Below are 72089 nucleotides of genomic sequence, written 5' to 3' on the forward strand. Positions count from 1 at the left end.
AAAGTTACGTACGATTCCATTTATATATGATTCCATTTTGTGATTCCAATTATAGATTATGGATTCCGTTGGATTCCATATGGAAATGGATTCCATTTATATAACATTCTTCAAATATCAAAATTATAGCAATAGAGAACAGATTAGTGGTTGTTAGGGATTGGGGGTGGGATACCTCAGGAAGGTTGGAATGGTTATTAAAGGGCAACACAAGGGGTCCTTGTAATGATAGAACTATTCCGTATCTTGATTGTGGTGGTGGATACACAAACCTACACATATGATAAAATTGTATAGAGCTAAACACATGCGCACACACAGATGAGTACAAGTACGACAGGGATCATCTGACTTAAAAAAAAGTATCATACATAAAAAGGCATAGGTTACTTCCTCACAGGTCTATTTAACTATTTTCACTGTAGGAAATGAAATGTCCTAGGGCTTCATTCATTTTACCTAAACGGAGGATTGGGCCTCTGACTTAAATAAATGTTTATACAGTAAATTTTAAGGTAGACTTATGACTTTCAAAATCTAAAGGAAATCAAACAATACTACCTGATTCATAAAAAGAAGGTTGAATTAAATAAAATTGTATGTAATTGGATGATTCTAAAGTTTGAGATTTTTTATAACAATGTTATACATACTGCCATGTTGTGAAACTGATAAACCAATTTAGTTAAATTGATTATCACAAATTTTTAGTGATCAGAGTGTAAATCAATAGGATTTCAATATAAAGGAAAAATTTACTTGATATTTCCCTTTTCAGGATATTTTGAAAAAGATGCCCAGGTGACCATTATATACATATAAGGCTAGAAATGTTGTGTTTTATTTTAAAGTTTGTTTTATATTAATGTTTATTTTTTTTAAATGTTACCGCACCAAGTCCGTTTTTGCCCGCTGCCCAGAAAGCCAATCACCGAGAACATGAGATTGCAGAGAGGGTTTATTAATCACAAGGCATCCAAGTGTGGAAATAGGAGAATAAATCTCAAATCCACTTCCCTGAAAATAGGGACTCAGGGATATTTATGGGGTAGGGGACAAGGTGGTCTGAAATGATTGGAGGTGAGCAGAGATGAGGTAATTGATGATCAGCACAAGCACAGTCAGGCTTCATGCCTCTTCGTAGGATGCATGCTCACAGAATGGCGGCATTAGCATGCCCTGAGGGTGGAGTTCCAACCTTTTGCAATCAAAGTTTGCTTATCAGACACATGTCTGCGTGGGGCCAGTTGATGGGTTGGTGGTCTCAATCCGCCTGAGGTGGACAAAGGGTTCAGTTCCTGAAAAAAATAGCTCAAGCACCCATTACCATGCTGACCCTGGCTCCAGGGGGCTGTTACTTGTAGGAACCTAGTGGGAACCAGATAGCATATTGCCTAAACAACACAGTTAACAATAGGTAAGTTTATCATGCAGATTTAAGTCCTCACCTTCCCTTCTGATAAGTTTCTAGGTAAGGCCATCCCCCCCTTCTTCCTAGTACAGGGAAGAAGACACCTTTACAAATGGAGATTTTCTTTATGAATGCCAATGTCTCTTGTAAAGGGAAATCAGAAATAAGAATGGGCTTAGCGTGGACCCACCCAGATACCGGAGATGTCTATGGTAATGGCCTGTTCTGGGGGCAGGCCTCCCATCCCAAACTCCTGTGGTTAGTTAGTGGGGGTGAGGGCCAAAGTGTCTTTCAGGCATAGACATATTTTGAGGTGGTCAGTTCCTATCCCCCATAGTTACTAGCTGCTTAATCACCAATGGCTAACTGTTCGCCAGTTTCAAAAGTAATTGAATAAATTACCCTTACTTTCACATTTTAAAAATTACTATACTAATTAATAGTCATTAAATGTTGATTTTTAAGTAGAAGAAAAAACCACAAGATACATCCTAGTTAGTTTCTCAAAACCTAAGACAAAAAAGACTTAAAACGTTCTATAGGATCATATCTGGAATGCATAAAGAATTCCCACTAATCAGTAAGAAAAGGATAGACAATACTCATAAGAGAATATCCAAGTGTCCAATAAATATATGTAAAGATGCTTAGTTTAATTAGTCTTTAGGCAAATGCAAATTAAAATCACAATGAGATAATGTACACAGCATCCAGAACGACTGTAATTTTCAATATTGACATTACCAAGTGTTATAATACAGAGAGCAATAAGAATCCCATACACTGCTGGTGAGTGAGGAAATTGGTACTACTCTTGGCAGTATCTACTAAAACTGAACACATATCCTATGACTAGCAAATTGACTCCTAGGTATATACCCAACAGAAACACTTATACAGGTGTACCAAAAGAAATAGATAAGAATATTCATGGCCATATTCTTGGTAATAGACTAAAACTTGAAATAAGCACAATATCTCATCAATAATAAAATGGATAAAATGTGGATATTTGTATATGTGAATAGTATATAGCAATGAAAAAGAATGAACTTGCAACAACATGGATAAATCTCACAATAACTATGTGAATTAAGGACGTAATACATGTCATAAAATTGTATACAACTAAACACATGCAATATACACATAAAGGAGTACAAATAAAACTGAGAAAAGCTAAATAAGATAGACGGCTTATATCAATGTCAATATCTTGGTTGAGATATTGTAGTATAGTTTTGTGAAATGTTACAATTGGGGAAACTGGATAAAGGTACACCGGGATCTCTGTATATTATTTTTCACAATTTCATGTGAATCTACAATCAACTCAAAGCTTTATTTTTAAAAAAGGCCATATTATATAAAGCCCTTGCCCTTAAAGGTAATTATGAGCCTAGAAAAAAATATTTTCAGTGGAATAATTATCTTCTTGTATTTGGCCTCACTGTCCACAGTTGGTAGTACCACTGATAGATTCCATGTCTTTGCTAAGACATTACTTGGATATTTTAGAAATTAGCAGGGGTGGTTGAGAATTTCTATTCTTGACCTAACTAATAATCATTGTTCTTTTGGATTGCATGATAATTTCAAAATGAATATTAATTTGAGGTCATTTAACTGGTTCATAGTTTAACCACTTCTGAATGCACGGTACTGTTGGGGGAAGAGGAGGAATCTCCCTCTGCCCTTTTCCTTAAGGTTCTTATGGCTGGCCAAATAATTAGCAAGACAGGTTAGCAGGAGAAAATAATACCAAGTTTAGTAACATGTATACATGGGAGAAAGCAGGGACACTGCATTTCTCAACTCAATAGCAGAAATTTTCGTCTTAAATACCATGTTCAGCCAATGACAAAGGAGGATTTTGGGGGTGGGGGGAGTCAGTTACAGGAGATTACCACTAAAGCACAGTAAACAAGAGTAAGGTTATTATGCAGATTTAAGGCCTCACCTTCCACATTGATAAGCCTCTAGAAATGAGGCCATCCCCCCCTCTTCCCAAAACAGAGAGGGAGATACCTTTACAAATGGAGATTTCCCTTATAAATGTAAATGAGTGTCTGGCAACTCCTCACAGGGCCATCCAGAGAATGTGGCCAGAGAGACAGAACTTCCGATAAGATGGGCTTGTTGGTGCCTTTCCTATTGTAACATTTATCCTACATTATCTTTACAGCCATCATGATAGATCTGTTCCAGGAAGGAGTTACTATGTCAAATTCATTAGGCAGTTAGTGGGGGAGGTCAAATGTCCCTAGAGAAAACAACCAAGGTAAAGAGATAGATTTCAGGGTGGCCAAATCTTGATCTCCCACAGCCCCGCCTTTGAAACTAAAAGTTTTACAGTCCTTTTGAAACTTAAAGAAGTTTCATAGTCCAGAAGCTGAGTTGGTAGGTTGTTTCATCTCACTGAACACATTTCTTAGTCCTGATAATAGATCAGTTTAATTAAGTTCATTTTAGAAAGTGGTGATGCAGGTGGGCTCTCAAGGTTATGCCTATATTACGGAAGCAAGCAATCAAGTATTTAATAGAAGCATTTCTATGTAAACAAAAGAAAACCAAGGTTAATGGTTGGAGCAAGTTATACAGCAGTTTCTGAGTTTAGAGGACAGCCAGTTAAGGTTTTAGATGTCAGCGTCAAAGCATCTTTTGCAGTTTAAAATGTCTCTGATGATGTCATCGGGTAATCTCTTAAGTTTATATCAAGTCCATCAGCTTCAGTTTGTAAGGCTTCAGGAAAAAGGGCAGGTTCAGTTTTCAGTGATTCCAAATGAAAATGATGGGAAAAAAATGAAAAACATTAGTTTGGAGATCTGTAGCCAGATATTTCAGGAGACTAGAAGAAATCAGGATCCAGTCTAGTCAACAGATATAAACAAAAACCTCAAAAGGCAATTAACAAAACTAGGATCTAATATCCGTAAATGTATACTATAGTTTTTACTGAAATATAATTTTTCTTTCTAAAATCACCCTCATTTTTGTTAAGATAGCCAAATCAAAACTAACTAGTTTGCAAAATGAGTCTAATTCCAATGGAGTTGGCCCAATTATTTACATAAGTACAGCAAGAATAGCAATTAATCATATAAGCTCTTTTAAATCTGCTTTGCTGGAACTTTTTATAAGGAATCTCAGATTGAACTTTAAAGGCCTCTCCAGGCCAGGAAAGCCAAGCCAAGGATTTTGTCATCAGACTTTGCCTGCAATACCTACAGATTTTGGTGAATTCCTCTCTTCCGAGGTTCCCCCAAAATATTTCGAGGTTCCTTGTACCTGCCAGATAAGTGACATTCTTTACTTATCCTGGTAAGTGCTGTTTGGAACATAACGTACCAGGCCAATATTTCTACGTGGCTTTATTCCATCAAGTCCAATCTTCATTCCTCAAAAGCTGTATGGTTATATCGCAAATGTGATGTTCCAGTCACAACCTTGGTAATATAACCAGTGTTTCCAATTGTGTCCTGTTATAAGGAGAACAGATTCTTATTGAACTTATGCAAATAACTATATTGCCATGAAAACAACAATACTCACTAAGAGTTTCCAAATTCAAGGGATCAGATAGAGAGAAAAAGATAAATATTTTAATTTTACTTACAAAAGTATCATTTACCAAATTGCTATAAGTCATAGCTAGCTCAGGAGAAAAGAGAAAAAGTTTTCCTTAAATCTGAAAAAAACAAAACATTAAAAATTTAGCAATACTTCAAATGAAAAATCATAAAGATTATAATCATCCTTATCAGTTCATTCAGTCCTGTGTAATCCATTCTTGATCTCGATCTTTTTGTTAGCGGCTTCATGAAGTCATCAGTTTCTCCATCAGATTTCTGTAATTTCTTACCCAGTTCAGTTTTATGATCAGAAAGTTTATCAGAAGCCTGTACTTCAGTGTAAATGTCAGAGTCCTTTCCATGAATTTTTCTGAAGTTGAAACATTTTGCAAAAGCATTAGAGCAAAGAAATAAGTCTGTAAACAACAAGAACTCAAAATGGCAATTGACAGAGAAATTTGGTTAATTTTGTGACATACAACATTTTAAAATAATAATAACCAGAATTATGACTGATAACCAGGACAGATCAGAATTTCAGTAATGTTATACAATTTTAAAACACCTATGCCAATAACATTTACCCACATAACAGCACCTAAGCAGGCTTATCATCACTTGTCTGACAATGTTTTCCATGTAATTTAACATACTGAATAAGCCTAATAAGTTAAGTATCTTTCTCCTTATAGGAAGAGAGAAAATTTCTTTGAGAAGTTCCAGGGCCCTTTGAAAATTCTCAAAGAAAAAAAGTAAAAGAAAGACTTTATTTAAGATATGACTTTTGAGGAGCTTGTCAAAAATATAAAAAGTTAAAGCAAACAGAGCATTAACAGTCCAAAAAGCCTTAATAGAGAGACCTCAGTCTTTTGAACACAGGAAATTATTTTAACAGTTTTTTTTTTCCCTGTCTTTTAGGTAGACTTACCCAAAGGTAAAGAAAAATCTTTTATAACCTCTTTATCAAGTTCAAGAAAATTATCCTTTTAAGAGAAATAAGACCAAATTATAATTTTGTACGAGCTTACTTCTGATATTAAAACTCATTTACTTAACTAAATTCATTTTAATCTTAGCCAACTTGACCATGCAAAAACTCCTTTTCCAGAATTCCTCTTCCACAAACCTATAACTTTCTTTTTACATTCAGAATTTGTCCCATGTCTTTTTTTTTCCCTCCTAGTACTTGAGGACAAATTTATCTTTCTTAATCAATCAAATAAAATATTTTCATTCTTTGTATTTTTTTATATATCTTACTTTTCTTGTACACAGACATATTTTTCTTAATTTTTAGTAGCTTCAATCACTTATACTAATTAGAAATTTTAACCCTTAGAAACCTTAATTTCTAAGTAAAAACTAAGTAAACAATTATAAACTTTCTTTTACATTAGTATCTTGTGGCTTGGAAAATTTATAAACACTTCCTAACTTCTAGAAATATGTTACTTTACAGTACAATCTTTTAATAAAACACATTTTTACCAGTAGACCCAAAACACCTTTTAGTTTTCCTGTAATGAAAAGCTAAAAGTAGACAAATGTACATTTAGCAATCAATGTCTAATATCTTATCTTATTTGGAAATGATCTAGATACTCAATTGAATTTTTATCATAAAATTTAGCAAAACTCTAAAGTTTTAAGTCACCAAAAAGAGTTTGGAAACTGTCACCACCATAACACATAATTATTGTTTAAAGTTCACCCAACATTCATCTTTTTCACAACTATTTAGTTACTTATTCCCAATAATTATTTAGATTGCCTACAAGACTTCATAAGACATTAGATAAAATTAGCCATCATTTAAATTACTATTTTTGTTAACCAGTTCTGTAATAGAAATAACATCAGTTTTTTTCCTACAAAATTCCATGTAAATTTCATCACCTCTTATACCTTTAAACATAGTTATCATTAAGATTTTTATCAATAGGTCTTGGTCTTCTAATTTTGGACAAGGGAAGCATTCCCAGTCAGACATTTGAAAACATACTCAGACAAAGTTGATGTAACCTCTTTATATAAAATTAGCTCAAACATTCCAACCTTTATAATCTTATCAACACTTACACTTTTACATGTTCTCAATTCAATTGTAACCTGAGTCAAGTCTTAAGGCTGGTCAAATTTTTCCCCTCCTTTTTCTGGTCTTTTCTTAGGTACCAATTAAACAATTATGTGAGAGCTCTCAAAACATTTTTTTTCCCCCAATTTAGAAGTTTTTCCAATTCAAAGTATCCGTCATCTGGCCATTGACAAGTAGGATCTTCATTTGTATATTTATTCCAATAGTGACTCGAAGCAATAAGCCTTTTTAAGGAAAGACCCAGAGGTAACTTTCCACGCTTAAAATAAATCTTTACCATGGATGAAGGTTAAGACGACAAAAGCCCTTATGGACTGGGCCCTTTATGACAAACTCCCCTGAGAGCTTGGCACAGCCGGACAAAGAGACAGTTCAGAACCCCAGTCTACATGACTGGCCACCAAGGGGCACACCGGTAAATGCACCTTCCGTATGGTGGAGACCAAGGAGAATATTCTCACTGGTCACAAAGCCAAGTTTTCTCAGGACACAGAACAAGACAGAGACTACTCTGGGAGGAAAAGGGATCAAGATCAAAACCAAAAGTATTCTACCAAATTTAAACCAAGAGTCACTAAAAGCACAAGAAACTAGTTTCCCAAATATTTTCTCCTGCCAATCTAAATTTAGAAAGAGAAAAAATTCTCACCATTTCCTTCCGCCGGACTCCGCAGATAGAGATTCTGGGAGGCTGACGTGGTAAGAAGTCTTACCTTTTTGCCGGCTTTCGTCAGGCGTTCCCGTATCTCATCATCTGCAGTAGTCCAGGGAGAAGGCAGGTCTTCCAGCCAGAGAAGGCAACTTGCCAGCCAGTGTGGATCCTGCCGACTATGCCAAAACTGTTGGGGGAAGAGGAGGAATCTCCCTCTGCCCTTTTCCTTAAGGTTCTTATGGCTGGCCAAATAATTAACAAGACAGGTTAGCAGGAGAAAATAATACCAAGTTTAATAACATGTATACATAGGAGAAAGCAGGGACACTGCATTTCTCAACTCAATAGCAGAAATTCATGTCTTAAATACCATGTTCAGCCAATGACAAAGGAGGATGTTGGGGGTGGGGGGAGTCAGTTACAGGAGATTACCACTAAAGCACAGTAAACAAGAGTAAGGTTATTATGCAGATTTAAGGCCTCACCTTCCACATTGATAAGCCTCTAGAAATGAGGCCATCCCCCCCCTTCCCAAAACAGAGAGGGAGATACCTTTACAAATGGAGATTTCCCTTATAAATGTAAATGAGTGTCTGGCAACTCCTCACAGGGCCATCCAGAGAGTGGCCAGAGAGACAGAACTTCCGATAAGATGGGCTTGTTGGTGCCTTTCCTATTGTAACATTTATCCTACATTATCTTTACAGCCATCATGATAGATCTGTTCCAGGAAGGAGTTACTATGTCAAATTCTTTAGGCAGTTAGTGGGGGAGGTCAAATGTCCCTAGAGAAAACAACCAAGGTAAAGAGATAGATTTCAGGGTGGCCAAATCTTGATCTCCCATAGTACCCACAGTTTCAGCCCCAAAGCAGAATTCCTATGAGGCCCCAGGGCTCACGTTAGGAGTCCGTTTTTTTCAAAACTTCTTTAATGTGAAATCTTCTACAGTAAAAAGATTAGGAAGGAGATGTCTGAGATTGAAAATGGCAAAGCATTATCCTGGCCCTAAAATATGTGTATTCCTTGCTAAAAGACATAGTTTGAAACCACCTAGCAAAGAGGAAAAAAACCCATGATATTTATTTTGGGTCCTTGAATCCTGTTTCTACCATGTCAGAAAAAATAAACAAGAATTATATGTTAAAAATATATTAGGACTTTATCTGGGTATCTTATTCATAACCATATACATAGCTGCTGTTTTCAGTTATCGAATAAATGAGTAACTGAATGAATTTGGATTGGTTATATAAACATTACGAGCAAATGTAAAATATTCTGAGCATAGAGTAATGCTTAATACACATATAAATATATATATTTAAATTTCAGGAGTCAATATTGTCACCAACTAGTGCCCCTAGTGCCCCAAGGAACTCAAGGGTGGGTTTGGAAGCATTAACTGTTTTTCCAAATGTTTTTTTTCCCTTTTGTTATGTTAAGGAGATGCAATCACCAACCACCCTGAACCAGACCAAGCCTCACCACAAGAGCTACGCCCATGACCTTTGCCTTATTTTTAATGCTAAAGTCTCTCCAGGAGGACATTAGGCCTCATTACCTTAACCTGCTGTGTATATGGAAGCATGTTTTCCAACTGAGCCTGCGCAAGGGAATACCCACCTCTCCCTTTTGAATATTCATTCCCCACCCAAAATAAAAGGTCCTTGCTTCCCTTTGTTCGGGGATGCCATGACTTTGGAAATGATTCCGCATGGTCTCCTATTTGCTGCAAACACACTTGACTTTGTGAGACAACTTCCACTGGTGTAGTGTCTTATTTAGCTCACCAGGAGGCGAGCCCACTTGGTTCGGTAACAATAGGAGCCTGGCTTAATTGAAGAAGAGGTTTCATGTACAGGAAAAGCGAAAGGTAAGGCTAGAGAAGTAGGAGTCCCAGATTGTGTATGGGCATTGAATAACATGTTGAAAAGCTTGAATTTTATCTTATAGGACCTGGAAAAGCCTGATTAGTTAAGTAAAAATGAAATAATTTCCTATTAGGTAAAATAACTGATGTGTAGCAGCCTCTTCAGATGTGAATCCAATAGGCAGATGGATGAATCAGTTAATTTTCACACATACTGCTTCTCCATTTGTACCATTAACTTTCAATAACATTATATAAATATGGCACACGTTCAGGGAAAATTTTAATTGCTGAAAATAGTGACAGTTTAGTAGAGAAGCTTCCATCTGTCTTACACTGTATATAGCTCAACCCCACCCAAAGCCAGTGATAGATATTTACTGTAGTGATCATAGATCCTGATCTGTGGAGAAAGTCATACTCAAATTTTAAAACAATAGTGACTTTTCAAACAAACTAAAGCATTTCTCAGCATCAAACCCATCTATATACATATATAACATGAATATATGCTTTTAGAAAATCAGGGCGCATAAAATGCCACAGATTACAAGGACACATAATACTGAGAACCAGATTTTGAATGCACCGAGATTGCTGAGAAAGCAAGCGGCAGACCAGAGCTCTCCTATATATTAACTGGTAATTACTAATAATATGATTCTGTAGAGAGAGACCCTGAAATGTAAAGAACATGTGACATCTCCACATGCATATGGTGACTTTTAACATTCAACTTCTAGAATCAAGTTGGAAGGGATCATGTCTTACTCCACCCCACCCATTAATCACTGGACATTTGCTCTGAAAATTACAAGGTAAATGTGATGAGCTTTTTGCCACAAAATATAAAATCCTATTTGACATTAATAGTGACCAAAAGGATAGTAGATAGATAAATCCATGATGCATTCATAATTACCAAGGATTCAGTATGAAACTCTTAAAGATCAGGATGAGGCAATTGATCTTCTTCAAGTGTCAAGCTTTATGATTCTTATGATTTATGATTATTGATGACCTTGGGAGTGAGGAAGTGTTTTTGGTTCTTTTTTGTATTTGATATTCTTGCTGTAAAGAATGAAATTCTGATAAATTAAATTTGCCACATTAGGTTTTATACAGCAGAAGTTGGGGAAAACAAATTAGTAAAAGATCTATTGTCAGAAAAAAAAAAAAGCCAACTTCAAAGGTACCACAAAAAGAATGACTAGCTGAGTTCAATTATAACTGCAAGCAAACTAAGGATATCGTGATGATCTGCAAAAGGACCATATACTGAATGAAAATTTCATAGTATAATGTTTTCATCATCAAAAGCTATGTAAGAGAGAAAACATGACAATTTAATTTTTTGTAAATTCCCTTGGTTATAAATGGATAGTGAGTTTTTTGTAGCAGATTTATATGAAATCATTTTCTGGCTTCTATTGATTTCCAGAGTTGACTCTTCAAAGATGATGGGAGTCTGAATGATCCTTCCTTAGGAATTTGTATTTTAAAGGCAAGCATGGGCAGTCTTAGCAATTTTATATGAAAGAACGTTATCTTTCATTAAAATAATGTAGAAAAATATTGCAAGCGTTTTTTGCTGACATTTCCAGGTGCACAATGTTTATTCTGTGTCCCAAGCAAATATATTAAAAAGTCCTGCTGCTAGAAGGCAATTGGAAGGTTCAAATAGTCCAGCCACTGGCTCCCAGGTAAGATAGCACCTAACGAGAGTTATTTATTCTATTATTAAACACTACAGGTAAAGGGAATACTTGCAATACGCTATTTTTAAACTCTAGAAATAATCATGCAGATTATTCTTACTGTTTCTGGAAAGGCAGGGTATGGTTCTCTTTTCAAGTATTTGTTTTAAATGAGCTTATTACACTCAGCAATTTGGAAATCACATCTCTTTTCAAGATACTTCCCTATACCCTATCCTACTTGTTTCCTCTATAGATAACCAACCCATTACAACAGTAAGCTTCCAGTTTAGTTCCATGTCTTATGCTCCCAAGCTCTTTCCCCTTCTGTATTTGGTATTTTACCATCCATCATCCCTTTCTTCTAGCGATCCACTGTCCATCAGCATTAAGGCGGATGATAATGAAGTGGCCAGACAAATGAATCCTGGCTCATGTGCTGGTTAGCTAATGCATTGCCTTTAATGTTTTCATCCTATTAATGTGCAATTAAAGTCCTTAAAGAGTGATGAATGCTGACAATAATATAAAGAACTGTGGTGTAAAACTTTGGATGATAAGACCTCTGATTGCTTTTCAAATCATCCCAGTTACTTTAGGTTGAAAAACTTAGAGGTGATTTCATAAAGGGGATATTTTCCTATTAAAATGTGTAATAATCAAAAGACAATACTGTTATCAGAGAAACAGCTCTATTGAATATATCATAAAGGACGTCTCTAGAAATACCTAGTCAATTAAATTCACTTAAAGAATGTTAAATTTTCCTTGGTTTGAAACAATATCAAATCTATCCTTTTTAAAAAATGGATAATATCAAGAACTTTTTGAGAACCTAGTTATTTCCATGTCCTCATAATTTTATTGGAATGATGGCATAAATTGACATTCAATAATAATAGTACAGTATTATCTATGTTTCGGGTTTTTATCAATTGGTTTTTAGTGATTCTGTAACCATATTTGCTGAGTATGATTTAAAACTATTTTTTTTAATGATGACTAATTTGGAAATACTTATCTCTGCTGGCACCATCAGTTACAATTTACCTGGGAAATATTTTGTTATACCAAACATATGTTTGAAATATAACCTTAAGTAACTGTTGGTGTGTTGACTTTCATAAAAATTTCTGTTACTGTTGTTACCACTGGAAGAGACTTCAAGTATCATCTAGTTCCGATATTTTCAACTAAGATTTATGATGAGTCCCAATCACCACCCCCACTATAGGCTCCATGACGTCCACCCCCAAAATTACATACAAAAGTATATTTGTGTATGAATTATTTATTTTTCTAAAGAGAGGAGCCATAGGCCTTCAAATGCCTGAATCTACAGATGTTAAAACTGTGCCATAATAGTTTTTTCCAAGATCACATAGAGAATAGATGGAAGAGCCTATACTAGAACCAAGAAACCAGTCAATCCAGTGTTCTTTCATTAATACCTGCTCCCTCTGATTCATGTACTTTATATTTTGTTACTCTATTTTAAATCCATGGCTATAATTTTAGTTTCAATCTTTTGGGAAGTATTGAAAAGCTCATGCACTCCTGGTGGGAGTATAAATTGTTACAAACATTGGAAAACTATTTAGTGGTATTTACTAACACATACATACCCTATGACCCAGAAATTCCACCCCTAAGTAGAATCCAACAGAAATACATGTATATGTTCACTTTAGAACTCTTTATTATGACCCCATTCTGGAAGCTATCCAAGGCCCATTGATAGTAGAATGGACAAATAAACCATCGTATACTCACATAACATAATACTATACAGCAATGACAAAGAATTCTTTATAAATACATACAACAACATGGATGTATCTCACAAACATAATGTTGAGGCAAAAAAAGTCAAACACGGAAGAGTATATACTGTATGATTTTATTTATATAAAATAGCCCTGAAGGGTAGAGAATGGAAGGAGGTATGGGGATGTCTTTTGGGGTTCTGTTTATTAACCTAGGTACTGTTTACCCAGGTTTGTTCAGCTTGTTAAAATTCAGCAAGCTGTACACTTACCATTTGTTCTCTTTATGCTATGTTATAATCTTAAAAATACATAAAATATTTTTAGCAAATGGGATGATACTATTATAGACACTATCATTTTGTAGATAATATTATCAGAGAAATGAAGATAAATTAACTTACTGAATACCTGATGTGCATTGTGTAGTAAGCACTTCCTCATGTGTGACATCTCAATTAATACTGATAAATAACCCGTAAGAGAAGTATTATCCCGATTCTCAAAGAGAATATATGCCCAAGGCTTCACAGCTAATAATTCCCTTTATAAAAGACCCTAGTGATCTGATTACACTGTCCTTAAGAGAAAATAAGGTAGGTAAGTCCTTTGAAAAGTTCAATGGACTGAGCAACACGAAGCTTGAGTTCTAATCCTACCCTTATCGTTCATTCACCCATTCGTTTATCTGACAATATTTAAGTAGCCACTATGTGCCAATGTGCCAGGCAGATATATGTTATCTCTCATGAGACTTAGTTTCTCCTTCTCTGTAAAATATATCTGTTGTCTAAATGATCTCAGAGGTCTCTTTCAACGTTAACATCAAGTCTACCATTTCCTTCACAGCAGCATTTCCCAAACTGGTTTATGTGGGACTCTAGTTTGTTGCCTGTTGTTAGGAATTATAGAAACAAGGCATCAGGATCAAATGAGTTTAGGAAACATTTCTTTACTCAAGGTGAACCATATGTCTTTACTGGGACATTTATAGAAGGCTGTGACATTCTAATGCACACTGAATTACCGAGGAGAATAGAGTATGCAGCATCTCTCCGATTTATTTGACTATGTAACCCTGGGCATTTCATGGACTACACTTCCTAAGAAAAAGTTCTTAGGAAAAAGTACTAAACACAAATTTGAGCCACAGGAAATTTACCTGGAAGTTAAGACATTTCACATTAATCATTTTTTGTGAGGTGACCACAAATGAATGTTATTATCCTCTTTTACAAATCAATTTTATTATAGCTCTTCTACACGTTCATAGAACTGATATATATAATGCCATTACACTCTGTTCTTCTGACTACTCGTGAAATATTTTGAGGTTTACTTTTTCACTGTTTCACGAGCTATAATTGGTACTATCACCCTATATAACCCAAGAGATTTCTAATAAAATTACCAAAGTGAGGCAATTCCCTTGGTTTATTTATCTAGAGGATCTTATTCATAATTCCAGAGATATAATTTAATAATTTCATGATTTATATTTTCAGGACATTCAAAATAATTTAAATGAAGTGAATTTTTAAATTTTTTTTTGGCTAATAATTGAGTGGGTGAGGTGGTACAGTGTTCTTCATCAAGAAATCATGAGTGGGCCGGCCCCATGGCGTAGTGGTTAAGTGCACACGCTCTGCTGCTGGTGACCCGGGTTCAGATCCCGGGTGCACACCGAGGCATTGCTTGTCAGGCCATGCTATGGCGGCGTCCCATATAAAGTGGAGGAAGATGGGCATGGATGTTAGCCCAGGGCCAGTCTTCCTCAGCAAAAAGAGGAGGATTGGCATGGATGTTAGCTCAGGGCTGATCTTCCTCACAAAAAAAAAGAAAGAAAGAAAGAAAGAAATCATGAGTAATAGAGAAAGTGTATTGATTTCAATTAAAATATCATACATGTAATGGCATATTTTAGTTTTTGAATGAAATATTAAAACATACGTTGAAGCCTGAAGCTGTTTATACTAAAAATAAAATTAATTGAATTGCCTTTCATTTATCAATAGTTTATATTCAGATAAATATTATTAATAAAAATAAATTTTATTTCAAATGGTAGAAGAAAAGGAGGATCATGTCATAAAGACAAATAAGAACTACTTTCACCTCTGGATCATCATGCAAAATTCTCATGGTCAAAATGGCCAGAAATAATTACAATGCGCTTTGTGATTATAAAATTAAAGCCTAAAATATGGATTTCAATGGACTAAATGTTATGTCCCCTCAAAATTCATATGTTGAAATTCTAATCTCAAAGTGATGGTATTTGGAGCTTTGGGGAGGTAATTAACTCATCACAATGGAGCCCTCATTAATGGGGATTAGTGCCCTTATAAGAAGATGCCAGAGAGCTAACTAGCTCTCTTTCCACCCTGTGAGGATACTACAAGAAGTCAGCAGTTTGTAACCTGGAAGAGGATTTTTACCAGAACCCAACCATGCTGGCACCCTGATCTCAGACTTCCAGTACCCAGAACTGTGAGAAATAAATTTCCGTTGTTTATAAGCCACCTAGACTATGGTACTTTATTATAGCAGCCTGAACTAAGATGTAAACTGTGACTTGCCATATTAAAAGGCCAAGTTGTACCATCTTCAAATTCTAGATCATTTCTTCCTTTCCATTGGCCACTCCAAGGAAGAGTTTGCTCAGTTTGTCAACCTGAATTTGCAGAGAGCTTGCCTTTACAGTTATCTACCAATTTATTGATTCAGAGGTCAGCATATTAAGATAGAATTTTTTGTTTATTGTAAACTTTTCCTGATTTAATTTAGTATGCCTTCTTTTATAGAAACTTTAACATTATGTCACTGATTACTATGCAAAGATTTAGTCCAAAGATTTCTAACTGGAAGAAGTATTTATGAATCTTCAGGCAGATTTTTTCCCTTTAACTTATCTTTTAATCTTCAAGCTTTTTACATTATTAGAAAAAAAGCTTAAGTAATCCTGCAGAGTTATGTACTAGCTTATGTTGTGGCATTTACTAAATCCTTTTGCTAGAAATTCTTAAAATCCATTTTATTCCTCACTGTCAATTTCATCACTAACTTTACAACATTTAATTATCTCGTCCAAATATTCCCTAGTTAGAACTACAATTGAAATTTTATTTTCTAGTGGTGAGGATAATGAGTGTTATTTAGATGCCTTGAAGTTTCATAGATAGTCTGATCTGATGATAAAATGGAGAATGCTTTCATTTCCTATATGATCATAATGGAAACATTTTGAAAGTTGGAAAAGATATAATTAAAATTGATCACTTAAGGGGCCAGCCCCGTGGCTTAGCGGTTAAGTGCGCGCGCTCCGCTGCTGGCGGCCTGGGTTCAGATCCCGGGCGCGCACCGACGCATCGCTTCTCTGGCCATGATGAGGCCGTGTCCCACATACAGCAACTAGAAGGATGTGCAGCTATGACATACAACTATCTACTGGGGCTTTGGGGGTAAAAATAAATAAATAAATAAAATTATTTAAAAAAAAATTGATCACTTAAGATACAATTGGATTTAAAGAACACTGGGAAAGCCCACCTATTGTTAATACACAATCATGAAATTCCCCCATCTGCTAAAGAAACATTTATATCCTTGGAGCTAAAGTGATTTTCTGCATAGTTGGAAAGCAATATTTTGTTTTGTTTTTGTTTAAACCAATATTCTGTAATCCAAATCTGCATTCATCCAATTAGATGAGTCATATAGCAATTTACTTATGCCAACCAGCAGAACAGGAACAGAGCTGATACCCTATCTGAAGACCACTGACTTCTTAACAGAATATACATCCATTGTTCTTTGGGATCTGGAGCAATAATTTCAACAGTTAATAAAAAAAAGAACTCCTTACAGGAATGAAGAATTTGAAAAATACAAGAAAAGGAAGACATCTGAAATTACGGTGGGTTTCAAAAAAATTAAATTTTGATCAATTGCTTATAAATGCTTTTAGGTTTATTCTTCATTTTTTCTTTCTCTTATGCCTAAAGTAGTCAGCTAACTGCCTATGCAACACCACACTGAGATAAAATAAGTTAAGAACAGAAATTGTTGGAGATAACTTGAAAACTCTGGATGGCATTTGGATCAGAAGGTCCTAATGATAGGACACTAAGGATCCTAAAGGCAATGGTGCATGTTATTGCAAAGCTCTTTGCTGCTATTTTGAGGAAGTTGCCCAGAACAGGGAAAGTGCCAGAAGTCTGAAAAAGAGTTCAATGCCCAATTTTACTAAGAGAAAGATCCTGGAAAATTGTAGATCTATTAGCTTAACTTCTGTACCTGAGATGATAGTGGAAAAAGTCATTACACTATCAATTTGAAAGTGCCTACGGGGCAAAAATGCTGAATAATGAGCAACATGGCCTCACAAAGAACAAATAGCATTAGGCACATTTTATTTCCCTCTCTACCAAATTGATATCATTTATAGAAAGGGAGGAAAGAGTCATTATATGACTGAAAACATTGTTTTAATGTTTCCATATTACTGAGTCTTAATCTTTTCCATATTTTTCTCTAAGGCTAGTCTTTAGTGTAGGTAGCTATGGTGTTATTTCACAGACTCTGGGAAGATTTTGCTGCCCTCCAAAACAGGCTATTAATATTTAATACTATATTTTTTTAGCTTAAGGATTTTTGACACTACTATCAAGCTGTGTGACTTTGAGAAAATTAATAAACTTTTCTGAGTTTATTTCCATTTCTGTAAAAGTTGAAGCTCTCTTCCAGCCCTCTGGATCTATTACAGAAAATGAGTTACAGATTCAAGATAACATTTTAAACTGATTCATTAAATACAAGAAGTTTATTAAAGGACAGAATAAGGTCATACAAACACTGTGACACAAATACAAATAAATGGAAGTAAAAATTATATTAGAAAATGGCTTGAGAGGAAGATTATAATGATGAGAAAAATAATAATGGCTAACATGATATACTGTACACTATGTGCTAGGTATTAATCAGAATTTTCACATATAAGCATTAAAAAGAGACAAAATAAAATTTAAAAGAAAATGACTTAAGAGTAAGGAATGCACTACCTATTATTTAAGAATATAATGAGGACATAATGACAGAAGTAAGCAATATGTAAGTAATCTTCTGTCTGTACTTGGCATTGAGTACATCCTTACTGTGGAACATGGAACCACATTTAGTTTAGGATTCTATATTTGGAAAAGAATGTAGATGTAATACAGTTCTTTTAGAAGAGTGCAAGTAAAAAAGATTAAAGAAATCTAAGAGACTGAAAAGCTTAAAGCACCTTTTTTCTTAGAGGGAGTTTTTCTGTATAGGGATGGGTGGGGGGAAGTGTATGCTTCCTTTAGAAAAATAACCTAGGGCAGACTAAATAAAAGAGGGAGAATGTTGACCAATTAATTCAGTAAACTAATGCAGTAAATATTTATTTCCTATCCAGTGCTGCTTGCTATTGTGATAGGAAAAACTACCTGGCATTATCTCTGATTACAAGGAGTTTACATTTTCACTAGAAAGACAAAATTAGCATAGTCATTCTAAACAAAATAAAGCTGTATAAGATGCATTATGATCTACTCCCAAAATGAGTAACTCAGACAATAAACAAGATCAGTATCTAGAGAAGAGAAAGATGAAGATGGACCAGGCCACATATATTTTTCTCAGAGCTTGGATTTCCCTCACTCTCCTTGCTCCCCTCACCTGGCTAATACCAGATCTCTGCATTGTTGGAGCATCCAAAAAGCCCTTTCTGAACTATGCCCTTTCCAGCATCTAAAACAGTGCACTTATACAACTGGGTTATGTGCCCATTCTGTACTCCCTCAGCATCTTGCACTTGCCTGTAACTCAGTTTTTCTTACTCTATATTGTAACTGCCTGAATACTTGTCCATGAACCTCAATAAAATGTGAGTTCCTTGAAAGCAAGGATCAGGTCTTATTTATTGCTCTATCCCTCATCTACTACATGGCTGAGCATATATTAGGAAGCTAATATTTGAGGAAAAAATGAAAGGATGAATGCTGTACAAGTGCCAAGGGCATTTCTTCCATCATAACAACTGGATAACAATAAGTTGCCAACAGATTTCTCTCAAAATGCTCCAAATGACAAGTAGAACTAATGGGTCAAAGATCTTGTCATGATAAGTTTATGAGATCATTTAGGATCATTTATGTACATTCCAATCTCTTCCAGTTTACCTCTTACCTCTCTCTTCTTCCCACTATATGCCACAGTCACAAAGAACTACTTGTAGTTCTCTTTTTAAACAATTTTTTTTTGTGTGTAAGGAAGATTGTCCCTGAACTAATGCCTGTGCCAATCTTCCTCTATTTTGTATGTGGGACGCCACCACAGCATGGCTTGATAAGCAATGCATAGGTCCATGCTGGGGATCTGAACTCGTGAACTCTGGGCCACCAAAGTGGAGTGCACAAACTTAACCACTACGCCACCGGGCCGGCCCCTTAAACAATTTTTTAACAAGTCTTTTCTTAACAATTCACTCTTAACTTTTCCTCTGGGTTGACTTTGGTGTCCCTGCTCCATGCTCCAGAGCATCCTGTGCTTATCTCTTAATGAATTCTTCTATAAGTTCCTTGAGGTAAGAGTCAGTATCTTATTCATTGCTTTGCAGGCAACACTTTGTGAAGAGTTTGGCACAAAATAAGCTCACCATAAATATTGGGAGACAGAATAAATGAATGGATTTGGAAGGTTTCATGGAGGAGTTAAATATAGCTAAAAAACTATTATGTCTTACTATATACCAAGCCCCATTCTATACTTATATATTAACTCATGAAATCATCTCAAAGACATTATAAGTTACTATTATTATTCCAAATTTACAAATAAGGAAATGGAGGCACACACATCTAAGTAATTTGTTCAAGGTTATATACGTCTGGCAAGTGACAGAGAAAATGTTATTAAGTACTACACCATATTGTATCTGTACTTAGGATCTATGCTAGTCCATGAAAGATGGATAGAATTGAGAATGAAAGAATCAAGGCAGAAAAGCATCCTTACAGAATCCTTACTATGAGGCATGACATGAGCTGAAGAACAGAACGAGATGTGTAAAAACAAAAGACAAGAGAATGATATAATTGATATTGTTTTGAATGTTTGTATTGGGAAATAGTAGAAGACAGACTAGGATAGAGAAATAGGAAGATTGTAGATAGAAATGAATGCCAAAATGTAGAGTTTAGACTGAACATGAAGCGGTAGGAACATAGTAGGTTCTTAAGTAAGTGAGTGACATGATAAAATAACTTTTGGGAAGCTTAATACAAGGGGATGTACACAATCAACAAGAATGGGGAGAACTACTGGCCAGTTGGGGTCTTTAGGTCAATATTTAGTTTGGTAATTTCACCGATGTCCAAGGTCCAGCTCTTATACCAAAAGGTGTAGAAAATCTCTGTGCCCCCAAGTTTATAAGATTCTTTTGTGACTGATTCAGATAAAATAACCAATAGTCAAATACCTTTCATAGGAAAGAAAATAGAATCTAGAGTCTCTATAATATACAACCATAAAGTACAGGATACAACAAAAAATTACTAAGGCATATGAAGAAACAGGAAAATGTGACCCTTATTCAAAAGAAAAGGTAATCAAAGAATACCAAGACAACCAGAAATGTAGATTATCAGAAAGATTTTAAAACAGCTATTATAATTGTACTCAAGGACATAAATAAAAACATACTCATAATGTATGACATATAGGAAACGTCAACCAAGAATAGAAACTATTAAAAAGAATCAAATGGAAAATCTAAAACCTAAAAATATAGTAGCTGAAATGAAATTTCACTAGAGAAGCTTAATAGCCGGTTGAAGATAAGGCATAAAAGAGTGAGTAAATTTAATAGATATGTAAAAATAATCCAATTTAAAGGAGAGAGAAAGAAGTAAGATTGAAAAAATAAATAAATAAACCAGTTTACTCAGTTATCTTTAACGAAAAGTGTGAGTAAAGAAGAAATAACTTCTCTTAGAATTTGTAAACATGAGCTTTCCATATGTGAGTTTTCATCAAGAATTTGCATTACCTAGCTTGTCCAAAAACAATTCATTCCTAGAATTAAAGTTCTCTAGAACTGGCAGTGCTACAGATAATCCCATCAGAAGCAACTGTAAAAATTTTCTGGGGAGGAATCCATGATCATTCATGCCCCAAGAAGTGACAATGGATATATTTCTAAGAAAAAATCAGTAATATCACAAAACATGCAAAACAAAACAAAATAAAAATTTTAAAAATAAGAACAAGAGATTATGAGAAGAAACAGCTGACAACAAATCAGACTTGCAGTGTTTTCAGATGTTGAAATCCTCAGGCTCAAATTATAAGTGTTTATATTTGAAATTGAAAAAAATCTTTTGAAGGTTTTGAAAATGTGGTTATTGAGCAAAAGATTACAAAATTTAGTCAAGCAGGTTGGAAAAAGTAAAAATAGAATCTCTATAAGTAAATATATTGAAATAAAATTATGACTCAATAGACAGGATAAATGACAGATCTGACTCAGCTGAGAAGAAAATTAGTAAACTGGAAGATAGAGCCCAAAAGACTATCCAGATTTGAAGCACAAAAAGGTAATAGATAATAAGATATATAGAGGAAGATATAATTTTTACTTCTCTAGAGTAGAAAAGAACCCAGATTACAGTATAATAGTAAATTCAGTGTGCTAAAAGAAGACACATGGTAACCTAGGATTCTGTAACTGGCAAAATCATATTTTAATAAAGAAAGGTAAAATAAAGGTATTTTCAGAAAATAAAAACTGAAAACATTTGTTACTGACTAAACCTAACTAAAGAAAATTCTGCCAAATATACTTTGGTAAAAAAATGGCAGATGGGAGAAGTAAAATGATAGAATAATGGAGAAATTATTGACTATGTGGATAAATCTAAAAAGATGTTCTGATTATCAGCTGTGCATAGAAATCACCCTTTTCTGATAATATAAAGTAGTGACAATTAATTATGCTTATGAATATTGTAGGATAAGAATTCAGACAAGGTACTGCAGGGATGGCTTATCTCTCTTCTGAAATAGCTGGAGTCTCAACTTAAAATAATTGAATAGCTAGGGTAACTTTAAACATTTGGGAACTGAAATTATCTGGAGTCTTCTTCACTCACATTTCTGTTGCCAGAACTGGTACAACTCAAAGGTTGGGCTCATCTGGGACTGTCTTTCAAAGAGAATGCATGTAGCTTCTCCACGTGTCATGGATTTTTCACAGCATGGCAACTGGATTCTGAGAGGAAGTGTCCCAAGAGAAAACAGCAGGAGAAGGAGTGTGCCAAGAGGTCAAAGGAAAAGTTCAAAACTTTTTCTAAGCTAAGCTGATCTGTCACAGAATGTTACTTCTACCACATAGTAGTCAAGCAAGTCCCTAAAACTAGCCCATTATTAAAGGGAGGGTAAATAAACACTATGTCTTGATGGTAGACATTGCAAGAAAACAATCTGCAATGAACAATAAAAATAATGTCTTGTGAGGTTAAAAAACAAGATACAACTACAGTATATTATAACAAAGGTGTATATATAAGGTGAAATGATGATTGGCGACCTTTAAGATATTCTAAAACTTTTGTTATTTCGGAAAAGGATAAAAACATCAATTAAACTTAGAGCTAGATAAGTTATGTATATATGTTAAAATTTTTAGTGAGACCACTAAAGGAAAAGAAACAGAGTAAATATATCCCAAAATATGACATGGGAAAATTGGAATTAAAAAAATATATATAGTGATATGACATAGGAGTACTTAAATATATAAAGCAATTATTAACAGACATAAAAGGAGAAATAGACAGTAACACATTATAGTAGGGGACTTTAACACTCCACTTACACCAATGGATAGAAGATTCAAACAGATCAATAAGGAAACATTGGCCTTAAACAACACACTAGACCAGATGGATTTAGTAGATATATTCAGAACATTCCATCCTAAAACCAGAGAATACACATTCTTTCCAAATGCACATGGAACATTTTCCAGGATTGATCACATATTAGGCCACAAAACAACTTTCAATAAATTTAAGAAGATTGAAATAAAACCAAGCATCTTTTCTGTCCAGAATGGTATGAAACTAGAAATAAACTACAGGAAGAAAATCAGAAAAGCCACAAATATGTGGAGATTAAACAAAATGCTACTGAACAACGATTGGGTCAATGGAGAAATCAAAGGAGAAATCAAAAATGCCTGGAGACAAATGAAAACGAAGATATGACATGCCCAAATTTGTGGGATACAGCAAAAGTGGTTCTAAGAGGGAAGTTTACAGCAATACAGGCCTACCTCAACAAACAAGAAAAACTCAAATAAACAATCTAACAGTACACCTAAAGGAACTGGAAAAAGAAGAACAGACACAGCCCAACATCAGTAGAAGGATGGAAATAATAAAAATCAGAGCAAAAATAAATGAAATAGAGACTGAAAAAACAACAGAAAAAAATCAATGAAACCAAGAGCTGTTTCTTTGAAAAGACAAACAAAATTAACAAACTTTTAGCAAGACTCAGCAAAAAAAAAAAAGAGAGAAGTCTCAAATAAGTAAAATCAGAAATGAAAGAGGAGAAATTACAATGGACACCTCAGAAATACAAAAGATTTTAAGAGAATACTATGAAAAGATATGCACCAAAAAATTGGATAATCTAGGAGAAATGGATAAATTATTAGAGTCATATAACCTTCCAAAACTGAATCAAGAAGAAATAGAGAATTTGAATAGACCAATCACCAGTAAGGAGATTGAAACAGTAATCAAAAACCTCCCAAAAAATAAAAGTCCAGGACCAGATGGCTTCCCTGGTGAATTCTACCAAACATTCAAAGAAGACTTAATACCTATCCTTCTCAAACTCTTCCAAAAAATTGAAGAGTAGGGGAAGCTTCCTAACTCATTCTAGAAAGCCAACATTACCCGGATACCTAAACCAGAGAAGGACAATATAAAAAAAAGAAAAGTACAGGCCAATATCACTGATGAACATAGATGCAAAAATCCTCAACAAAATATTAGTAAAAGGAATACAGCAATTCATTAAAAAGATCATACACCATGATCAAGTGGGATTTATTCCAGGGATGCAAAGATGGTTCAACATCCACAAATCAATCAATGTGCTATACCACATCAACAAAATGAAGAATAAAAATCACATGATCATCTCAATAGGAGCAAAGAAAACATTTGACAAGATATAGCATCCATTTATGATAACAGCTCTGAATAAAATGGGTATAGAAGGACAGCACCTCAACATAGTAAAGGCCATATATGACAAACCCACAGCTAATATCATTCTCAATGGAGAAAAACTGAAAGCTATCCCCCTCAGAACAGGAACCAGACAAGGATGCCTACTCTAGCCACTCTTATTTAGCATAGTATTAGAAGTCCTAGCCAGAGCAATCAGGCAAGAAAAAGAAATAAAAGAATTCCAAATTGGAAAAGAAGAAGTGAAACTGTCACTATTTGCAGATTACATGGTTTTATATATAGAAAACCTTAAAGAATCCACCAAAAATCTTTTAGAAATAATAAATGAATATGGTAAAGTTGCAGGATACAAAATAAACATACAAAAATCAGTTGCGCTTCTATACACTAACAACAAAGTAGTAGAAAGAGAAATTAAGACTACAATCCCATTTACAATTGCAACAAAAAGACTAAAATACCTAGGAATAAACTTAACCAAAGGGGTAAAAGATCTATACACTGAAAACCATAAAACATTGTTGAATGAATTTGAAGAAGACACAAAGAAATGGAAGACATTCCATACTCTTGGATTGGAAGAATTAACATGGTTAAGATGTCCATACTTCCTAAAGCAATCTATAGATTCAGTGCAATCCCTATAAAAGACACAATGACATTTTTCACAGAAATAGAAGAATCCTAAAGTTTATATGGAACAACAAAAGACCCAGTATAACCAAAGGAATCCTGAGAAAAAAGAACAAAGCTGGAGGTGTCACACTCCCTGATTTCAAAATATACTACAAAGCTATAGTAACCAAAACAGCATGGTACTGGCACAAAAACAGACTCACAGAACAATGGAGCAGAATCAAGAGCCCAGAAATAAACCCACACATCTATGGACAGCTAATCTTTGACAAGGGAGCAAAGAACATACAATGGAGAAAGGAAAGTCTCTTCAATAAAAGGTGTTGGAAAACTGGACAGCCACATGCAAAAGAATGAAAGTAGACCATTATCTTACACCATACACAAAAATTAACTCAAGATGGATTAAAGACTTGAATGTAAGACCCGAAACCATGAAATTTTTAGGAGAATACATAGGCAGTACGCTCTTTGACATCAGTCTTAGCAGCATATTTTCAAGTACCATGTCTGACCGGGCAAGGGAAACAATAGAAAAAAAAAAAAAATGGGACTACATCAAGCTAAAAAGCTTCTGCACAGCAAAGGAAACCATGAACAAAATGAAAAGACAACCTAACAATTGGGAGAAGATATTTGCAAACCATCTATGTGATAAGGGGTTAATATCCAAAATATATAAAGAACTCATACATCTCAACAACAAAACAACTAACAACCCGATTAATAAAATGGGTGAAAGATCTGAACAGACATTTCTCCAAAGAAGATATACAGATGGCCAATAGGCACATGAAAAGATATTCAACATCATTAACTATCAGGGAAATGTAAATCAAAACTACGATGAGATATCACCTCACTCCTGTCAGAATGTCTATAACAAACAAGACAGGATATGATAAGTGTTGGAGAGGAAGTGGAGAAAAGAGAACTCTCATACACTGCTGGTGGGAGTGCAAACTGGTGCAGCCACTAAGGAAAACAACATGGAGATTCCTCAAAAAATTAAGAATAGAACTGCCATACAATCCAGCTATATCCACTTGGATAAATGCTGGGTATTTATCCAAGGATCATGAAAACACAAATGCATAAAGATACATGCAACCCTATGTTCATTGCAGCGTTATTCACAATAGTGAAGACTTGGAAGCAACATAAGTGCCCATCAAGTGATGAATGGATAAAGAAGATGTGGTATATATACACATAGAATACTACTCAGCCATAAGAAACAATGAAATCTGGACATTTGTGCAAAATGAATGGACCTTGAGGGCATTATGCTAAGCGAAATAAGTCAGAGGGAGAAAGTCAAATACCATGTGATCTCGCTCATAAGTAAAAGATAAAAACAGCAACAAACAAACACATAGAGACAGAGATTGGATTGGTGGTTACCAGAGGGGAAGGGAGGAGGGAGGAGGGCAAAAGGGGTGATTAGGCACATGTGTGTGGTGATGGATTATAATCAGTCTTTGGGTGGTGAACATGATGTAATCTACATAGAAATAGATATATGATGATGTACACCTGAAATTTATATAATGTTATAAACCAACGTTACCGCAATTAAAAAAAAAACAGTTTATGCAAATAAATGTTCTGATATTGGGATTCAGAAAAAACAATTGATCCAAAGTAAGGCAGAAGAAAGATATAGAAAGAGGAGATAAATGGTAAGCACAAAGAAGGTGATAGGAATATTATACTAGTAATCACAATAAGTAGAAAAGGACAAAGATTGGAAATGCCAACTGAAGAAGAAATAAAGAACTGAAATAATATTATAAAAATGAAACATACTGAATCAATCACTTAAAATATTCCTATTAAAAGGTTGCAATCCTATAAGTTTTGATTGGCAAGTTCAAATGTTCATAGAACATTTAACTACCATCTTACACAAAACTTTCCTAGACAATGGCCCAGTTACTCACCAAAATCTTTTCCTCTTTCTGAGCAGTAGAAACCTACCTTTTCCCATGAGTGTGGATCTAGGTGGGGCTATATGAATAGTTCTTACCAATGGAATGCAAGATGAAATTATGTGTCATCTTTGTTCCAAATCAGTTAGGAGTGGATTTGTCTTTTCCACACCCTCTGCACCTCTTTTCCTCATCTCCTAGCCATGTTTTGAAGATCCCAGAGCCATGTCATTGGAAAAGTCTTGCTTGTTGAATCAACACATGGAAGGTTTTTGGATAAATACCCAAATGGAATGTGACATGAAGAAGCCATAAACTTGTACTGTGTTAGTCCAATGAGTTGACAAACTAATTCTAAATGTATATGGATAAGCAAAGGGCTGCACAATAGCCTGACTTGCCCTAACTTATATAGTCCCCAACTCATTTCAAGTGTCTAGTATAACCTTATGCCAAAACCTTAAGAAGACATTAGGGAAAAAAAAATGTTAGCTGATATAATTCACATAGACATTGAAACCTTAAAAAAAATCAGCAAATGGTGATATCTATGAGTAAAAAAGTTAATACACTAAGACCAAGTTGGGTTTAACCTAGTATACCATTTACCTATTGCTGTGTAAAAATCCACCCCAAAACTTAGTGGCTTAAAACAACAAACATTTATTATTTTTTGCTCATAAGTCTATAGGTCCAGTAGGTAGGTCTCAGCTGGGACTATTTGTTTTTGTTCCATGAGGTCTCTCATTCTTCAGCAGACTAGCTTGGGCTTGTTCTCATGGTTGAGGCTAAGGTCCAAGAGTGAGAAAACCCAATAATGCAAGAGAACAAGTGGAAGGAAACAAAGCCTATTGAGTCTTGGACTTAGAACTGACATACTGTCACTTCTGCTACATCTATTGAACAAAGCAAGTCACAAGGCCAGTCCAGAATTAGAGTGGTTAGGGACAAGAAAAATAGAGGGCAAAGTATAGGGATACAGGGAGAGCATTCATTGGGGTCATCAATGCTATCAATCACCTCATTTAGTATGACTCACCACCTTAACACATTAAAGGAGAAAAATCATATGATCAGCTCAACAGATGAGGAAAAAATTGTCATTAAATTAAGTATCTATTTGTAAGAGAAATAACACAAAACAAAAACAACAACAACTCTTTGAAACTAATAATACCGATAAAATGTTTATTTGATGAAGGATTTCTACCGAAAACCCACAGCAAACATTATCTGATAGTTTACAACTGGAAAATTTCCTTCTGAGATCAGGAACAAGATGGATGTCTTCAATATTACCACTTCTATTTAACACTGTGCAGGAGGTCTTAGCTAGTATAGGATACATAAATCCGCTTCCCAATGAAAGATACGAGAATTGGAAAGGAAGAAATTAAACTGTCATTGTTCTCATATGATGTGATTATCACTTTAAAAGACAAAAAACATCTACTAAAACTTATTAAAATTAACAAAAGTTGAGCAAGTCTGCTGGATTTAAAAAAAATCAATATATAAAAAGTTGAATTTCTATACAGTAGCAACAAACAGAATATATATATTAAAATATTGTAAATATATCAAAAATATAAAGTAGCAAGGTATAAATCTTATAAAGGATATGCAAAATCTTAGAAAATTTTAAAACTTTATTTTAAAACATTAATAAGGGCCCAAATCAAAGGGGAGACATCCTTTGTTCTTAGACTAGAAGACTCAATATTTTAAAGATGTCAATTCTCCACAAATTGATCTATAGATTCAATGCAATGCCAATCTATGTCCCAGAAGTTTTGTTGTTGTTGTTGTTGTTGTGTTGGGTGCTGAAATTGACAAGTTAATTCTAAAGATATGTGGATGAGCAAAGAGCTAAGAATAGCCAAGATATTGCTGAAGAACAACAATATAACTATTACTGTCATAAAGATACAATAAGGCTTTTTAGTCTTAGTGCAGGAATATATAAGTTAACCAAAATAATCAGAGATCCTAGAAACAGAGCACCCCATTATTGGAAATATTTTATGACAACCCTGTCATTAAGATCAGTGGGAAAGAAAATCAGATTTCACCAAAAAGTAGTTGGGACCATTGACTAACCATCTGGAAAACATGAATTGGACTCTCCCTTGCATTATATACTAAAACTAGTGGTAAACTATAAAATATTCATAATTCTAAACTACAAAACATTTGAAAACAATAGAGAAGAATATTTTTATGACCATGTGTGAAGTAAGCATTTTTAGATCATGATGCAAAATTTGTAAATCATTAGGTAAAAAATTAATAAATTCAACCACATTAAAATTAAGGACATCTGTTCAAAATACAACATAAAGAGAGAAAATAGGCAAGGCAAAAAATGGAACGAGATATTTAAAACATATATAACCAACAAAAGATTAATGTCTAAAACATATATATAGAACTCTGTTGAATCAAGTAAAGGACAAACCTAGAAGAAAAAAAATGGACAAGAGAGTTTAACAAGCATCTTATGGTGGAAGAAACCCAAATGACCAATAAATATATGAAAATATACTCAATCTCAATAGTAATCAGAAGATTGCTAAATATAAATATAATGAAATAATATTTCATACTATCCAGATTGGCAAAATTAAGAAATCTGTTAATACCAAGTGCTGACAAAGTTATAGATCAATGGGAACTCAAACACTACTGGTAGGTGTATATATTGGCACAAAAACATGCGAAACAGATTTAAGATGCCCATACCTTACAATAAAACAATTTCTGTCCAAGGAATATACTCTAGAATAGGGCTTTCCTATCTTGAGATCCATGGATAGAATTTAAAGGCCATGTGAACTTGGATGGAAAAAAAACTATTTTTTTATTTCCAGTAGTCCCTAAATAAAGTTTAACATTTCCTTTGTTTATGAATGTAGACAACAACCCACAGTAATATTAGCAATACCTGTGACTCTCTCAACAAAGAAACAAAGATATTTTCATATCACATTACAGTTATTGGCAGATAACTGGGTATAAGTATCCTTTACACTCATCACCACTTCAAAATCAGGGAAGTAATTAAACCTAACCCTAGGTCTTGTTACTTAATGCATTAATTAAAAAAGATATTTAATACTATGTAACAAATCTATTAACATTTGTATAACTGTGTTTCAATATAATTGGGTTTTTCTGTAATCCTATGATTTTACTTTGTATATTTAACAACTTATCCTGAGAAGGAGTCCAGTAGGCTTCACCAGACTTCCAAAAAGCTCCACAGCACAGTTAAATACTCTGCTCTACAAAAACCTCTTACACATACGTGTAAAACAAAAATATTGATAACCCAAATATCCATCAACAGTAAGATGAATAAATGCATTGTGGTATATTCACACCATGTATGAATATTTCTTGCAGTGAAAATGAATGATTTACACACAACAACATGGATAAATCTCAGGTGAGTGAAAAATGGAAGTTGTAGAAGAATGTATACTGTGTGATCCTATGTGTAGAAAGTAGGAAAACGTGTAAACTAAACAATGTATTGTTTAGGAATACAAACACGTGGTGAAGCTATAAATAAATGAAAGGAAATGATAAACACAAAAATTAAGGTAGTGAGTTACCTCAGAGTTAGGAGGAAAAAGTATGGGATCAGAGAAGAAACTGCAGAGGCAATGTTCTTTTTCTTAACCTGGGTAGTAGGCACATAGGTGATAATCTTAGCATGATTCTTTATAATTTACATATATTTCTTATTTTTTATCTGCTCAATATTTACTAAAAACAATTTTAAAATGTATATAATTCTGCCTGCTATGTGAGGAATGGAATGAAGGAGATCCACAGTAGAAACGGGCAGGCTTCTATGGAAGATGTCATAATAGTCAAGATGAAAGACGTGGCTTGGGCCAGGGTTTTGATAGAAGGTAGACACAGAGAGGTCATATTCAGGATTCATTTTTAGAAAAAGAAACAAGAGATGCTATTGAAGGAAGAGGAAAAGAAAGAAGTCCGAGGATTTTGCCTGAGCAACTGGATGGAAGTAGAGGTATTTTTAAGGGATGGGGGGTACAGTGAAAGGAATGTGTTCAAAAGGGAAATTGAAGCGTTCAAAAATAGGCCATAAAAAGAAGTATCATGTACTGGGGGTGGGGGGTGGGAGTGGGGTGGGATAAGTCATACACAGGATACTCCCCACTTTCAGAATCAATGAAGCTTATGGTTTATAACACTCTTTTAGCCCTCTATGCAGCAAGCCAGCATCTCCTAATCTATATTTAGGTAGTGATTTTGGATATTATGTAGCTTGAAAACTTGAATTTTCTGGGTGGTTTATAAGCTATCTGTATGGGTATTAATGAACAGTGAACTTGCACTGAAAAAAAAAAAGGAAATGAAGAGTTCTGTTTCAGACCTTAAATTAAGAGAAGTCTATGAGACATCCAGTAGAAATGTCACTAGGCAGTTGCTATTTACATGTTTGCTACATAAACAGAAACATAGGGACCACAACATCTGAGAGCCAGAAAAGAATCCTAAATTCATTTTCCACCTTAAATTTGGAAAAAAAAAAAATCCAGATAGCTTCTTAGTGTCCATGCGTCTCTAATAATTATTGGTGAGTTTGGTAATTGCCAGCAGCAATTTGTTCTTTCAGGCAAGTCTCTGCTTTTTCCACTAAACTGCCAAAGCAAAGGATTCTTCCATTAAGATATTCTCATCTGAGTGAATTTATTGTCTGCCTTTCTTCAGAATGCCCCTTCTCCCTTTCTTTGACATCAGTACTGATTCATATTCTAGTCAAGTTACAGCGATGAATTTATAATACCTTATATTGAGATTGCTCTTTAGAGATCAAATGAGCTTTCACATATATTACTTCATTTACACCTTCTAGTACTTCTTTGAGGTAGTTTGGAAGGGGGTTGTTATCCCCACTTTTTAAGATGAGGCAATCAAGACCCCAATTGGTAACGTGACTTGCCCAAGGTGATATAATTATTAAATGGCAGAGCATAAACTCAACTTGAAGTCTGCTAATTCCTTGAGATCTTGTGTTTATTCTATATCTTATGGTGGTTTGCACGTTGAGAAGAAGTACTAGTTCTTGTCTACTGGGTAATTGTACTCTAAGGACATTTGCTGTAACTTTTTCGATTTGCATAATGAGATTAGCAATTAGAATGATTGCTCCAAGTAACTAAAGTAACATCACTAATATTGCAATTAAAATGAAAAGAAGGACTTATGGTTGTTCAGGGGTTTTTTTTCTTAAAGTCATTTCAAAACACTTTCGTATCTATTACTATTTGCTACTTATAACACTCTTATAATTTGGCTGTGGCAGATAATAATTTTATAATTTAGAAAATGAAGAAATGGAGCCAGAGAAAGGTGAAGGTAGCTGCAAAACAACTACGAATAGATCCCCATGATTCTCAAGATCTAGATGTTTTGCTAAATTCTACTGTCATATATACTTGAAATTTCCCTTAGAAAATCCCTACATTATCTTAAAAATCATACTACAACAAATGTATTCTAGGTGTTGTCTTATGCAAAATTTTAATGTTAAAGAGAATGCTATGGCAAATAATTTCTCAATATTGATATATTCAGAACTCAAGGAGCATAATCAAAGATAGAAATTCCTCAAATAACAGAATATATTTTAATGTGCTAACTAAAAAACAAATTTCAACTTTTAGTTGTTCAAGAAGCCTTTGTTTCCGCATGCTATAGTTGTTTTAAAGGTAGTCCCACTAAGGAAGTTTTAATTTTAAAAATTCCCTGCGTAAGCTCCATCCACTTACCTCTGTTGGCCAGAGTTTGAAATACTATTTTAAGTGGTTATTTGGGGTGGAAATTACAGATCTCTTTCTTTTTTTCCTATATTACTCCATTATTTTATGTTAAATTTTCATAATTAGTGTGTATCGCTTTTGTAATCAGAAAAAAATAGACCAAAACGATCATTTAAAATGCTTTAAACTGCAATGTCTTCTCTAGAATTTTTCAGAAAATATCATTTCAGTTTGTTATAATAGCCAAATGTAAGATAATACACTGGAAGTTACAAGATTTGAAGTAACGTAATTGCTATAACTCTATGTAAGTATTATGATTCATTGACTGTTTGCTGTGTTTTTATGTTAATCTAATCAGATCATCATAGAAAAATTCAGGACCAGGAATCCTCAATGATGCATCTTGAAACAAATGTAGTCTTGGAAATACACAACATTAGATGTCATAAAGGTTTTACAGGAAACATTTCTGCCAGCAATTTGCTTATTACTTACTCTTAAATTTAATAATCATAAGGAGGACACTCATGCTTAAAATATACCCTAACATATATATGCTAGAAAATGCAATCAAACATATTCCTAGTTCTATAATGTTGAATCTGGATTTCAGTTCTGAAACTCTGATTCAACATCTTGACATTAAGCCTCTTGAATCAATGTTTGATTCAAGCTATCTCAAACCTGGCAGAAATTTAGGGGTTAAAGATTAGTCTCCATGTTACCAGAGCATTGGGTTCTTATTGTCCCCCAGGATAGAAATCAAGAGAGACAACAAATGGGAGTAGAAAAGTAAAAGTATATTAGCTTGTGCACAAGGGAAACACAAGGGAGCTGGTGAGGAAAGGAAAGGGGCAGGTGACCGGCTTGTTAGGGAGCGGGATTGTGGGGCTTTTTATTAGGCAAAGGCTGGGGAAGAGTGCCTTGTCATGGCATGCAGAGGCGGGGTTTTGCTTGTACTTGCACTGTTGTTTGACATGCCACATGCATTGCATGTATCATTAGCATACTAGCTCTCAGCCCCTGGGTGGGATTTTTACTATGGTAATGGGGCTAGAGTCACCTTCACTCAACTCCTGGGTGCTAGGGCACGTGCATAAGTCCTGCGAAGTCTTGAGGCTGTGGAATGTGGATCTTGGTGGTCTCTATTTGATTCTTCTAGCTTGCTGATTGGTTATGGGCCTTATCTTCTTAGGCCAGGGGACTTGCTGATGACCCTGTCTCTGTTAGGCTGGTTCCTATCTCATCCAATGCCATTATAAAGAGAACAGTGATTTGGGGAATCCCTTCAGTGTGTGTAGAAAAGTCCAGAATAGAGAATGAACACTTTATTATAAAAGCAAAAAGCATTAGTGAAGTAGTATTTTCCTTGGTGGGGAAAAATTTTTTAGAACCCTCGTTATATATATGTTCTTTTTTTTTTTTCTTTTTTCTTTCAAATGCCCACAAAATGTTATTGCTCTTATTGTACTTGTGTTAAAAACAAAATTATTCATGACACTTGTTAAAGACAGTAAGGAAGACTTGATTCAAGAGAGGACTATCGTGATAGGTGTAGGGACCCCTGCAATGGAATCTTACAGTGGGGGAAAGAGATTGGCCTCAACTCCAAATACAACAAAGAAAAGTGGGATTTTACCCACATAGGGGCCACCCCTGGAACATTGAGAACTGAGAGAAGCACACTGGAAGCCTCCTAAGGCATCACTTACATAAGGTCACCTATCCAAGAGCAGGAGACGTAGCTGACCTACCTAATACGTAAAACAAGCAAAGGGAAAGAGGCAAAATGAGGAGGCAAAAGAATACATTCCAAGTAAGGGAACAGGACAAAACCCCAGAAAAGGAACTAAGTGAAACAGAAATGAGCAACCTACCTGACAGAGAGTTCAAACTAAGAGTGTTAAGGATGCTCACTGATCTGGGGAGAAGAATAGATGAACTCAGTGAGAATGTCAACAAAGAAATGGAAGATATAAAAAAGAACCAATCAGAAATGACAAATACAATACTGGAAATGAAAAATTCATTAGAGGGACTCAAAAGCAGAGTAGAGGATACAGAAGAACGGATCTGTGAGCTAGAAGAATAGAAGAAATTACCCAAGGTGAACAGGTAAAAGAGAAAAGAATTAAAAAGAGTGAGGACAGTCTAAGGGACCTCTGGGACAACATCAAGCGCACTAACATCCGTGTTATAGGTGTCCCGGAAGGAGAAGAGCGAGACAAGGGGGCAGAGAATCTATTTCAAGAAATAATAGATGAAAACTTCCCAAACCTAAGGAAGGAAACAGACATCCAGGTACAGGAAGCACAGAGAGCCCCAAACAAGATAAACCCAAAGAGGCCCACACCAAGACACATCATAATCAAAATGTCCAGAATTAAAGGTAAAGAGAGAATCCTAAAAGCCGCAAGAGAAAGTCAAGTTACATACAAAGGAAACCCCATAAGGCTATCAGCTGACTTCTCAGCAGAAACCTTACAGGCTAGAAGAGAATGGCACGATATATTTAAAGTGCTAAAAGGAAAAAACTTACAGCCAAGAATACTCTACCCAGCAAGGTTATCATTCAAAATGGAAGGAGAGATCAAAATTTTCCCAGATAAGCAAAAATTAAAGGAGTTTGTCACCAAGAAACCAGTGCTACAAGAAATGTTAAAGGGACTGATTTAAGGGGAAAAGAGAAGACCACAAATAGGAAAAATTATCTATTTCCATGATTAGAACGTAATGGATACAAATGCACAAAAAAGAGGTTAGATATGATATTAAAAACATAAAAGGAGGGAGGAGGGGAGTTAAAGAGTACAGCTTTCAGACAGAGGTCAAACTAAAGTGACCATCAATTCTGTATAGAAGCAGTAAGGAACAGAGAAGGACTACTAAAACAGAGGGAAAAAAAAAAGTTAAAAAATGACAGTAAGTACATACTTATCAATAGCTACTTTAAACGTCATTGGACTAAATGCTCCCATTAAAAGGCATAGGGTGGCTGACTGGATAAAAAAACAAGACCCATATATATGCTGCATACAAGAGACACACTTCAGACCTAAAGACAATCACAAACTGAAAGTGAAGGGATGGAAAAAGATACTCCACGCAAATGGCAATGAAAAGAAAGCTGGGGTAGCAGTACTCATATCAGACAAAATAGACTTTAAAACAAAAACTGTAAAAAGAGACAAAGAAGGGCATTACATAATGATCAAGGGAACAATCCAACAAGAGGATGTAACACTTGTAAATATCTACGCACCCAATGTAGGTGCACCTAAATATATAAAGCAATTATTAACAGACATAAAAACGGAAATAGACAGTAACACAATAATAGCAGGGGACTTTAACACTCCACTTACACCAACGGATAGATCATCCAAACAGAAGATCAATAAGGAAACATTGGCCTTAAACGACACACTAGAACAGATGGACCTAGTAGATATATAAAGAGCATTCCATCCAAAAACGGAAGAATACACGTTCTTTTCAAATGCACATGGAACATTCTCCAGGATTGATCACATATTAGGCCACAAAACAAGTCTCCATAAATTTAAGAAGATTGAAATAATACCAAGCATCTTTTCTGACCACAATGGTATGAAACTAGAAATCAACTATAGGAAGAAAATCAGAAAAGCCACAAATACATGGAGATTAAACAAAATGCTACTGAACAACGACTGGGTTAACGAAGAAATCAAAGAAGAAATCAAAAAATACCTGGAGACAAATGAAAATGAAAATACGACATGCCAGAATTTATGGGATACAGCAAAAGCGGTTCTAAGAGGGAAGTTTATAGCAATACAGGCCTATCTCAACAAACAAGAAAAATATCAAATAAACAATCTAACAATGCACCTAAAGGAACTGGAAAAAGAAGAACAAACCAAGCCCAAAATCAGTAGAAGAAGGGAAATAATAAAAATCAGAGCAGAAATAAATGAAATAGAGACCAAAAAAACAATAGAAAAAATTAATAAAACCAAGAGCTGGTTCTTTGAAAAGATCAACAAAATTGACAAACCTTTAGCTAGACTCACCAAGAAAAAAAGAGAGAAGGCACAAATAAGTAAAATCAGAACTGAAAGAGGAGAGGTTACAACAGACACCTCAGAAATACAAAAGATTATAAGAGAATACTATGAAAAGCTATATGCCAACCAATTCGACAATCTGGAAGAAATGGATAAATTCTTAGAATCATACAACCTTCCAAAACTGGATCAAGAAGAAGTAGAGAATTTGAATAGACCAATCACCAGTAAGGAGATCGAAACAGTAATCACAAACCTCCCCAAAAACAAAAGTCCAGGACCAGACGGCTTCCCTGGTGAATTCTACCAAACATTCAAAGAAGACTTAATACCTATCCTTCTCAAACTCTTCCAACAAATTGAGGAGGGGGGGAAGCTCCCTAACTCATTCTACGAAGCTGACATTACCCTGATACCAAAACCAGACAAGGACAACACAAAAAAAGAAAATTACAGGCCGATATCACTGATGAACATCGATGCGAAAATCCTCAACAAAATACTAGCAAATCGCATACAACAATACGTTAAAAAGATTATACACCATGATCAAGTGGGATTTATTCCAGGGATGCAGGGATGATTTAACATTCGCAAATCAATCAACGTAATACACCACATTAATAAAATGAAGAACAAAAATCACATGATCATCTCAATAGATGCAGAGAAAGCATTTGACAAGATACAGCATCCATTTATGATAAAAACTCTGAATAAAATGGGGATAGAAAGAAAGTACCTCAACATAATAAAGACCATATATGAGAAACCCACAGCTAATATCATCCTCAATGGTGAAAAACTGAAAGCTATCCCTCTAAGAACAGGAACCAGACAAGGATGCCCACTGTCACCACTCCTGTTTAACATAGTATTGGAAATCCTAGCCAAAGCAATCAGGCAAGAGAAAGAAATAAAAGGGATCCAAATTGGAAAGGAAGAAGTGAAACTGTCACTATTTGCAGATGACATGATTTTATATATAGAAAACCCTAAAGAATCCACCAGAAAACTTTTAGAAGTAATAAACGAATATGGTAAAGTTGCAGGATACAAAATCAACATACAAAAATCAGTTGCATTTCTGTACACTAACAACGAAGTAGCAGAAAGAGAAATTAAGAATACCATCCCATTTACAATTGCAACAAAAAGAATAAAATACCTAGGAATAAACTTAACCAAAGAGGTGAAAGATCTGTACACCGAAAACTATAAAACATTTCTGAAAGAAATTGAAGAAGACACAAAGAATTGGAAAGATATTCCATGCTCTTGGATTGGAAGAATTAACATAGTTAAGATGTCCATACTTCCTAAAGCCATCTATAGATTCAATGCAATCCCTATCAAAGTTCCAACAACATTTTTCACAGAAATAGAACAAAGAATCCTAAAATTTATATGGAACAACAAAAGACCCCGAATAGCTAAAGGAGTCCTGAGAAAAAAGAACAAAACTGGAGGTATCACACTCCCTGATTTCAAAATATACTACAAAGCTATAGTAACCAAAACAGCATGGTACTGGCACAAAAACAGACACACAGATCAATGGAATAGAATCGAAAGCCCAGAAATAAACCCACACGTCTATGGACAGCTAATCTTTGACAAAAGAGCCAAGAACATCCAATGGGGAAAAGAAAGTCTCTTCAACAAATGGTGTTGGGAAAACTGGATAGCCACATGCAAAAAAATGAAAGTAGACCCTTACCTTACACCATACACAAAAATTAACTCCAAATGGATTAGAGACTTGAATGTAAGACCTGAAACTATGAAACTTCTAGAAGAAAACATAGGCAGTACGCTCTTCGACATCGGTCTTAGCAACATCTTTTCAAACACCACATCTGACCGGGCAAGAGAAACAATAGAAAAAATCAACAAATGGGACTATATCAAACTAAAAAGCTTCTGCACAGCAAAGGAAACCATCAACAAAACGAAAAGACAGCCTAACAATTGGGAGAAGATATTTGCAAACCATACATCTGATAAGGGCTTAATCTCCAAAATATATAAAGAACTCATGCATCTCAACAACAAGAAAACTAACAACCCAATTAAAAAATGGGCAAAAGATCTGAACAGACATTTCTCCAAAGAAGATATACAGATGGCCAGCAGACACATGAAAAGATGTTCAAAATCACTAACTATCAGGGAAATGCAAATCAAAACTACAATGAGATATCACCTCACGCCCGTCAGAATGGCTATAATTAACAAGACAGGAAACAACATGTGTTGGAGAGGATGTGGAGAGAAGGGAACTCTCATACACTGCTGGTGGGAGTGCAAACTGGTCCAGCCTCTATGGAAAACAGTGTGGAGATTCCTCAAAAAATCAAGGATAGAACTACCATATGATCCAGCTATTCCACTGCTGGGTATTTATCCAAAGAACTTGAAAACACCAATTTGCAAAGGTACATGCACCCCTGTGTTCATTGCAGCGTTATTCACAATAGCCAAGACTTGGAAGCAACCTAAGTGCCCATCAAGGGACGAATGGATAAAGAAGCTGTGGTATATATACACAATGGAATACTACTCAGCCATAAGAAACAATGAAATCCAGGCATTTGTGACAACATGGATGGACATTGAGGGCATAATGCAAAGTGAAATAAGTCAGAGGGAGAAGGTCAAATACCGTATGATTTCCTTCATTAAGTAGTAGATAATAACAACAATAAACAAACACATAGGGACAGAGATTGGATTGGTGGTTACCAGAGGGGAAGGGGGGAGGGAGGAGGGTGAAAGGGATAATTTGGTACATGTGTGTGGTGATGGGTTGTAATTAGTATTTTGGTGGTGAACATGATGTAATCTATGCAGAAATAGAAGTACAATGATGTACACCTGAAATTTTTACAATGTTATAAACCAATGTTACTGCAATAAACAAAAAATTAAAAAAAAAAAAAAAAAGTGGGATTTTATAGCCAAGGAGCAGGGTGTGGTCAGTAGATGGAAAATTACTGGGAGGAAACATCATGGGTAAGGGAGGATTCTGGCTAAACTGACCTAACAGGTTTCTTGCTGAAGGCAGTCCAGGGTGATCAGACATCACCCAGGGGATGGTGGAGAATGAGGAACCAAATTAGATATCAAGGGTGATTAAATATGGAGGATGGAAGATTTTGGTTAAACTGACTTAGTAGGATTCTTGCTAAAATTGGACAATGCCCTGATAAACATAGAAGTCCAAAAGTTGAAGTCTAGTTGAAAAAGAGCTCAGAGGAGTCTGAGTAGAGTTTGGTCAAGGAGAGAATCTTTGTCATTGCACTCATTTTTAAATTTGATTGGGAGCTATGGTACTCCTATGGGTGAGATAGGAGCAGACCCTTACGCTTTGTGATTGATAAAAAACACTGTGGCCACTCTCTCTTAGATACTGTTGGTAAGCAATTATAAAGCAAAATAAAACTTTAAGTTAAATTATAAGTTTTTCAAGCCCTATGATATCTAAGTCATCCAATCATACAATTATTCGAAGCTCATATCTTTACACTGTTGATGGTACTTTGCTTCCCTTTACCTAGAAAAGGCTGCTCCCATATGACCCATCCACTGGGCAGTTTATCTCAAAGTTAAAAGGTAATTTTTGTACAAAGTGAGGTACCATAGCTTGATATGTGATAACAAATGTGTAATTTGAACAGCAACACCCAAGTAAAGCCTAATTAGGGAATATTGCTCTAGTAATCACCCATCAGTACTGAAAATGTAAGATGGAGATGAGCAGACGAGCACAAACTTGAAAACAGTCTCTGACAAATCTTCCATCCAACCAAAGAAAATCCAAATCTGGAGCAGTGGCCTGATATATATATATATATATGATATATACCATAAAATGGTATATCTTTGTCAAACAAAACTTAACTTGGAATCAAGAGAAGGCATTGGCAACTCTTAGCTTTTAAAAATCAAAAGTTAGTAAATGAAAGCATCAAAAAGATGATAATTTAACCCCAACTGTCTAAGACCACTGTTATTTTGAATTCCTATTTGTCACACTTTCCCTCATACTGGAATGGCTCCAGGTAATTTTAGGATCCAGCTAAGGAGAAGTAACACATTTAGTTTGGTTTTAGTGGGATATGTTGTATATTTGATAATGATTCTGGTGAATAGTTAAGTTATTGCTAGCTGTCTCAGTGTAAGAAGGCTTTGATGAATTCTCCTGCTTATCCTGTCAACCAACAATCATGCCATGAAGGTGCAGAGATAGAGATTATTTCCCCCAGCACCAGAAATATATAGAAAATGGAAGCACAACAGAAGCTAGCATGCAGAAAATTCTCCTCTATCTTATAACTCATATAGAACAGAAACTATACAGTTTTTCCAAATTTGACAAGAATTTAAATTTAATATGAAACGTTAAATAACAACTTTTGAAGCTTAAAGAAAATTTCTAACTATCAATAACAAAAGTAAATTTTGAACAACTATTCTAAAGGAGAGAACAAACAAAGGGATGGAACAGTAAATAGAAATAAATATACTGGGCAATATTAAAAGAAATTTTTTTCTTCATGTTATTTTTTATATTATATGAGATTGAAAAGTGGCATTTGTGATTGTAGACTCTAAAAAAAGAAGCATTTATATTGTTTTAAGTAATTCCTTTAAGGACCTGAAATAGAAACAAAATGTTAATATTGAAATAGAAACAAAATGTTAATGTGAGTTTTCAAATACTCACCCACTGCAGGTCAAAGAAAAAGTAAGTTCTTTAAATCGTAAGTATCAGATTCTTTTTCATCCTAAAATACTATAAAAAAAATTATTCCTAAAGATAAGTATCATTGTATCTTTTTTAAATCTAATGTGGTTTTTTTTTTTTTTTCTTTTGGTGGTGGGGACAAAGAATTGCAGACAGACTTATTCAGGATAAGGCTCTTGAATCCAAGTAGAAAAAACTATGTTGAGATTTAATGCATTTATGTATCAAGAAATATCAGCTGTACTCTGATGCTTTAAGATTACATTAGAACAAAGTTTATTATTCAGAACTGGGAGATTTAAGAAAGGGAATACACTGGGTATATATTTGGAAGTCTTTTAAAGTTTACTTTTGGAGAGTTAAAGTTTTATCATGAATAATATTTTTCCTAGGCCAGACAAGTTGTCTCTTCCTGGCTTTTGTGACACTTGTATTGTAGAGGAGGAAGAACTATTCCTCTACCCTCTAGGTCCTTCTGGCTGCTCTAAGAATTAAATTGATATGAGACAGAATAACAGGAGAAAATCAACAAAGTTTAATGACATGTATACATGGCAGAAACCCAGAAAACTGAATAACTCACCAAAATGGCTGAAGTCACCACCTTAAATACCAACTTTAGCTAAAGACAAAAGAGGATATTGGGGGCAGTGGTTTGGGACTTCAAAGGGGAGGAAGGCAATTTACGTGGAGATGGAAAAGCAAATGTTTGATAAACAAATGTTGACTATGTCTTGCAAAGACAATGAGAGATGGAGAGGACTTTGATTAAAAAGCCCTTGTTAGGTTCCTCCCTGTCTATGACACCTAGTTCATATTATACTATAATTAACTTATGGTATTAGCTCCTTCCTGGAACAGGCCTTCTATCTTACATTCTTTTAGGTAGTTAGGGGGAAGGTCAAAGTTTCTTTCAGAGTCTTTTTTCCTTAAAACTAATCAAGCCCAAGAGACACATTTTGGGGTGGCAAATTCTGATACCCCACAGTATACCTTAGAACTAACTGGGTATTTTTAATAATGGAACTGAAAAAAATTTTTTTCATTGTGGTACTTTTTGTTGCTTTGCTTTTTTGATGGGATGCAAACTGCAAGCTATTTAGCATACTCAAAGTGCTGTTAGAAAAAGCTATCATTAGCATTTTGAATGTCTTTAAAAATCCCATCCAGTCTGATGGCATATGTATGGGATGATAATGAAGTAAAAGGAATGATTTAATGAATGAATAATGTTTTTCTATTCATAGGTACCATATCTACAATGACAACTACAGCTGGGTGAATGGTCATGGAATAGTTTTATTCAAGCAAGCAGAAAATCTTGGTGTGGGGTTTGAGGAACAAATTATAATTATAACTTGAATTCCTCCAATGTTGTGTCAGTAATGAAAGGTGACATTATAAGTTAAGACAGCCCTGCTGGGAAATTTCCATTTTTATTAAGTGTGCAAAATGAATTTTTCCTTAGTGGTTTTAAAAAAGATACTTGAGATATAACACCTTTTAAAAAGAGAGAGGTGGGAAAGAGTGAAAACTTTAACTTTAAAGGTAAATTCAAAGTGTCATACTCAAAATATATAAACGTTAAGTAGGAGGGAAGAGACTTCAATATTATCTTGCTACTGAATCAGTGTAGGTTTCTCACCAGGCTAAAAAGCAATAAAGTCAAAATGAAGTGGTAGAATTTAATCAATCAGGAAATATAGGAAAATTCCCTTACTAGGAGTGTGGAGTACATGGGAACAAATGTATACTGTTGGTAAAATCTAAATGTTGTAAAGCAAGGAAGTATTATCCAGGGGTACTTACCTTAAGGAGTAATCCCAGTGCTGTCATCTTTTTAGGCAAATAGGCTATTTTCTAAACTACCACGGATTATTTTTAAAGGAGAGAATGGAACAAAACAAATGACTGCAACCATTTCAGTTATATGAGAAATGCTGCTCTTTTCCTGTCTCCTGTCATTTTACTGGTAGTTTTAATTAAATGCTACAATCTTAAAAAGCATACTATCATCAAGTCCCATTCTAATGACAGACACTGTAGGCTACAAAAGGGTGTGAAAGGTGACGTGAGAGGAGCCATATTAAAATAGAGCTGGAGCAGCCATTTTAGAGGAATTGCCTTGCACATCTTATTTTCTTTATCTTCCAAACTGGACCAAGCCACCAACATTCCAAGAAGTCAGTAAGGATAAAAATATCCTGTTTGTAAGGACTGATGAAATCAAACTTTGCTGATAACCAAATCGCTAACCAATCAATGAGGTACAAGTCTAGCCTTTTGCCTGATGACCGAATCTCCAATCTATGAAGTACAAACCTAACCTTAACTCATCTAGCACCAGTGAACTCTTCTTTGATACAACTTATTTCATCTTCCTCCCTTTTTCTTATAAAAACTCGGAGCCTCTCTGCTGTGATCGGGACACTATTTGGGTTTCTACCTGAACCTGTGCTTCTCGAATTGCAATTCTTTGATCCCAAATAAATTCTTTGCCTCTTAAACTGGTTTGTATTTTTGTAGGTTGACAGTGGATATCATGATCAGTTAATTATAGGACTTCTTGCTTTGATGGCATACTTATTCTGATTATGCAAATTGTAATGGCTATACTTTTGCATAATATAGTTCGAAAAGACATAGTATCATATTTATCTATTGTGATACCAAATTTTACCCTCAACTTAACGAATACTAAGTAAATCACAGTGATTTTCCTTTTCAGTTTGAATTTCTTTCCTGTTTTATAAATATAGGTGTCTACTTCTCTTGCCAAATAGCTAAAATTTAACTGGAAGGAGTTATTTGTATTGATGTCAGATTTTTATCCCTCAGTCAGGCAGTTAACTGTTTTTAATTAAAAAAGTGGTTCATCTCAAAAAATAGAATAGCTCAAGGTGCATATTAAATATCAACCTGCTAGCTTCTGGTATAACAGACTTGATATCACCCTATTATTTTGAACAAAAACATGGCAATTATAACATTAGCTAGATAATTTGTATTTTCTAAGCCCAATTTATTATATATATTTTTAGACAATAGCATTTTTTCTCTTCTTTTCTTTTTTAATAATAGAAATAAAGTTGATGTCCCACAAATGCTGGCATGAAAAAAAATCTAAGAACATTCATAAGGTATCAGTATTTTAAGACATTTTTTTTCTTATTATTGTGAGTTTCATTTTATGATAATGTAGAATGTGTTTACCTTTGCATTTGATTGCTTGTGTTTTTATTAAAATTGAAACACTCAATTCCTATAGGGCTATTTTATAATAGCACTGGTTGTGTCACTAATTGCCCCAAGGAACTCCAGGGTAGGTTCGGAAGGATTTAACTGTTTAAGAGGTGCAATCACCAACCACCCTGAACCAGAGCAAGTCTCACCACAAAAGCAAGGCCTATGACTTTTGCCTCATTTTTAATGCTAAGATCTCCTCTCTGGGAGGAGCTTAGGCCTTATTACCATAACCTGCAGTATTATGTGGAAGCATGTTTTCCAGCTGAGCTTGCGCAAGCGAATACCCACCTCTCCTTTTCGAATATTCATTGCCCATCCAAAATAAAAGCCCCCTACTTCCCTTTGTTTGGGGACAGCCACAACTTTGGAAATGATTCCACGTGGCCTCCTATTTGCTGCAAATAAGTTCTACTTTTTGTGACAACTACTTCTGGTAGAGAGTCTGATTTTAACTTTGCCAGGAGGTGAACCCACTTTTGGTTCAGTAACAGTTGGAACTTAGAGTCGATTGTGACTCTCTCTCTAAACTTAACACCTATAAGATAGAAAAGTTCGATATAATATCATTCACCTAAGGCAAATATAATTCACTTTTCTCGACATCAGCATGGCAAAAAGGAATCGTTTTTTTTCTGATGTGTTTCTGTGTAATACATCTGTTTACTTGCAGATTATCATGCAGGCCAGGAGAGAAATTAAATTTCATTCCTTCTTCAGACATGAACATGCAGATTTGGCAGTGGCCACATTCTAGAGCAAGTAAAGCTCTGTGTTCATTGCAGCATTATTCACAGTAACCAAGACTTGGAAACAACCGAAGTGCCCATCAGTGGATGAATGGATAAAGAAAATGTTTGGAATACACAATGGAATACTACGCAGCTATAAAAAAGATGAAATCTTGCCATTTGCAACAACACGGAAGGACCTTGAGGGCATTACGCTAGGCAAAATAAGTCAGACGGAGCAAGTCAAATACCATATAATTTCACTCATAAGTAGAAGATAAAAACAACAAACAAACACCCAGACACTGAGATTTGATTGGTGGTTACCAAAGGGGAAGAAGGAAGGAGGGCGAAAGGGGTGATAGGGCACATGTGTACTGTGATGGATGGTAATTAGTCTTTGGGTGGTGAACGTGATGTAGTCCACAAAGAAATTGCAATATGATGATGTACATCTGAAGTTTATATAATGTTATAAACCAATGTTACTTCAAAAAAAAGAAAACTCAGGTCTGTTTCTTTGGGTCTTCATTTCCTTATAAAGGCTTCCATGTCATGTAAAATTTATATTACATAAACTTGTACATTTGTCTCCTGCTAATCTGTCTTTGTCAGTTTAATTTTCAGACCCAAACAGTGACCCTAAGAAGATTGAAAGAGCATTTTCCTCCTTTATAAAGTTAATAAAAGAAGCCTAGGATACAATCTTCAGGTTAAAAAAAGAAGTAGTCAGTGTCCTTCAAAATTAATAAAAATAAACTTTGGGAGTTTGTTTTCTGTTGAAGAAAAATTGCTTATATATCTATCAGAAAAAATTGACATGATAACATGTAACTTCACCAATTCTAGGACCCTGAACCAATAGTAAGCAGTGAGTCAAAGTATGTAACCTCAAATAATCTTTGGGTGAGCCTAAAAAACATTGCCTCCATATGATATTGAAAGAACATTCTGCTCCTTTTTTTTTTTGTCTTATTTCCAAGTATTGGCTAAAGTTGTTTAATTCTTTTCATATGCAAAGCTTGAACAAAGATATCAGAAGACAAAGTCCTCACATTTAAAATAAATTTGAGGGCCGGCCCCGTGGCTTAGCGGTTAAGTGCGTGCTCTCTGCTGCTGGAGGCCCGGGTTCGGATCCCCGGCATGCACCGACGCACCGCTTCTCCGGCCATGCTGAGTCCGCGTCCCACATACAGCAACTAGAAGGATGTGCAGCTATGACATACAACTATCTACTGGGGCTTTGGGGGAAAAATAAATAAATAAATAAAATTAAAAAAATTAAAAAAATTAAATAAATTTGATTATGAAAAATGGGCAGAGGATATGAACAGACATTTTTCCAACGAAGATATACAGAGGGCCAATAGGCACATGAAAAGATGTTCAATGTCACTAATTATTAGTGAAATGCAAATCAAAACTACAATGAGATATCACCTCATGCCTATCAGAATGGCTATAATTAACAAGATGAGAAACAATAAGTGTTGGAGAGGATGTGGAGAAAAGGGAACCCTTATACAGCTGGTGGGAGTGCAAACTGGTGCAGCCATTATGGAAAACAGTATGGAGAATTCTCAAAAAATTAAAAATAGAAATACCATATAATACAGCTATCCCACTGCTGGGTATTTATCCAAAGAACGTGAAATCAACAATGCAAAGAGATCTATGCACCCTTATGTTCATTGAAGTATTATTCACAATAGCTAAGACATGGAAGCAACCCAAGTGCCCATCAATGGATGATTGGATAAAGAAAATGTGGTATACACACACACACACACACACACACACACACACACACACACACAATGGAATACTACTGGGCCATAAAAAAAGACAAAATCATCCCATTTGCAACAACATGGATGGACATTGAGGGTATTATGTTAAGTGAAATAAGCCAGACAGAGAATAATAAACACTGTATGATTTCACTCATATGTGGAAGATAAACAAACACATGGATAAACAGAACAGATTTGTGGTTACCATAGGGGAAAGGGGTGGGGGGGTGGGCAAAAGTGTTAAAGGGGCACATATGTATGGATGGATAAAAACTAGACTTGGTGGTGAGCACGATATAGTCTATTCAGAAACTGATAATAAGTAATGTACACCTGAAATTACACAATGTTATAAACAAATATGACCTCAACAAAATAAAAAAATAATAAAAAAAAGAATTATATACCACAAACAAAAAAAATAAAATACATTTGATTTTTCAAATGTGTGAAAGTCCATCATTCTAACCATGGCTTTCTAAACAATCCCTTTGGTCCAATAAGTGAAGTAGACACAGCTTCCTTAGAAGAAATATAAATGAAATGGGAAGCTGCACTTGGTACCTAACAATCTAAGCAAAAAGATCAAGTCACTAAAATTGTGCCTCTCCTTCAAATTTCAGTATAATCTGTGTTTTTTTTTGTTGTTGTATGACACTTTGGGTTGACCAGAAAAGTAAATCTATAAAGACAGAGCTCGGATATTCTTTCAACATAAAGTAAACTTTGGAAAGGTTTAATTAAAATTGAATATTATGACCTTTTACTAGAAAGTCCCTAGAAAAATTTAATCTTTGCTCATAGCTTTGAAGAAAGCATGTCCATAGCCTTAAATTCTCCGCCGACATTTCAATCACATGCTTCTCTAGTCCCTTTCATGCCTCTCCTCTTACATTTTCTAATACAAAAACATAAGAATTCATGTAGGCAAGAATTTTGTCTTCATTTTTGTGTTCCTAGGACCTACTGCAATGTTTGATCTATAATAGGTACTTAGAAAATGTATTCGAATAGATGGGTGGATGGATGAATATGAGTCACAGACATTGATGGCTCTGTCCAATGATGAAGCCAGCCTCCCCTTCTCTGAGTTCATAGCAGTGAGAGCCCTGTCCCCTTTCTTACCACACACAACTATATTAAATATAAAAAGTATGTTGGCTAATCCCCACACATTCGTGATTATTTTTCTTACCTTCCCTTTTTCCTTTCCTCTCTCCTTCCTTCCTTCCTTCTTTCATTCCTTCCTTTTTATCATTATTTCTTCATTTGCAATACTAGGTCTTCATTTCTAAGAAATAATTAATCCGATCTAAACTAACAACTCATAACACTGGAATACCTGAAGTTTTAGTTTAGGAATTTTGTGGAGTTTAATGGGAAAGCAAGAAGAGGATGAAACAAAGAATGAGGATACTAGCAATCTGAAATGCAGGGAGAGGAAGCATTTCTCTAGTTGTGCTGAGGATTGTACGGAAAATGCAGTTGAGGCAGCTCTGATGATAAGCCACCTGTACACAACTTGCCATAGGTTGACTTTGTCTACATCGGTCTGATTTTACAAGGAAAACCATTCCAAGTTGTTACTGGTGGTTCATGGTTTCCAGAATATGTAGCCACAAATTTTATTTGAGAAACTTCAAACTCATTGAATTTTTAATCCCTTCTTAAGAATTCTAATGTTTGGGACTGAAATATAGAAAATAAAAGAACCAAAGAAAAAGATTCTTACCAGGTTTAGGCTTTTTCCTTGATTGGGCTTTCACTTGGTTGCTATAGCTCTCTGACTGGTTACCAGAGCTACTATAGGTGTATTTTAGTCAGTTTCTAGTTGTTTATTTAGTGTTTCTGTGGTGAAGCAAGGGCCTAGAGCTTTCTAGTCTGCCATCTTGCTAAAGTCCCACTCTATCTATAGTGTCTTTTGTATTTACATAGTTTTGCTTAACAGTTTTCTTTGTTTTTTCATGTGGATTTGAATTAGTGTCTGGGAACATGCGCTTTCAGCCTGGAGAACTTCCTTTAGTATTTCTTGTAAGGCAGGTCTGCCAGCAACAAATTCTGTCAGTTTTATTTATCTAACAACGCCTTTATTTCGTCTTCAATTTTGAAAACTAGCTTTGCCTAGCTTTTCCACAGACTAACTCAATTAAATTTAGGCTTCTTTGCAAGTATCATTTTTAAAGTCGGTGTTGAGACTTGTTCTGAACATAAGAAGGCTCTTCTTAGCTGTATCCTTCCCTGGTTCTCTTTGGTAAACTAGCCAGCCTATAGTTGAGTTTATATCTCTAATGAATCTACCTGTCTCCCATTTAATTGTTTCTCACCATGACCTCCCTTGTTTTTGAGAACATCCTTAGGCTAGGAATTCTCCCACATTCTGTGGCAAATGAAATAAGTTCCTTTTGGGAAAACTTCAGCCTATCTCAATCCATAGGTAAAATCTCATAAACATGGCCCGGGAGCTCAGGTTGGGGACAGTGGCAGACTCGTCTCTTAGTGAAACTTCTGCTTTAGTTGATGAGCATTCAGCCAGGGATGTGGGACAGCTATAGTTTCTGATGTTCTCAATTGGCCTCTCCCAGCGGGGAACTTTGCTTTACAAAGGAGCCAGGGTAAAAGTGACCAATCAGGGCCCCAGTATTCTCATTGCACCATACCCAAGGAGACCCTATACCCTATGATTGGGGGCTGGATGAAAAAAAGGGAGCCCCTACTCCCTTTTTTTCCTCAGCAACACTTAGCCTCCACAAATTGCAGCAGGGCAGGATGAGAAAGTTTGAAGTACTGCTGCTCCTGGAGAGATGCTGTAGTCTCTGACTTTAAGCTGGTGAAGTGAGTTTGGGAGTCATGTGTTCTTGGCTATAAATGTCTAGCTGGCTAGCATTTGTCATTCTGAGGCCAAGTAGTGTCTGTCACTCTGAGCTGAGAGGGGGGAGAAAGGAAGTGGATCCTGGTTCATTTGCCAGGATTTTCTTGTTCTTATTGAGATTCTCACTGTTCTTACTGAGTTTTAGTTCATTTTCTTTTCTTTAATTTTATTTTTTTATTGAGATATAATTAACATATAACATTTTGTAAGTTTAAGGTGTATAACATCTTGGTTTGATACATTGATGTATTGCAATGTGATTACCACCACAGCATTAGCTATCACCTGCATCACATCTCATAATTACCATCTCTTTTTTGTGGTGAGAACACTTAAGATCTAGTTTCTTAGCAACTTTGAAGTTTGTAATACAGTATTGTTGACTATAATCACTATACTCTGCATTATATCTCCAGAGCTTATTTATCTACTAGTTGCAAGTTTATAACCTTAAAGGATATCTCCCCAATTCCTTCACCCCTAGACCCTGGTAACCACCATTCTACTCTTTGTTTTTATGAGTTCAGCTATTTTAGATTGCACATATAAGTGAGATTATATGGTATTTGTCCTTCTCTGTCTGACTTATCTCACTTATCATGATGCCCTCAAGGTCCATCCATGTTGTCACAAATGGCAGGATTTCCTTCTTTCTCAGGACTGAATAATATTCCATTGTATATAGATATATATGCTACATTTTCTTTATCCGTTTATCCGTTGATGGACACTTAGGTTGTTCCTGTGTCTTGGCTATCATGAATAATGCTGCGATAAACATGGAGGTGCAGATATCTCTTCAAGATACTGATTTCAATTCCTTTGGATATACACCCAGGAGTGGGATTGCTGGATCATATGGTAGTTCAATTTTTAATTTTTTGAGGAACCACCATACTGTTTTCTAAAATGGCTGTACCATAGTTTATTTTCTTAATACATGTTTCTTCATTTGCTGTGTGACCTTAGTTAGGACCATTTCCAGAAACTTTAAATGGTTGTTAATAATTTTCACCAGTTTACCTGGGGATCAAGTCTGGGGAACTCCTTATGTTGTAATGTCAGAAAATTTTTCCCATTTTTAAATAGGATTATTTGATTTTTATGATTGAATTATAAATTTTTTTAAAACATATATGTGTGTGTTTGTGTGTGTGTGTATCATGAATATCACTCTTCATCAGATGATTGTTTTGCAAATATTTTCTCCAACTCTGTCAGTGGCTTGTCTTTATTTTGCTCAACAGGGACTTTTGAAGAGCAAGAGATTTTAATTTTGATAAAGTGCAATTTATCATTTTCTAATGGTTTGTTCTTTTTGTTTTCTATCAAAGGAATCTTTGTATAACCAAAGATCACAAATGTTTTATCACATACTGTTTCTGGAATTTTTCTAGTTTTTGGTTTTACATTATGTCTATGACCCATTTAAGTTAATTTTGGGGGAGATATGAGTTGAAGTTCATTTTTTGGTGCTATTGTAAATGGTACTTTTTTATTTTCCAATTTCCTATTGTTTATTTCTAATATATGGAAATAAAATTGTATTTTTGCTTATTTGTCTTATATCCTGCCACCTTGCTAAACACACACTTATTAGCTCTAGTAGTTCTTGCAGATTCTTTAGGGTTTTCTACAAAGACAATTGTCATCTGCAAATAAAGACTTCTATTTCTTGCTTTACAATCTATATGAATTTATTAATTTCTACTGTGTCTTTGGACTGGCTAGGACCTCCATTATGATGTTGAATAGGAATAGTGAGAGCAAATATTCTTTCATTATTTTTGATCTTGGGAAAAGAGCCTTCAGTCTTTCACTACTAAGTAAGATATTTGCTGTAGATACCCTAAGTCTGGGTGAGGAAATTATCTTCTATTCCCTTCCTCAGAGTTTTTATCATGAATGGATATTTAATTTTCTCAAGTACTTGTCTACATCTGTTAAGATAATCATATTTCTTTTTTTCATTAGTTAATTGACAGTGTGTATAAAATTGATTTTCTCATGTTAAAGCAACCTTTTTATTCTGAGAAAAACTACACTTGGTCATAACATAATGTATATTGTATAATGTGTATATTATATTATGATCAAGTGTAATGTATATATTTTCCTGGATCCAATTAGCTACTATTTTGTGAAGGAATTTTGTGTCTATGTTCTGGAGGATTACTTTTCCTCCAATGGTTTTGTCTGATTTGGTTTCATGCTTCAGTGACCTTAAATAATGAGGTCAGAAGTATTCAATTCTCTCATATTTTCTAGATGACTTTGCATATACTTGACATTATTTCTTCCATAACTATCAGCACATTACCAGGAGCACTATCTTTGCTTGGAGTTTTCAAAATTGTAAATTTTTAAATTAAAATTTCAATTTATTTAATAAATTTAAAACTATATATGAGATTTTATTTATTTTTGAGTGAGTTTTGGTAGTTGGTGTCTTCTAGGGAATTGATCAATTTAATCTAAGTTATCAAACTTGTTGGCATAAAGTTGTTTATAATATCTCTGTATTATCCTTTTTATGACTGTAGGATCTACAGAGATATGTTCTCTTTTACTTCTGCTATTTATAATTTGTGTCTTCTCTGGATTTTTTTTTGTCGATCTGCATGGAGATATATCAATTTTATTGGCCTTTTCAAAGACTCTGACTTTGATTTAATTGATTTGCTCTGTTGTGTCTGTTTTCAATGTAATTGATATCTGCTGTCATCTATATTATTCCCTTCACTCTGCTTGATTTAGTTTATTTTTCTCTTATTTTCTTAGTTTCTTAAGTTGGAAGCTCAGAGAATTTATGTGAGACACTTTTTCCTTTCCAATATAAGCATTTAATGTTCTAAGTTTCCCTCTGAGTACTGCATTAGCTGCATCCCACAAATTTTGATATGTTGCATTTTCATTCAATTCAAAATATTTCTAATTATTTTTGTGACTCCCTATTTGACTCATAAGTTACTTGAAAGTGTGTTGTTTAATTTCTAAATATTTCAGGCTTTTCAAATAACTTTCCATGATTTCTTTCTAGTTTATTTCTGTTGTAGTCAGGGAACATATTTTTATGGCCTCAATTCTTTTAAATCTGGAGAGATCTCTATTATGGCCCAGAATATGGTCTATTTTTGTGAATGCTGCAAGTGTATTTTAAAAGACTGCATATGCTGCTTTTGTTGGGTAAAGTGTTCCATAAATGTCAATGCTGTCAAGTTGATTGATAGGTTCTTTAAGTCTTCTATATTCTTCTATCAATTATTGAAAGAGAATGTTCAATTCTCCAACTATAGTGTGGATTTATCTATTTGTCCTTTTGGTTCTATCAGTATTGGTTTTATGTATTTTGAAGCTCTGTCATTAGAAATGTACATTTTTAGGATTATAATGTCTTCCTGGGGAATCAATCCCTTGGTTATTATATAACATCCTTCATTATCCCTGTTTGTCTCATTGTACTGATTTCTACTTTGATATTATATAGCTACTACAGCCTTGTTGTGATTAATGTTTGCATAGTATGTTATTTTCCATCCTTTTGCTTTTAGCCTATCTATGTTTTCATATTCCAAGTGAGTTTCATATAGACAGCATATGGTTAGGTCTTACCTTTTATCTGCTCTCACAAACTCTAGCTTTTGGGGCACTTAAAACCATTTATTTTAAGACTTAATAATATGGCTGGATTTAAATCTATTGTTTTTCTGGCTCTTTGCTATATGTACTATCTATTATTTGTTGTTTTTTGCTCTTTTTATGGGAAAATTTAGTAGCTTTTTGTGATTCTTTTTATCTGCACCATTAGCTTATTATTCACACCTCTTTTCTAATTTGTTATGGTTGCTTTATTGCTTATAGTATACTTCTTTAATATGTCACAGTCCTCCTCCAAATGTTATACCAGTTCATATATAGTATAAGAAACTTAGGACAGGATCTGATTCTTCTCTCCCTTCTCTTGTGCTATCACTGGTATGCACTTTACTTTTCTACATTGTAAATAACCCCACAATTTATTTCTACTATTTTTGCTTTAGAATGTCTATTATCTTTTAGAGTGATTAAAAATAATAAAAAAATGACTTTTACATTTACTGTCATTTTTACCATTTTGCCGCTCTCCATTTCATTTCTGTCTGGTATCATACTCTTTTTGTCTGAAAAACGGAATTTAGCATTTTTTGTAGTACAGGTCTACAGTCAGTGAATTGTCTCAGATTTTGATTTCTAAAAGACTCATTTATTTTACCTTCATTTTTGAAAGATATTTTCACTGGGTATAGAATTCTGGGTTGACAGTTACTTCTTTTTCTTTCAGCACATTGAGGATCACTCCATTTTTTTCTGGCATACATATTTTCTGACAAAAAGTCTACTATAATATTTATTTTTTTAATTCAAAATGTCTTTTTTTCCTCCATCTGCCTTCAAGATTTCCTCTTTATCTTCACTTTTCAACACTGTTAACTATGCTATGTTTAGATGTGAGATTTTGTTGTTGTTTTATCTTGCATGGAGTTTTCTGAGCTTCTTGGATCTGTGATTTGATGTCATTTATTATTTGGGGGCAATTATTCCTCATTATCTCTTTCAATATGTTTCTGTAATGTTCCTTCTCTCTTCCTTTTATGTTAAAATATTTGGTATTGTTTCATGGCTCTTAGATGGTCTGTTCTATTTTTTTTGTTCATTCCTTTTCTTATTTGTGTTTCAGTTTGAGTAATTTCCATTGAGCTATCTTCAAGTTTAAAGATTCCTTCCTTAACTGTGTTCAGCATACTGATAAGCCCATTGAAGACATTCTTTATCTCTGATATTGTCTTTTTTATTTCTAACATTTCCTTTTGACATTTTTCTTAGAGTTTTATCTCTCTGCTGAAATTCTCCATCTGTTCATGCAATTGTTTACCTTTTCCACTAGATCCTTTAATATGATCATTATAGTTAATTTAATGTTCCTGTCTCAAAGTTCCAATATTTATGTTTTCTCTGTATCTGGTTTGTTTAATTGATTTTTCTCTTATCAGTATGATTGTTTTTCTTGCCTTCTTTATGTGTTTCAAAATTTTTTATTTAATACCTGATATCATGCATAGAACATTAGGGACTGAAGTAAATGTTATTTTTGCCTGGAAATGGGTGTGTCTTTTCTTTTTTCAGGCTGTTAGTGTAGGAGGTTGAAAGAATCTAGTCAGAAACTTATCTGTGTTTGGGTTTTGCTGCTGCTGTTGTTTTCTGTGATGCACCCAGGCTGCCACTGATTTGTGCTTAGGCTAGAGGCAGGTTTGGCAGTTGATATGTTTTTCTGTTGTGAACTCTAAGATTTCAAACATGTCTCCACACCTGATGCACAGAGCTGCTCACTCTTCTGACTCTTTTCCCTCCTTACCAACAGACTTCTGTAGCTTGTTATTAGGAGCTAAATTCATGGTAGAAGCCACAGGAGAGAATGTCTGTTGTCCCGATGCAGCTTCATTCTCAATCAGGTGCTGTGTGCCTGGGCCTCAAGGAGAGGGCTTTCTCAGCTTTCCTGCCTCTAATCTCCACGGCAAGAAGCCAAACTCTGCCTTTTGAGTTGGATTTTATGCAGGAGAGAATCTCCTGCCCTTCACCCAGCTGTAGGTGGCATCTAATGGTATTGATACAAGATACTGGGCCCAGGGCCGGCCCCGTGGCTTAACGGTTAAGTGCGCGTGCTCCGCTGCTGGCGGCCTGGGTTTGGATCCCGGGCGTGCACCGACGCACCACTTCTCCGGCCATGCTGAGGCCGTGTCCCACATACAGCAACTAGAAGGATGTGCAACTATGACATACAACTATTTACTGGGGCTTTGGCGGAAAAAATAAATGAATAAATAAAAAATTATTAAGATCCTGGGCCCAGAATTATTTCATGCTCTAGGAAGCCAATTTTATTTCTTCTACACTTCCCTTAGCCATGGCAGAGAGAGTTCCCTGCCCCTTGGCTATTAGGTTAAAGCTCTGCAATTAAGAAAATTGTTGGGAGTGACATCAGTGAAAATGGTAGCATAAGGACCTCTGAAATTTCTCTTCACAAAAAAAAGTGGCAAAAATAAAAATAACTTTTTCAGAACTCTGGAGGTTAATCAAAGTGTTGCAGCAATCTGGGGAGCCTCTACTTAAGGAGAGCAGGTTAATTTCAGTAAGAAGAGTAAGCTAGGCAGTAAATATAATTTAAAATTTTTATTGAGGACACAAAATTCTCATTGTCAGGGCCCTATTTTCCAACTCTAAAAAAAATAAAAAATAAAAGGGTTTGCACTATACTATACAGTCTCTAACAGGAGCATTCCATAACAAATGATTCTATTTCTAATAGAAAGAATTACAATACTCATGGCCTTCCAGAAAGGTAATTGGTGTCTATGTACCATTAATATCATGATATAGGCAGCCACCTTGTCTATCAATTTTTAAGCTAATTTTCTAATTTACTAGCAAAAGTACAGCTAAAAATATTGAATTATTAAAATAGTTTCCATAAGTTAAAATTTCTAATTACTTTGCTTAATTCTCTACATACAGTTTTATCTCAAGAGGAAGGATTTCAATCAAAACTTTGTAACATACAATAAATAGACTAATACATACTTAATACCTTCTTCCTAAATGAATACTTAGACATTAGAAAAGCTGTACAGACAAAAATTGGCAAATAGACTGAATTCCTTGGTGTAATAAGTATCTCTTTATTGCGGGGATAGAAATTCATTTAGGTAATTTTGGCATTGCAAAACATAAGTACCACCAAAACTAATCTCTCCTACTGTTATCTCCTCCCTTCCTCTCCTACCCTTCATTATTTCATGAAGGAATCCAAGTCACGACTGAATAGTCAAACAGAGAGAATGAAGCTGCTATTTCTTCCCAAATATTTCAGCTGATTCATATTTATTTAAGAATCGGTGTAAAACTTATTTAGTGTCTAACTTTAAAACATTTTAGGAATTCCTGTAAAATTAATATGAAAATTTAAAAGTTCATTGCATAATAATCACAAAGAAAAATAATCATAGAGTTAAGAAATAGGAAAGCATCTAATCTTATAAGATATGATAATAAAAAAACAAATGAATCACTTAGGATCATATTAGTTCTTAAGCAAACACTACAGTAGAAACTACTACCTGATATGTATATAAACTACATAATAAACTATACACACATATATATGAAAAATTGAATATAATTTGAGTCCAACTACAAGTCATAAATATTTTGGTCCTTTTCCCAGTTAATAAATGGTTTAAAATTTATATATAGGGAAGGTAAACCCAAAGCATGTATATTCTCGTATAGTTCCAATTTCTACCATTGGGTTCAGAGAACTCTTATTTTGGGGAAGGAAATCCCAGCCCCATCCAGGAGGAAGGAAATCATATGCAGAAGAATAAAAGGTAAAGAAGCTCATGTATAAAACAGCCAGATTTATTTGAAGAAATGCACATGTAGGTAACAAATAATATTTTAGCCTTTGGAGAGACCTACATAGAGTTGCGAGATAAAATACAGGATGCCCAATAAAATTTGAATTTCAATTAAAAATGAAAAAAATAGTATAAATATGTCCCATGCAATGTTTTGGATATATACTAAAAATGTATTTGTTGTTTATTCTGAAATTGAAATTTAACTGATCCTCCTGTATTTTCATTTGACAAATCCAACCCTAAAGCTACCCCAAGTATATAAATAGCTGAATCACTGTACTCTCATTTGTACTTGCTAAATATTTTCCCATAATAAAAAGTAGTATTAATATCCTTCCCAATTACAACAGATTCTATCAATGAGAACTTATTTATGGCAGAACTACGGGAGAGATATTTACACAGCACAAGATTTCCCCAAGGATTGCAGTTTCCTTTTTTCCCTCCTCTTTTCAGAAAATAGATAATCCATGCAGGAAAAATTGGCCACATTGCCTTGTTAAATTCATGGTAAATTTAGAGGAAATACTCTAGTTTCTTAAAGAGCAGAACAATTACACAAATAGTGTCCTTGGGTGACCACATAAATTAAATTCTTTGATATACAAGTTGTGGTTTTTGCTTCTTTCCTATGGCAATTAAGCTGATTTGCAAAACAACAAAAAAAATCCTAGTTAAAGAGTTTAATATGAGTATATTAGTCCCTGCTAAGCTGCTTCAAATCCTGTCACATATTTCTATAGATCTACACTGTGGGAGACTTGTTTTAATAGTCCTTTAAAATATTGCCAAAATTTCTCAATATTAATTTTAAGATACTTGTAGTTATTTCATTCTCTTGCAGCATTAGCTCAGAAGCAGATCTTCTTTTATTTCCAAACACCTTCAAAGTTAATTTTAATTTTTTTCTCTTAAAATGTTGAAAGCTTGGAAAGTGTAAAATAATGAAAATAGAGATTTTAGTTTATATGCTAATCACCCTAAAAGGTGTTGGATCTTGTCAATTTTTTTTTAAATCTTTGCTCTTTGGAAGACTAGAATGCTCACTGATTCCCTTTTTCAAATAAAATACCAGACATTTCAACGTAGGAGGAATAGAGGACATTATGGGTCCTGAAGGGCAGGTGCAAGGCTGTATAGTCAGGTTACCATAAGGTGAATGTGGGAATTGGGACTACCAAATATCTAGGCAGGTAGGCTTCAGAAAACAACCTAGAGGTAAAGATGCTGTTTGGTCCAGCAGGAGAAAGGGCAGAGTCCCCAGCACATTTAGGTGCTGAAGTCCTGGGAAGTCTGCTTGATGATGACAGGGAATATCTTTCTTTTTTTTTTTCTCTCTCTCTCCCAGTCTCTCATTCTTCTTATCTTTTTCTTTCTCTTGCTACCCCTATCTTGCTTTCTATTTGATGCCCTCACTTATCTTTTTCTATAGCTTGGCCATAGCTTTAAGTTAAAATAACAACAGCATCTCCCTGCAGCAATTTCACTTCACTCCCCTAGGAACCTTTTTTCTATCACACCTTATGGAGAAGCAGAAGAGACAGAACTAGATCACATGCGACACACAATGCCTCATTTCATTTAAAACAGAATCTTGTAAAATGTATTTTTTTATTCCAATCTCAATGAATATACAGTGCGAGTTTGCCAAGTTATCCTGAGGTTCACTTACCAGATTATTAAAACTTTTTTAAAAAACTTAATTTTGCACTCTTAATTTGGGAATTAATTTGGGGAAGATGGGAATTACAAATGGGAATTCCTTGAATGAATTCCTTTTAATGTATGTATGCATTGTTATACATTTTGCCTAATATAACTTTTTTGTACAAAATACTATATTCCCTTATTTACAAAGTCAAACCTCTAGACCATACTTTGAGAACTAGTTCTATTGTGATATTGATTTGTTTTTTATTTCATTTTCTAGAGCTTGAGTACATTCACCAGATAGAATGAAATTAAAATATGCATTAACTGTGTACATTTTAAATATGCATTTAACGTAAATAATGGAAAGATTGATTAAAATTTAAACATACACGGAAACATTATTATTGTGTGGCCCTAAAAAGTGGAGATCAGTTTTTCACTGAAAAGAATCAATGATTTTCCACTGTAAACTTAAGTGTTCTGCCTCTTGGCTAAACACTAGAAAATAACTATGGCTAGTTGGAGATTTACCTATTTCCCTGGTTACTAGCTACTCTTTTCTACTTCTTATCAATTTTGAAAGTTTTTATATTCTTCCTTCCTTAGAGATAATTTTCATCTTTATGATCTTATTAGATTTATGCAAATAAGTCCAACTTTTCCTTTTCCTTTTTTTCTATGAACAAAAGTGCATAAAATCCAACCTTCTATTTGTACGTGTTGTGACAAATGCTAGCAGTTGTAAGGCACCTGAAAGGCTGTTTTGACCCTAAATACCACTTACCTACCTTTGCCACTAAGCCTAAATTTTTCCCTTTATTCATCCTTTGTAAGCTAACACATTGAGGCAATTGCTTGAAATAGATGTCTTATCAGGAACTTGTTCAAACAATTACATATTATCAGGCATTACCCCCTCAGTTCCAAGAGTATCCTATTTTAGTAACCCAGTAGAGATTTAAGGGAATAAAATAAGGGGAAAGAGAGTGAGTCTCATTGGAGGGAAAATCTCCAGAGGGATAGTGCAAAAAGGGGATTTATGAAAATTCATCTCTCCACCAATCCAATCCTATTACTCTAGAATTAAGGTGGGTACTTTTTCTGTCATTACAACCTTTAAAACATTGAATGTGCTAGTGTTAGTTGCTATCTCCTTCCTCCCGCATGTATATTGATACCAACTTCTTTCCCTATTGGTATTTCCCATCAAACTGCCATATACCTTCATTTACTATAAGTTAACAAAACTATATAAAATAAAGAAAACAAAACAACACTAAATTGAATTTGTGCAAATCAAAGGCATCTAAAAGAAATGATCTTAAAAATGAAGACAATGCATGATAAGAAAATCTTATTAGGAGGAAAATATAGCCACTGTGGTGTATATATCTAATCTCCTATTGACTCAACTTGAAGTCCCAGATGAAAACCTTTACCCTCAGCAAAGAATGGATAAAAATATTTGTGAGTTGATTTTAGTGGGGAGAATTCCTGCCATTGGAAGGGCAAAAGAGATGACTTTATAGTAGTACAGAGGAAGTATGTAGCTTTATCAACACAGAGAAGAGAGTCATAGAAAACAAGTGATCACCAGGTCATAGAGAACAAGAGAGTATTCGTCACTGCTTCAAGAAGGAACAAGAACTAGAAGGGAAAGGTAGAGGCAGAAACTACAGAAATCACTATATAAAATTTTTGCTGAACTAGAAAAAGAATACATAAAATGATCAATTTAGTTTAAAAAGCAATAGATGAAAGGAAACTTGGCAGCATTAAAGAAAATTGTATAGTAAAATATTCATTTCTTAACTCTCATTTAATTCTGCGTGAGTGTGCTTTTATTAAAAAGCCTTTTGCACCTTGCATACATCCTTTAATGCCCTGGTACTTGGTGAAGAAAGGAAAGAAAAGATCAATCTGTTTTTATAGCTAAGAAAAATAGTGTTTACCTGTAACCATAGGATTTAATAACTACTGACGTTTATCATAAGTAATTTATGATTACTTATGATTATTATATAATTATATATATACTATAATTATATAATTATATATATACTTATAATTATGAACAGACTAGTTCAATCTCTTTACACAGAACTGGCCCTGGAGTTTTGCAACAACTTTCAATTAGTAGCAGATAGTTTAATAAGAATAAAACCACTGCTTGAACAACATAAGTACCAGACACTGTGCTAAAAGCTATTCAAAGAAAGTGTGATATATATATATATATATTTAGTCCATTTTATCCACCTTTTCTCTGCAGTGTATGTCATACAGTGATACTCAATCGATATTTGTTAAATGAACGAATGACAAATGATTGATTTTTCATCTTATAGAAATCAGGAACTCATGGATTTAAAAACTTTCCCAAGATCATTCAGCTAGTAAGTGGTGGACTAGAGTCATATTTGATGCTAAAAATGTTCTGGATCTTTTCCAAAACATTTCATCATACGCTGCCTCCCTATTACGTGGTCATTAGGTAACAAATAATAACTGGTTTATTGTCTTAATTATATAAAATATCCTTCATTTAAAGTATTTTTTATATCTTAATATTATCAGATTTGCTTTGCATGTCATTATTATTACTTCGTTATAATTATTCCTTAGACATTTTAACCAGATAGCATATGATATATCACAATCTACCATTCAGGAGACAAGTCTAATGAGTCACATTATAAGCTTTTATTTGTCTCTAAAAACACTTTTATTGACACCATAATAACTTTATGAGTTTATGATTGGAGTCAATGCCCTGTGTAAACAGAAACTTGGCTACTTGCCTCTTCGTACTCTCTACACAGGAAATATAATCAAATGCACAATCAATCCACACATATCATTTACTAAATCATATATTTAATTATTCTTTCACTTGAAGTACTTTTTAATGCTATGTAGATAAAAGATAAACAGCTACACTGACTACCACAGTTTTCAGCAATAGAATCAGATTCAACAAACAGCTAATGAGCTATTTTTATATATGTACCAGGCACTTGCTCTACTTGGCACTCTGCATCCCTCGGCGTTTTAATTTTCATAGCAATTCTAAAGAAGTAGGTACTACTATTATCTCTATTTTACAGATTAGGAGATTCAGTCTCAGAGAGGTTAAGTGATTTGCTCAAGGTCGAACAACCAAATTCCAGAATCAAATTAGAATTTAGTAAAATCTTTTGGACACATGAAGATATATATATATATATATATATATATATATATATATATATATATATATATATATATATATAAAATAGTCACTATTCACATCAGAAACTGAGTTCAGGTTCAGAGACCAGATGAAAAAAATTATAAAGCTGGCTTTGATATCCTAATATTATTTGCTGAGTTTTTAGACTCAGTTATTTTTACTATTTAAATCTTCTAATCAAGGGCTTAAGAGTTAATTATTCCTTAACTTATTTGTTCTTCTTGCTAATTGCAGCAGCGTTTTAGTTTTGTTTCCTAAGGCCAGGGTAACCAGACTCACTGGGAGATAGCTGATACTTTTTTATACTTAGCTGGGAGATAAAGTACACAAATATACAAGTTCTAGATATACAAATAGCATCATTACTGTATATTTTTTAAAGTATGACAGAGAAATTGTACTGAATAATCATGTACAAATTGAAATTAACCTATCATTTTATTATAGTAGAAGACAAGATCGGATTTTGGCACAGATTGCTCAAAAGCTCTTGTATTGAAGACAAGACTTTGCACTTCCAGTGAAAATCTATTCAGTTTTTACTTATGCTTGAGATTCATCCTGAAAGGTAGGAAATATTTTAATTGATTGTTTTAGTGGGATTTTTTTTCCATCAAGATGTTTATAAACACTTCATTTACTTAAAACAGACTCTAAAAAATTATACTGGGGATCCAGCCCAGTGGCATAGCAGTTAAGCGCGTGCGCTCTGCTTCGGCGGCCCGGGGTACTCAGGTTCGGATCCTGGGCGTGCACCGACGCAACGCTTGTCAAGCCATGCTGTGGTGGCGTCCCATATAAAGTAGAGGAAGATGGGCATGGATGTTAGCCCAGGGCCAATATTCCTTGGCAAAAAGAAGAGGATTGGCATCGGATGTTAGCTCAGGGCTGATCTTCCTCACACATACAAAAAAATTATATTGGAAGGAAATAAAGTGATTGCACTAAATTGAAAACTTGTTATCTGAGTTTTCAGATATGTATAACATGTCCAATCATTTGGACATTAAGAAATGTGGAGGTAGATTCAGCTCTGATAAGTCATATATCTACAACCTTGGCCAAGTTAGTTCTACTCAATAAGCCTCAGTTTCCTCATCTGAAAAATGTAGATAATTTTAAAAATCTACATTGCAGGGCAGTTTTGAGGATTAGTGATTATGTATGGAGCTTAGGACAATGCTTCACCCACAGCAGTAAACAATCTGTAAATTTTAGCTACTCCTATTAGTGTGGATAGGTGTCTATAAACACAATTTAGTTCCATTGTGTGGGTGTGTGCATCTGAGTTTTGTCAAACTCCTTACACAGGAGTTTATTCTGCTTTAGATGACTGTTTAGTAACATGATCACTGAACCAGTTAACTTTTGCTGTGTTAACAAGCAATCTCAAGATTGCAGTGGCAAACAACAATAAGCAGTTATTGTTCGTGCATCTGAGATTGGGCTAGGCAGTTCTACTTATCTTGTCTGGGTTTGCCATATGTCTGTGGGTTAGCTGGCTGGTCTGCTATCTCACCTGGAGTGGATAGGGTGACTCAGCTCTGCTCCACATGTCTCTTTTCTTCCAATATAGGGGTTAACAGGCCAAATTCAGCCCACCACCTGTTTTTGTGACTAAGGTTGTATTGGAACACAGACCTGCCCATTTGTTTACATACTGTGTATGTCTCCAATAGCAGTATGAAGTAGTTGCAACAGACTATATGGCCTGTAAAGCCTAAAATATCTATTATCTGTCCCTTTATAGAAAAAGTTTGCCTACCCCTATTCTGAAAGGCTAGCCCAGGCATGTTCTCCTGGTGATGATAATGTTAGAAAAGAATGGGCATTAACTCATATGCCTATTTTGAGCCTCTGCTTGTTGTCACATATGCTAATATCCAATTGGCCAAAGCAAGTTACATGCTTAAACCCAGAGTTAAGGGGAAAGGCACTGCAAAGTTACATGGTAAAGGATGTGGACAAAGGAAGGGTCAAGTGATTGGAGCCAACAATGCAATCTTCTACAATTAATTTTTATAACCTTTCTTTTTGAGGAATAGTCACATGTGTATACTTGTTTAGAATTTGCTACTTTCTCTCACTTCCAGCAACACTTTGAATACATAAAGAACCAATGATCTACCCCAGGATCAGCAAACTTTTTCCATAAAGGGCTAGATATTAAATATTTTAGCCTTCTTGGACCATATGATCCCCATCACTGTTGTTGTAGCATGGAAGAAGCCATAGACAATATGTGAACAATTGTGTGTGGCTATGTTTCAACAATGTAATATGTGCGAATGACACCGTCTTACTGGGAGAAAGCAGCAATGACTTGAAATGACTTCTGATGAAAGTGAAAGAAGAAAGTGCCAAAGCAGGACTGCATTTTAACATCAAGAAGACAAAAATCTTAACTACAGAAGAACTACGCAACTTTAACATAGACAATGAAGACATTGAAATTGTCAAAGATTTTGTTTACCTTGGTTCAGTCATCAATTTAAATGGAGACTGCAGCCAAGAAATCAAAAGGCTGAGACTTGGAAGGACAGCAATGAAGGAACTAGGAAAGATCATCAAGTGTAAAGAAATGTCATTAGAGACTAAGGTCAAGATTATCCACACCCTCGTATTCCCAATTACTATGTATGGGTGCAAAAGCTGGGCAGTGAAGAAGGCTGACAGGAAAAAAATTGATTCATTTGAAATATGGTGTTGGAGGAGAGATCTAAGGATACCCTGGACTGCCAGAAAGAGGAACAGGTGAGTCCTAAAGCAAATCAAGCTTGAACTATCTCTGGAGGCAAAAATGACAAAACTGAGACTGTCCTACTTTGGGCACAGCATGAGAAGGCAGGATTCTTTGGAAAAGACAATAATCCTTGGAAAAGTAGAAGACAGCAGGAAAACAGGAAGACCAAATATGAGATGGATTGACTCCATAAAGGAAACCATAGGCATGAATCTACAGGAGCTGAGTGGGGCTGTTCAGGACACAACATTGTGGACATCACTCATCATTCATAGGGTCGCCAGGAGTCAGAGCCAACTTGACGGCATGTAACAATAATGTTCCAATAAAACTTTATTCATAAAACAAGCCATAGTTTGCCTGCCCCTAATCTACCACAAATGGAAAATAAGAAAACTGGGGCACAAAGAACTTAGATGACTTGCCCAGGAGCACATAACTAATTGATGATTAAAGAAGATTGAGAGCTGTAGTTATACAGTGGCCAACTTAGAAGATGTGTTTTGTTTGGTTCCACATGAAGTTATAAAAAGATTTGAATTGTTTGTCCATATGTAAGAATTGGGAGAATTCATATAAAGATATGAATGTCTAGGTTTTCTTAAAAATTGGAACATCACTGAAATACTGGACTCAAATTCCCACGTTGCAACAACTGGTTGGAGTCACGTAACTGCCACCCCATTAGATAGACTGTCAGTTCCACCATTTACTGTGACCCTGCATTTGGCCCAGTTCACTCATTTACATTATTTTACCGGCCTCTGTGGGCATATGAGTTTTCTGCCATGGACTTAGAATCCAGTCCTTTTAATTTCCCAGTCCTAGTCTTTTCCATTTGAATACTTTATCTGGTCAAGTCACTCTGATATGGTAAGTTTTAGGTTTTAAAACATGGTTTTAAATTCTAAGAACTGCTTTCTCTTTGAAGAAGTATTTCCCTCCTCTATGGATTTCTGGAGATGATGAGACTTTCCAACTTAATTAGTTTAGAATCCATAAAAATGTGTTTCAGAGAAGTGATTTGTGACCAAATCTCTCCTTAATTACAGCTGAAGGTATAATTTGCAATGCCTACTGAAGTGATTTTAAACTGTGGACTGTCTTTAATAAATATTTCTTAACACCTGAGCTAGAAGTATTGAAAGAGAAAGTGAACAAAAAAGTGATTTAAGGGAAAGTGCTCCTTGCACACACTTCCACACCTATCTTGTTAAAATTTTATGGTCATTAAATGAATTTTAGGATTGAGAATTATTTGGTGCCACAACAGTTGATAGATTCACGTTCACAGAGATCCTTTGTCTTCATTTTAAAATAGGTGAAAGCAATGACCTTCTTAGAAAATATCTCATGCACTGAGGTTTGTACATGACACATATCTTTCTGGTAATTAGCTTCCTTTGCTCAGGAGTTCAAATCAACCACCTAATTATGATTCAAGATATTTCATCATGCAAATTCACATCATACAACAAATATCTTGAACTAACACCCCCAAAGACTTGTAGCTAATCACATATCAGACTGAAGGTCACATCTGTGGAAAGAGGAAAAGGAAACTAACATTAATTAGTTTTACTTCAATGCCAATCAATGTGTTAGGTGTTTTTTAGACATTTACCCTCATTTAATCCACAAAACCACCCAGTGGAATAGGTGCTTTTATTGTTCCCATTTTATAGTAGGGGAAACTGAAGCTCAGAGTGCATAAGTAACCTGCCAAAAACCATGCAGCTAAGTGGCAGAAGCTAGATTTTTTATGCACGTCTGTCAGACTCCTGTGTAATGAGCTGCTTGAGGGTAGAATGGAAAATAACAGTAATGGATGTGTTTGATGGACAGGAAAACCAGAGAATATAGTAACAGCTTTCTATTTAGCTAGCTGGCTTGACTAGATCAAAGCAAGGTTCAATCAGGGCTAAACACAGGGATCAAAGAGAAAATAAGCAAAGCTACTATAAGGCTTCCAGATTATCAAAAGGTATCTCTTTGCGACTGTATGCAGAATGAGGCTAATGCTGTTGTGCTTACTCTGACAGTCAAATAAAAAATTCCTGCTTTGGAAGGTTTACTCACAGAAGTGTTCCCAATTTGCAGAATTCTAATAAAAGGCTTTCAAACATTTCATCAATCCATTCTGAGCTATTGTAGCATTCTTTTTGTCAGGGATTTTGAGTGTGTTTATTTGCCTGTGATTATTAAGGCTCTTGTAGAGGCATAAAAAGTAAGCTCTCTTGGAAAAAAAATTAACTCATTAAGTTCTGTTCTGCTTAACCTGCACACTTGCATTGTTTGGTCCTCCCTTCAGAGAAAATTGATGCATATTCCCCTTGTCCTGCAAAACTACTGGCAATTTTGCTGAGAGAAAAATTCTAAGAATGCCTCTTGGCATGGTATAAAGTGAAGACTTACATGAAAATAAATGGAAATGGTTTTCAAAAGAGCTATTTAAGCACTTGAGTGCACTTTGCAACAGGATTTTGTACACACTGTTGCATGCCTAATTGAGCATAAAGTTGCATGGCAAAACATCAGATACTCAAAAAAGATTTTGTGCAGAGACTGACATTCTGATCACTACCCATTTTATCATTGACATAAATGACCCAAACAGTAGGCAAATAGCTTGAGGTACGCTTCCTGTTGCAGCAAATACTTTTTCAACATTTAGAAGAATTGCTTTGTGAAAAAAGTGGAAGGTCACTTGAAAGGCTAGCCATAATCAAATGATGATAATCATCAAATTCTTTATTTTTGTCTTCCTATCTCTGTCTCCTTCATTGTATACTGGTTATTTTTTAATATTTTTATAACTCTTTCCTATTTTCTTAATCCTCTCCAGGATGTTTTTATTACATTAACAATACCAGCATAGTTAAGATTAAGCAAGACAACAAAGCTTAAGTAAGATAGAGATTTACACATATGCATTCTCACACTATCTAGTTGAGGCCACCCTAGCCAACTGATCCAATCGTTTTTGGAAAACTGGTTTATGCAACTTGAAATAGGAGGAAAACTCAGTTCTTAATAATATACTGAAATTAGGATGCTTGGACATTTTTACATAAGTGACGTAATTAATGATGTAGAACTTCAGAAATGGTTCTATGGGAAGTGTCCATCTATAAAATAAACCACTCTAGCTATTTTGACTAGAAAGAGCTTTCTAATACAGGAAATTTTGTGCTTATAAAATTATTAGAAGGGCTGATGGAGCAACATTTAGACTGGGAACCAAGAATAACTGCCAGAACAACACAGAATTGTCCCTCACAGGAGTTGCTATCTATACCACAATCAGCAATCAGGGAAATTAAGAAGCCATTGTAACAATTGCTGTACAAAAGTGTCATATCACTTGATGTGCTATGATTTGGAAATCAGAAAGCAACTGATAGAACTGTTGGATGCAGAGCCACCCTGTGCTCACCAAATCTATACCATCAAAATAAATGTTTCTTATGCTAGTGTCTCTCCCAACATTTAATGCAGTTATGAATGCAAGCAGTGGGTGAATGCCTCTGATTGGTGGAAACCTGAAACCTTAGCTACAAGAGATTTTGGAAATGTAATCTCTTAGCTTTCCAGCCTCTGTCATTCAGAAGGATACTCTAAGAGTTGAAACAGATATTGAATAAATCAGTGTACCACATTTAGCTGTACCAAAGGACCTGGAGGAAACCTTATCACAAATACTAGTTTTAAAAAAGAGAGAAACTGAGATTATTTTTAAGAAGAGAGTCAATACTTGTAAATAATTTTAGTATAAAAATGAATGATTTAATAAAAGCCCATTGCTGGCACATTTTATACCTACCCTAAATTGCTATATTTAAGAACTCAATATTTCAAATAATATTTATTGAGCACCTACAATATTCAAGGAATTGTGCAAGAAGAGTCAGATATGGTCCCTGTCCTTGAAAAATCCACATTCTAACTGGAGATATAAGAGCTGGGGACAATTAACAATACAAAGTAACATGGTAAGTAAGTACTGATAAAGTGCTGACTGGACTAGAGGACTCAGGGAAGGTTCCAGGAAGGATGTGGCATTTGAACTTGGCCTTAAAGAATGAATAAGGGCAAGCAAAAGCAAACTAATACTTGTAATTTTACAGCAATTTTTAGTTTACAGATTATGTTTACATATGTTTTCTTATTTCATTTTCACAGTAATTCTTTCATATGACTACAGAAGTGTTTCCCCTATTCTACAGATAAGAAAATTGAGGTTGAGACCACACATCATGTATGTTTCATTCCAATCCTACTGATCGACCATATCATATTGGCACTCCCAGAGAGATTTAGAAACATAAGAATTCCTATCGAAATATAAAAATGAGCATTTCAGGCAGAGAAAGCAGTATGAACAAAATCACACTGGAATAAAAGTTGTTATACCTTAGAGGCTGCAAGCAATTTAGTTTGGCTGGATTGCAAAGAATACAGAAAAAGTAGAGACACTAGAGAGCAAAGTAGGTTAGGATCAGACAGCAGATAATTTTGAATATCAAACTAAAGCATCTGTAGGCAATAAGCATCTAATTAAATTTTTAGAAAGACATGATTACTGGAGTGAATTATAAAATCATCCATTGATTTGTATGATTGAAATGCAATGTGAAAAAGACTGGAGATTGAAATGGGGGAAATAAGGATCTCATAATTGCCTAGGTAAGAGAAAGGAGGATACAAATTAGTCTGATAAAACTATGAGTCAAGACTTCTATCTCTACCAATACAATTAACTAGATATTTTGACACAAAACCCCAACAATCTCAAAAATGCAGAAATGATGGACAAAATCTAATAAATATCTTTTCAAATCAATACATAGCTGAGCTCATAGGAAACTAAGGAAAATTCCCAGGGATTAAAATTGAAGAGAAAGCTGGAAAAGAAAATGGTACACTGAAGCTAAACCTACTAGAGCCCTGGAAGTGTTTGCCAATCTCCTGAATTAAGAGGCTTGTATTTTAATAATCTGCCACCTAGGCATGAGTGATATGACCTTGGGCCAATACGAGGTAGAGAGTTGCAACAGAGCCTCCTCACCATAAAAAAGCTAAAATAACTACTCAATGAATGGGTAGACTGGAGAAAAAAATCTACCTGATGGCAAAGGAAAACAAGGACGATAGACATGGCTCTGAGTAGATAAAAGCTTCCTGAGAGTAGTATCTTACCAACAGGCCTGACTATATCTATATCTAGTCTTCTGGTTTTAATTTATAACAGCTGCATAATCCAAGAAAACATAAACTGAGAAATTAATTTAACTTAATCTTTGGTTGGTAGTAAACTAAGGTGTCTTTCAGAATCTAGCACACATTTATGGAGATATGGACCCTCAAACCAGGCTTCCCACAGATTAAGTTACACTGATCATAAATTCACAGTCCAAAATTATCATACATATTAAGATCAGGCAAGACATCTCAAAGATAGTGATAATGGTGGAGGCAGTGGTGGTAGTATGATTTTTGCGTCTGCCTAAATTTACATACACACACACAAACATACAGAGCAAATAGGCTAACCGCAACAGTAACCCACAGACAGCAAATCCAGGTGATAAGGTATCATGTCAAAGGCCAGAATATGAGTGAGTGGGACCAAATAATTTAGAACAGAAAGACATATGGAGGAATAGCAGTTGTATGGGAGCAAGAAGTTGTGTGCAAGACAATAAAGAGAACATTTGGCAATCCCAAGAGCTAGGAAACACAGAAATCACCAAAAAATGCTCACTTTCAAAAGGAGGCTTTTCCATTCAAGGTGAAGCACTTTGAAGGCAGCATTGACAGCAGTTGAAACTGGGAAGGACCTTTGCAGGTTCCAACTTGCCAATGAACATAAGGAAACTGTGAAGGGTGCTAGGGTGTCCTGAGCCCTCAGGGTTTGAAAATGTCCAATGGAAGAACTTCTCCAGAAGATTGTAACCCTGTACTAAAAAGAAACTGCTGGGAGTAGAACACAAATGTATTGGGGTTAGAACACTGGGAGTAAGGAGAGAGAAAATTCAGATAATAATGAGGGAAAAGACCAGAGGTACAGACGATGTATAGTACTGAAGATGTGCATGCAGCGAGAGGACATATTTTTATTACTTTACAATAAAATAGAAGAGGAATCTCTAGGGCACGGAAGCTAGAAAAGCTATCCTGGCCCACCCTAAGCCCCTAAAGCTTAAAAGTACAGGAAACTCCATCTTGTTTAAGCATGACAAGAGAAAAGGAAGGTGGTTGAAATCCAGTAAAAGACATAGTAGAAAAAAAGAAGAAAATGATCCAAATAACATACTACAGAAAATGATGGCACACCAGAAAAAAAATACGTATATTTGACCACAAAGCCAATGAAAATTCTAACCTATTATTTCAAAGCAAGCTAAATGCAATTAGGAAAAAAGTATTAGTTATGGCAGAACAAACACAAATAAAAATGAGCAAAGTTAATAAATGAGATAGCTTGGCAACTAGAGCTAACAACTCAGGTAAGAATTGTAAATAGGAAAAAATTGTAAATTAAGAAAAACCACAAGGAATACAAAAATGAATGGATGAATTTAAAGTACAATAAGGGAAGTAGAGAATAGAAAGAAAAAGCAAAGACAAATTGAACATATATTAAGAAAGATATTATTTTAAGTTTTGGAAAGAAAGTGATAAGTACTGAAAACAGACAAAGAAAATACAACATATATACAATAGGAACACTGGAAGAATAAAACCACAATAGAATATTTGAAGGTCATGCTACCTGAGAAAATCAATCCTGAATGATGAATATAAAGATATATTCAAGTAAAAGGTTCATATATTAAGGAAAA

At 34.8% G+C, this 72089-nt stretch overlaps 1 long non-coding RNA gene across 9 annotated transcripts; it reads left to right on the forward strand.

Moving 5' to 3' along the window:
• Positions 1 to 9401: 9401 nt before the first annotated feature.
• Positions 9402 to 46445, forward strand: LOC131401344 (uncharacterized). 9 transcript variants are annotated; one of them, XR_009217650.1, is made up of 6 exons: positions 9402 to 9605; positions 11207 to 11305; positions 16933 to 16981; positions 32968 to 33031; positions 44608 to 44666; positions 45443 to 46445. It is a non-coding gene; the product is annotated as an uncharacterized LOC131401344 (long non-coding RNA). The 9 variants fall into 9 exon arrangements; XR_009217656.1 differs by having other exon boundaries at positions 32968 to 33012; XR_009217655.1 differs by lacking the exon at positions 16933 to 16981 and adding an exon at positions 42774 to 42850.
• Positions 46446 to 72089: the final 25644 nt, after the last annotated feature.

This window comes from Diceros bicornis, chromosome X (genome assembly GCF_020826845.1).
Source record: "Diceros bicornis minor isolate mBicDic1 chromosome X, mDicBic1.mat.cur, whole genome shotgun sequence".
Lineage (NCBI taxonomy): Eukaryota > Metazoa > Chordata > Mammalia > Perissodactyla > Rhinocerotidae > Diceros > Diceros bicornis.